The sequence below is a fragment of the Cornus florida genome, unplaced genomic scaffold (assembly GCF_030987335.1).
Source record: "Cornus florida cultivar Cherokee Brave unplaced genomic scaffold, ASM3098733v1 CherokeeBrave_3.0.0_Hap2_Chr08, whole genome shotgun sequence".
NCBI lineage: Eukaryota > Viridiplantae > Streptophyta > Magnoliopsida > Cornales > Cornaceae > Cornus > Cornus florida.
In genome coordinates, this window is record NW_026775578.1 from 8,833,771 (window position 1) to 8,899,446 (window position 65,676).

Here is a 65,676-nt window from a genome sequence, read left to right on the forward strand (position 1 = left end):
GTTCTCAAGTTTGTGTAAACTAATTCATCTTTAAAGTAAAATTTGATGCTGGGATTGTGTAGACTGCAAGGGAAAGTGACAGTGCTGTGTTGATTTTGGCATTGTTCTACTTCCCATGTGTTGAGAATGTAGCAATGGCGGAAGCCATGTGTTTGAGGAAAAAGCTTTGATAATGCTTCAGAGTAAACATTTGAACACCCTAAATAATAGAAGTTTGCCATGGATTGTTGCTACAAGGGGTGGCAATAATGTTCACGGCTCATCAACATGACTCGGGTGGTTGATTTTAATCGTTGTAATAATGTCACCCGATTAACCCATTTAAAAACTAGTGTAGCGTTCGGGTTTGGGGACCCAGAGATCTGTCTACTTATTCGTACCTAGTTGTCATGTTCAAGTTTGCTCAATTTAAATCGTTTAGCGAGTACTAATTGACATAACCTAGAAGTAAGTTTGAGCTGTGCTTCTATAATCTTTTTACATAACCTAGAAGTAGTTTGAGCGAGTACTAATTCATTATATCAGCTCTCTTAGTGGATGGGGTTTATGTGAATTTATTACTGTGTAATGGTTTTGTTATTGAGGAGGAAGAACAAAAATTGGATTTTTTTTTGGTAAAGAAGTAGGAATTTGTTTTCAAAACACACAAATATTTTCTAATTTGCTGAGCTCTTTAACTAATTTTACTAGTTTTAAGGATAGAGCAAAACAAATGGACACGAGTAAAGAAAATTAAGAAAAAATTAGGGAATTTTTGTCATTTAAATTAAGAAAAATTCTATTAAAAAAAAAATTGTATTTATCTAAGTTTGAATATCACCTCCCTTTGTTATTAGTGTGATTAATGATTTTTTTTTTTTTTTTTCTATTTTTTATTTTTTATTTTTTTTATCTTTCTATTATCAGTCTAACATCATGTAAAAGTATCTAAAACTTGCTTCTTTAATTTAATTTTTGGGTAAAATACAATTACACCCCTGAAGTTTGACAAAATGACACTCAGAGGAAATTGACCTGTTTTTTTGGACAAAGACACCCCTGAAAGTTCAAAAATGGACAAAGATACCCATTTACATGAAAAATTGACCAAATTACCCTTTGACCATTTATGAGACTTTTTTAACTTTACAATTTAATAAATTGGACTAATATACCCTCATAAATAATTTATGCATAAAAAAAAAGTAAAAAAAAAAAAACTTTATATTGTTAACTTTTTTTTTTTTTTTTTTAAATGTCCTAACTTCTTAAAAATGTTAGAGTTTAAAATGATTTTTTAATTCAATACATATATTTCAAATAAATTATATTTTGTTATTACTTCTTTTCTTTTTCTTTTTTATTTTTAAATTAAGATGCTTAATTTTTTCATCTAAAAAAATTAAACCAATCTCTTTTTCTTAAAAATAAAAAAAAGAAAATAGGTACTAATATAACTTTATGCATCTTAACTTTATGCTTGCCTTTTTTTTTTTTTCCCTTTGTTTTATTATTCCCCCCCCTCCCGGTTTTATTATTATTATTTTTTCCTTTTATGTTGGGAAATACATAATATTTTATATATAATTTAAGATGTATAAAGTTATACTGGTACCATATATGAAAGAATTAAGTATCTTAATTTAAAAATAAAAAAGAAAAAGAAAAGAAGTAATACCAAAATATAATTTATTTGAAATATATGTATTGGATCAAAAAATCGTCTACATTTTTAAGTAGTTGGGACATTTATAAAGTAAATAACAATTTTTTTTTTGTTACTTTTTTTTTATGCATAAATTGTTCATGAGGGTAGATTGGTCCAATTTATTAAATTGTAAAGTTTAAAAAGTCTCCTAAACGGTCAAAGGGTAATTTGGTTAATTTATTATGTAAAGGAATGTCTTTGTCCATTTTTAAACCTTTAGGGATATCTTTATTAAAAAAAAACAGGTAAGTTTTGAGTTTTCTTTTGACAAATTTCAAGAGTGTGACTGTATTTCACCTTAATTTTTCTATTTGTTGATATATTGGGCGGTGGTTCAGGGAAAAAGGGGTCTGCACATAAACATCCAAAGAAAAAGAGCATCTACTTATTATTACAACACGTTAAACAAGAAAATTTAATTTCCATGTTTCCCATATTAGTCGTAGTTATCATCTCTATCATCCAAATCTGTCATAGGTCATACATATCTCACCAAAAACGTCTATTTATTAGAGTTTTAAACCACACACAGTCCCACCATCTAATATGTGAATCTACTCATTGACGTAATAAATGCTTGAAATGCTTGCTGCATGTCAAAGGCGTTGTTTTAAAAGCGGACCTACCATGTGGTTTCTGTGGCCTTTATGCAAAAGGATCATCAAGTAAAAATAGAACATGAAGGTCATGGTCAGAAAAAAAATAAGTAATTATTTTCTTTCTACATAAGAATTCATCATAGTTCTTACACAAATCCAAATTCTTGTTAGGTTTAGCGTTAAAAGTTTAATAAATTCAAATTCTTGTTGGTCCAACAATAAAAGTTTAATAAATTGGATCATGGTTCATCGACATGTATTGGATATGACATATAATTTATTTTTTTGTTAGATTATGTGATTTGATATGTGTTCTGAGTACTTTTCAAGGGTGAAAACAACCCTTACTGAAAATAATAAAAGAAAAAAAGGTTGTGTAATAAGAAATTATTTACTCAACTCGCCAAATTTCTCACGGGAAAAGAAGGAATGGATGAACTCATTGAAATGGTTTGAATGCCAACAACCAGGATATGAGCTGTCTAGCGACCACTAGCATAAGTGTTTAATGCTATTGGTTCATATGAGGATGGCAAATATTTTTATTGTATGATATTAATCCTGCCTATTTTAAAACTGTTCTCAACAAATTCGTATATTAGATTTGTATTGAGTGAACATACCAATGAACGTGATATATTGAATTTACTTGAAACCTATAGAGCAAAGCACTAAAGATCTAACTCTTTATCATTCTCACAAAGCTGTCACGCCTAAGCGGATCAATTAAATTGGGGTAAGAAGAAGATATGAGAGAAAATAGAGTTAACCTTTAGTCCTTTCCAGTTGACGGAAACAACTGAATGAGGTCATGTTCTGTTGACGGAATCAAGTGAATGATTTCACGTTTGGCATCATGAAAATCAATGTGTACGTATTGAAAATTTTATGTGGGCTCAATTGATGCCAAGTTATCTTGTGAGTGACTGGAATGGGCTGGAGAGGCTCATTTGGAACAATGTCGTCTAAGCCAACTAGTCTGGTTAACTTCGTTTTGATTTCCTGCGTTCCTTCGTCAATACACAGGGCAAGGAGGGGGAAAGGGATAGATGAGAAGACTCAATGGCCTTCGCCCAACTCTTGAATTTATCTACTAAAATTAGATACAACTATCAATAGATGAATGAATTAATTACGCTGTGTTTGGGGTTTTTTTTTTTTTTTTTTTTTTTGAAGGCAAATTGCATAAAAAAAACCCCTATTGACTTGTAGCGTTTTGAGTGAATCTCTTTTTTAATTTTTTATTTTTTATTTTATAACAAAGTACCCCTCTAACGGATGGGGTTGCTTTTACTAAAACACCCCTACCAAGTCGGGGGATTTTATGCAATTCGATCAATGATATATAATATATAATATAAATTATCCCTCGCCCCCGAAAGAATGTCCATTTTTAGTAATTTAACTTTTAAGATGATGAGTTTTAGTATTTTTTTATTATATTGTTAGTGATTGAATTATCAAATTATTTATAGTGGGTGCCATAGGAATGTGATGGTTTAATTTTTATAAATTCAATACAAGAAAGTTAAATTGGTAATATTACAAAAAAATAATAATAATAATAATAAAATATTACTTTAACTTTTGAAATGAGACATTTATTTTGAAATAACAAAAAATGGAAAGATATATATATATATTTTTGGACAGATGTAGCATAGATAGTGTAGTGGAGGGGGGTTACACAATATATTATTTATATATAATTAAATGAATTGCATAAAATAAATAAATTAATTAATTAATGAAAAGAGAGTTTAATGTAAAACGTTACAAGTCAAAAGAGGTTTAATGTAATTCGCCTTATCTATAAACATGATTTTTTATATATATATATTTTTCATTTTTTCAAAACAAAACTTAATTTTTTTTTTCATAATTTTTTTTAGTAATAATAAAAATATAACCTCTACATAAATTTCTTCATACAAAATGTTATCCTTACCTTAAAATATAAGAGGCTTATGAGCTGCAATGATGCTTTAATTTAAAAAGGAACCACTATGATTACCCACATTTGGATATAATTGGAATTTTTAATGAAGCCTAAAATGGAAAATGGCAAGAGGAACCAACGCATGTAGATAGGATTACGTATTAAGTAGTGTTAATTAACTAAACTGATTACCAAAAAAAACAAAACCAGAGAAGCATTTTGGTTTAATGTGAGTGGCACTCACTCCTACCATCCTCCTGCGCTTTAAAGCTTCAATAAAAGGGAATGATGGTTGTTCTCTCTCTGTCTCTCTCTCTCTCTATATATCTTCTCACTCACTCCCTTACCCACCCAATACACACACACACAAACTCACACTCAGTGGACAGATACAAGCGTGTCCCTTTCTTTCCCTGTTTTCTGCACATTGCTCATCCTTTTACTATCCAACAGCAGTTTTTTCCCCAAATTAACGGCGGTTTTAAGCTCCTAAGCTCTCAATATATACATATACATAAACATATATGTGTATGTCTATCTATATACACATATATAATGCCGTGTATTTTCAATCGGCATGTATGTTAACAGTTGATGCAAAGAAATAGCCAATTTCAGCCGAGCAGGGTTGTACTTACGGATCTGCGAATTTTAATGGTGTGTTTTTAAGAAATGTGGTTTGAGCTCTCTATTTTCTCAGTAAATTGGCTCATACTTAAGCCTAGAAAGGGCTTCCATGGCAACGTTGGAGCTCAAACGAGTCGACGGTGACTCCTGACCGGAATGTTTCAAGGTTTGCTCCGTTACCTTCAATTCTCTAAGTCCAATAAATATATCTCTATTTAATATGTATATATACATTTATATATATACACACACATGGCAGCAGCAGATCTGAGTAAAAAATGATGAAATTTTAAATTCTCTGAAGTTAATTTTGTTGACAGCTCTGGCATCAAATTCTGAAGGATACAAATATCTTCTTGCTGAAATCTTTGGTTGTAAGCGTTTGATCTTTTTATCCCTATGTCAATTTTTTAGTTGAGGCTAGTGCTTATCTGAATCTTTATATTAGAATTTACTTTTAGTAAAGTGTATACAAAAATATTCTATCTGAATCAGTTAGGTTGTTTATAGCTTAATTAAAAAATTGACATGGTCTGTGATAAGCTTTGCAATTCTTAATCACTTTCCACTTAATACTACTTTAATTGTGGTTTAACTTTTCCAACTAACCCAGCAAGTCAACTGCAATATTAGGAAGGGAACGGTAGGCATTTACTAAATTCCTGCTCTCTCTCTCTCTCTCTCTCTCTATATATATATATATATAATATATATACACACACACGCACCCATTTGCCTAGGATGCTCATGAAAGAAAAGGTTTGGTGACTAATAATGAATTGACTTCTCCACTCCAATTGTAGTGAATCTAGGGTTTAAATTATCAACAATGTTAATATATCCATCTCTTTTAGCATCTGCGTAAATGTTTTTTGTGTTGACAACTTTACGAACAATACTTTGGCTTCTTTGATCCTAAAAGCTTAAAAACATAAAATTCACCGCTGAGTATCTATTCCATGTTATCTTCACCAAAATCATCAGAATATATAAGTTGTTCTCTTACAAGTTAAAATTGCATTTTAAGTTGTTTAATAAACGAGAATGTGTGTGTACTTTATGCTTTCCCTTTTTCATTTTTTATATGACTTTTTATTTTTATAGTATTATATCCACTTCTTAATCATCTAAATTACTCTAATGGAAAATGTGTTTAGAAGGTGATGGAAAAAGCGTTGTTCCTTGCCTTTGCCTTTTTTTTTCTTTCTAAGATGCCTTTGGCTCTTGCTTTTGAATAGTGGTTTCTTTATTTTGTCCTTTTTGTGACTTCGTTATAAATGCTACAGAAATAGGGATGTATAGGTACATTGCCTTGGTGGTATAATTCTCTAGAAAATACCCTCTGAAAGATACTTTATTATTTAAATTTTAGAAACATGTTTCAAACCATTAATCATTCAGACACTTAAAAGCTTTCAGCCCTTCTCTACTATTCTATGAGGAAACACTAGTGCCCCTGTTATGGATGCCCTCAGACATCATGCTCATAATATTTTTTTTCCTTTGAGATTATATACTTTATACTTAGAATCATAGCTTTTGATGTTCTCGACCTCCCTAATGGTTAAATTATTGTCATATATCAGCTAATGGGAGGATGCTGCTGTTCTCTAAAAGTATGAAGTAGTATAAACCTATTGGCAGGTGTGTATATGTTTGTGTGATTTAATTTAACTCAACAAATTCTTTTCCCCAACTACTTGAGAATGTTTGTGTGATTTGCACACCAGCAGAAGAAAAGAAAAAAAAAAAAAAAAACAGAGTAGGTGGATTTCTTGACTGCTGTTTGTATTTGGCAGCTAAAGAGAGTTATTGGTCTCTGCTTTTGGTTTGAAATTTCTGACATGAATCATGATGTACAACATTTCAGTTTCAACTGGAAACTTAGAAAGAGTAAAACCTGAGAGTATATAGTGTTATTCAGGGTAATATGGATAAAGAGATGGGTAATATGGTTTTTATGTATTTATTTATTTATTTTTCCTATTTCCAGTTTTCAGCTCTCCGCCAGGGTGAATAATTTTTTATTAAACAATCTATTAGCAGCTGCGAATTTTTGGCAAGTTCGAACATGTTGAAGTTATGGGATTATCTTCAAAGAGGGATGGAATGCAGTTGTGTTTTTTTTGTAAACATTTCTGCTGATCACAAAGCCTATGTTATGAATAGAAACATAGGTGAAGTACATTTTACATAACTGTTCGCTTCTATAAAATGTTTTTGCTTCTATGCTCTTTTAATTTCTGCACTAGTGCATGGGAAAAGCTTGTTGCTTTTCTTTTCCTAGTTGTGAATTATGTGGTGGTTAATGGTACAATTCATGTTTGCGAGAGACTATGTTGACTTTATTTCCTCATTCTTTTATGATTGACTTTAGTTTCTTCATATTGCTAATTAGCCACTTAAAGCTAATTCTATTCTCTTCTATTAAAGCAGGAAACCTGTAAGAGTGACACCAACTTCACTTTCGTATGCCTCATGCTGAAAAACTCCTCATGAAACGCTGCTCTAGTTTTCCATTGCTTCCTTCCATTTTAGTCATTGTCAGTATTCTTCCTCTGGCTCTTGCCGACCTGAACTCAGATAAACAAGCCCTTCTTGCCTTTGCTGCTGCAGTCCCCCATGGTCGGAAACTTAACTGGAACCCTGCTACCTCCACTTGCACATCTTGGGTGGGCATCAATTGCACTTCAGATGGCACCCGCGTGCTTAAACTTCGACTTCCCGCTGTTGGACTCACTGGCCCCATCCCAGCCAACAGTCTTGGGAAATTAGATGCGTTAAGGGTTCTCAGCCTTCGATCCAATCTCCTCAATGGAACTCTTCCTTCTGATATCCCCTCCCTTCCTTCCCTACGCTACCTCTTTCTCCAACATAATAACTTCTCTGGTGATATTCCAACCTCCTTTTCCCCCCAACTCAATGTTCTGGATCTCTCATTTAATTCCTTCACAGGAAACATTCCACTAACAATTCAGAATTTGACACAGCTCATTGGATTGAATCTCCAGAACAACTCTCTTTCTGGACCCATTCCCAATATCACTGTTTCAAGGCTCAAACGTTTGAATTTAAGCTACAACCATCTTAATGGCTCTATCCCACCGTTCCTCCAAAAGTTCCCCAACTCTTCATTTGTAGGAAACTCTCTCTTGTGTGGACCACCTCTAACTGCTTGCTCTGTCATACTCCCTCCGCCTTCTTCCCCCATTTACCTTCAACCCCCACCGAAAGTCCCTCAAAAACAGAAATCAAGAAAGAAACTCACAAAAGGAGCAATTATTGCCATTGCAGTTGGAGGGTCCGTGGTGCTGTTTCTTGTGGCTCTAGTCATAATCTTGTGTTGTTTGAAGAGAATGAATAGTGAGGGCAGCATTGTGCTGAAAGGAAAGGTTTCCAGTGGTGGGAGGAGTGAGAAACCAAAGGAGGAGTTTGGGAGTGGGGTGCAAGAGCCTGAAAAGAACAAGCTGGTTTTCTTTGAGGGCTCTTCATATAATTTTGATCTTGAGGATTTGCTGAGGGCATCAGCTGAGGTCCTTGGAAAGGGAAGTTATGGGACTGCATATAAGGCTATCCTGGAGGAGGCAACTACAGTAGTTGTAAAACGGTTGAAGGAAGTAGTGTTGGGGAAGAAGGATTTCGAACAACATATGGAGATCATAGGGCGAGTTGGGCAGCATCCTAATGTTGTGCCGCTCCGTGCTTATTATTACTCCAAGGATGAGAAGCTCATGGTTTATGATTATATTCCAGGTGGCAGCTTGTCTGCGCTCTTACATGGTACGCTCCTCCACTTTATCTTCTATAGTTGTTTGTGCGTGCGTGTGCGTGTGTGTGAGAGAGATCATTTGAGTTGCCTCTTTATTTATCTGTGAATCATCGAATTAAAATTTGATTTTGTTCATAAAAAACCCGAACTTTTTACACACTGTACATGAAAAAATAACAGAATTTTCATTTATTAATTGAAAAGGAATTTATGCTCATTTTCCAACTCTTTGGGTTCAGGTGCATGATTCTATTTTTTAATTCTGCTCTAAGAACAGAATTTATGCCGGAATCCATAAAATCAGAATCATGCAGCTCTATTAGCTATCCTATGTTCTTCCTATAATCAAACTGCCGTAAATGTAAATCCAACTATATACTACTTTCATTGTCCCCTACTCTAAATTTCAATGCAATTACAGGAAACAGGGACAGTGGAAGAACTCCTCTAAATTGGGACTCCAGAATTAAGGTCTCCCTTGGAGTTGCAAGGGGCATTGCCCACATCCATTCTGTCGGTGGTGTCAAGTTTACTCACGGCAACATCAAGTCATCAAATGTCCTTCTCAACCAAGATGCAGATGGATGTGTCTCTGATTTAGGCATGACACCTCTTATGAACTTCCCTGCCACTCCATCTCGGCATCCAGGGTACCGCGCTCCTGAGGTGATTGAAACCCGAAAGCACACTCATAAATCTGATGTATACAGCTTTGGCGTCCTCCTACTCGAGATGTTAACAGGAAAACAACCAATGCAATCACCCGGGCGTGATGATGTGGCTGATCTCCCCAGGTGGGTCCAGTCAGTTGTGAGGGAGGAATGGACAGCTGAAGTTTTTGATGTTGAGCTGATGAGGTTCCAGAACATCGAAGAAGAGATGGTGCAGATGCTGCAAATTGCCATGGCCTGTGTGGCAAGGGTGCCAGACTTGCGGCCCAACATGGATGAAGTTGTTAGGATGATCGAAGAGATCCGGCAATCCGACACCGAAAACCGCCAATCATCGGAAGAAAACAAATCCAAGGATTCAAATGTGCAGACCCCATGATTGCCTTGAATGTTGTTTCTCTGGTGTATCAAGCTTCCAGTAATTATTTATCAGAAATTCATCTAATCCAAATACATGCCTCCTAAGGTTTGCTCCCAAGGATATTCAAACCTTACGAGCATGTGGTGTGAATCTATCTAATTTTGTGATTTTACTCTCTTTAGGAGGGGTTTTCGTTTCAGAATTTGTGTTAATAATTTAATTCAAAACAATTACAAGTTGATTGATCTTCTACCAAGGACTTTTGTTCATCATTATGACATATTGATTTGGCGGACTAAACCCCAATGCCAAACAAAATACAGTAATTAAACTAAGGGCAAAATGTAATTAAAGGAATTGGGATGTGGGATGTACAAACTTTACTTCACAAAAGCTGCAGTAGATAAAGGAAGGGGGTGTGACAGAGTATAAATCAAATTTGAAAGAGAACAAAGCAGTCCTTGATGTGGACTTAAAAGAATACTCCCACTTGATCAATTTTTTTTTAAAAAAGAACTATTTTCTTTTCTTTTTTTCATTCTTTTAAAACTAAATACAAGTATGAAAGAATTCCAAAAAAAAAAAAATCCCTTTTTACTCTGTCCAATAAAAAAATTTGCATGAAGACCCGTGTCATACTCTCATTGGCATAATATTGAATCTGATCGTCTTTATTTTATTTATTTATTTATTTATTGGCCTTTCCGTGGAACTCACTCCATCCAAACATATTTTACCCAATATTAACCAAAGAAGAAACGCCAAGTCAGCCCCCACAAAATATATAAAGGCACGCCATAATGTCGCCATTTATGACTTTGGCCCGAAGAGTCTAGAAGAAGTGACCTCAGTCTAATACTATTCTACTATACTACTAATACTAAATCAAATAGGAGTATTAGGAAATTAAAATTAGTGGACTTCCCATCATTGGATCTGAAATTGTTCTCTCCCCCTCTGTGATCTCCGTTCCATCGCAGAACATTCAATCAGGTCCTCTCTCTCTCTCTCTCTCTCTCTCTCTCTCTCTCTCTCTATATATATATATATATGCTCTCGTAATTTTTTTTTTTTGAATTTCGTATATATGTGGTCTGGAAGAAATCTAGGGTATCTATCACAGCTCCTATGAACTATTAATCCGATATTGAATTTTTTGGTGTGATTATATTGAGCAGTTTATTTTTTAGGGTTGATCAATTGGATTGTGTTTTTTATATGTATAAATTGGTCCTGGGTTTGTTTCTTTTGACTCACGATCTGGTGCTGATGTGTATGGATAGGTTAAGGATTTGATTTGAAGAGCTTGGAAAGCTGTTGTATTTATGGCATCAAAACGCATCTTGAAGGAGCTCAAGGATTTACAGAAGGACCCTCCTACATCATGCAGCGCCGGTATGTTGTTTATCCTCCCCTCCGTGTTTGTTTATTATTATTATTATTATATATGTGTATGTATATATGTATCTGCATAGTCATTGTGGCATATGAACTTAGGTGTTGTTGGATAAAACTGAAAATTAGGAACTGAAATTTCAAGTGGTAATTGACAATTGAGAGCCTTTGTATTACTTGTTTAAATTTTAATTGTTCAGAGTTCTCTCGCTTAAAATTTTACCCGATTTGTCATTAATAGTGGCATTCAAATTGCATTATTAAACACAATTGAGTAAGGACTTGATTTATTCAGAATTAGTTTTCAAACAACACCTTATTTCTTCCCAAATTTTGCCAGCAAAGATATTTTAAGAGCCCTATTGGTGTTATCAAAGGATTAAATAATGCAATTGGTGGATTAAATAATGCAATTGGTTCTTTCTAGTCCAAACTTTATGATGATCTCAACCTAAAATTACATGATTTAGGATCGAACTGATCAGCAAACCAGTAAATTAGGATTTGGTTGTTTACTTTATAAGAGTTGTCTGAGTTTCTCATTCAATAAACACTGTTGTAGTTCTAATGATCAGTTCCTGGATGGTTGTGATTATTTCAGTATTTCTTGGTTTCCATAGCCAATGATTAATGATTTCTTTTTTCTTCCCTTGTATCTGCCATGTGATTTAATTCCGGGTTTTAGATTGATAGCATGTTTGCATTCTATTTGCAGAGTTGCAAATGGGTGGTAATTGTCGGCTTGTGTGTGTTTGTTGTTGTTGTTGTGAGGATGGGGATACAAAAATGAGTTGTCCTTGATGGATTGTTGGGTTATTGAACTCATGATGGCAAAGTTAATAGTCTGGTCTGATTATCTTGAGTGGCTCCTTATTATTGTTGTTTTTCTTTCTTTGGTGGTGTGCTTACTTTACCATTTCCTTTTTCATGCTTCTAATGCTGTAAAATTGGACTGAGCTTATTAATCTATGACTTCTCCTTTCATTATTTCAGGTCCTGTTGGTGAAGACATGTTCCATTGGCAAGCAACAATTATGGGACCTACTGATAGCCCATATTCAGGAGGTGTTTTTCTAGTTTCTATTCATTTCCCTCCTGATTATCCTTTCAAGCCCCCCAAGGTAAATGTTTCTTTCTGGTGGTCTACCACATGTAGGTGTCTCTACTCTGCATTTTGTAACTTGTTGTCGCATTTTAATATAGAAGTAGCTTTCTTTGAAACTGCACCATCATAGCTATAATTACATTATTAGACTGTCATTTTCATTATCTTATCGTAGAAAAGAGATCTTTTAGTTAAAGTAGCAATATATTAGATAGTCAATGTCTTGATGAGACATAGGAATTGACTTTTTCACCATGAAGAATGTTATGTTTAGCAATACTAAACCAGAAAGGTAGGAACTATGATACCAAGAAGGCACTAGAGGTTAATGAGAAATATCTCTCTCTCTCTCTCTCTCTCTATATATATATATATATAGTCTTTGAGATAAATGATACCAAGACAACATTAGAGATGAATGAGAACCCTCCTCCAAAAGAAGTTGAAATAATCTTAAAACATTTTAAAAGAAAGAAAAACGGATGTTGCATTGATGAATCTCATATTCTTCAAAAACCAGTAATTTCTTTGGTTTATTGTTTTGGTTGAATTGAATGAAGTTAGGAATTACATAAAAATGATATGGTTAAAGCATGCATAGGCATCGTATTTTTTGAATGCATAGGTATCATATTTTTATGTTATATGCAATGCACATATAATACTTAGGGTATCATATTGTATGCTGTATGGCTTCAGTTGTAATATTGTTCACTTATGAAGTTCTATTCTGCTGTTGATTGGTTTATAATTAGTAATTTAGTTTCCTAAAGTTGTGTGGCAAATCTAATTGTTCCAACTTATGGTTTGTAAAGTTCCATAGTACACAAATTCAGGCATCATTTATGTTACTTAAGGGTTTTTTTTTTTTTTTTTGACAATGCCTTGAATTTCTATGATCATCTTGTTTCCAATGCTTTATTGATCTGAGAAGACAGTGGAATGGTGTAGGTTGCATTTAGGACTAAGGTATTCCACCCAAATGTTAATAGCAATGGTAGCATTTGTCTCGATATTCTGAAAGAGCAATGGAGCCCAGCATTAACCATATCTAAGGTTCAATCTATCTTCTTTTTCTTCTGTAATTTCCATCAAGGTCAAGATCTTTTTGGTCTTCGTCTTTGTAAATTTTGATTACTTATATATTGTAAATTTTTATATCTTAGTGGAATTGAGGCTGTTATTAGTTGTACGTTAAGATGATTTCCATGTTTTAGGTACTGCTGTCTATATGTTCCCTCTTGACGGATCCCAACCCTGATGATCCACTAGTGCCTGAAATTGCACACTTGTACAAGACTGACAGGGCCAAATATGAGTCCACTGCTCGCAGCTGGACACAGAAGTATGCAATGGGATGATAGGGAGAACACCATGAATTTCTGAAAGAAATTGCAACTATATGGTATTCCAATAACCTTGGGTGAAGATGAAACTGATGGTAAGGAAGCTTGTTCATTCTTCTCTCCCAAACATGAGCTTGGCAAGGAAGAAGTGGATATTAAGACATAATGTAATGACTCTGTTTTATTTTATTATTATCATTATTATTTTTTTTTTTCAGTAAAGGTGTTCTTTTATTTATTTCAAGTTAAAGTTAAAAGAATGTTGCTTATCCTTGGAAAGGCTGTTGTGTGGTGTACCATTAATGTTTTCAATTGGGTTTTAAGATTCTTGGAAATAAATTTGTTTTCAAAGTGAAAGAGTTGACTGATTCACCAATGCAATGGAAGGAAAACCTCATGCGAATATATCTAAAGCTTTTGCCATTATATAGCATTGCTCTGTTGGAAATGACTAATGGCAAGAAAGAACGATGGTTTATCTGACTTCCCAAACTATGGGTGCTGAACTGCTGATGGAAGTTGGTGATTATTTTTCAGAGGTATGCTGGGTGACAATTTGTGCTTTCTGTGGTGAGTTTAAAGGTGTTGGAGTGCTGTCTGGTTATCTTGGCATGCTTCACAATTTCCAGGTTTTGGGTCTTTCTTTCGCCTTTTTTCTGTTCTTCATTTCTCAATTACCGATTATCATCGTTATCCTCCCATTTATTCATTTTTTTGTTTTCACACCACTTTGATCTAGTTAAAGTATAAAGGCTTATGTTGCAGTGGTGTAAAGTGGTGTAAAGTGTACGCAACTCGGCTGTTTTTATGAGATTGACATAATCATAACATTAGTCTATGATATCGTTATGACGTTAGTTCCACTCGCATCAAACAGTCGGACTATTAGACTAATCAATTTCCATCCGAGAAATTAATTTCTTTCCTTGATTGAGGTGATTTGTTTCAAAGATTCAATCTTTGCTCATTAAAACACTCTGATCCTATTAGGGTTCTGTCATGATTCTGTAGAAGCAGGCACCATGAAAGGTAGCCACTAAATCGGCACCATGAAAGGTAGCCACTAAATCTAATGTTGCTCCCATCTCTGGCTACATTTTTTTATTTTTATTTTTATTTTTTACATTATTATTTATTTTTGCTGCATAGGCTGATCTAGAGTAATAGAATTGATGCGCACTCTCTTTAGGTGCTTACATCCGTAATAGAATCCTCTTTATTTCATTCTCTATTGTGGCCAATAATTGTGGATATCTAGAATCCTGTAAGCTGTAACCACTAAGTCGAGGTAAACCAATGCCAAATCTGTGCCACCAACAAACGAGCAATATGTAAAAATTGAAAGGACTAAAATGCCCTTACACTAAATTTCACACTCCACCCTTCTCTCCGCTACAAACCCTGATAATTATCTTAGTCGGTTCATGAACAAATGAGACTAATAGCAGTTGATTTGGAAGTCTAATTATGCTTTGTTTTTAGCCATATATATTAAAGGAAATAGAAGATCAAAAATGAGTTTCAGATCTTCCAATTCAAAGAAGAATATAAGAGCTGGTGAGGCAGTTAGTGAATTGGGAGCTTTAGTGTTGACGCTTCAGAGCCGAGTAGAGGACTGATTCAATGCCCCCGGGCCTCTGTTTGCTTTTAGTTGGATTTGCCAATATAGATTGGCTTCGTCTTCGGAAGGGCTTAAACTGAAAAATTCTTACCCGGCAGTAATGAAGAAGAAAAGGAAATTAGAAAATTAAAAAAAGATAGTATATATATATATATATATATATATATATAATTTTAAAAAATAATTTTAAATTGGTGGGTGTACACGATGATGATGATATATATAGTTTTAAAAAATAATTTTAAATTGGTGGATGTACATGATGATGATGATATATATATATAAAGAATAATTATAAGTTTATATAATAAAAGTCAAAGGGTATTGAAGTCATTTTAACACTTTTTAAAGTTATTTCCTCTGTCCATTGGCATTATTCGTTGTTCACCTTTGTTTTATAACTTTTTAAGGAGACATGCAATTAATGCATTGTCTCAATTTCAAATTACTAAGTTGTCTTTCAAATTTTAAACAGTTGTAAGATTTTTGAAAGGTTAGAAGGGTAATTATGAAAAGATAATATTTATTTTATTTGACTTTTCAAAATGGACATTTAATTTGGGACACTCTAAAAGGAGAAAATGGATTACTAATAAGGGATAGAGAGAGTAACATATAGTTAGAAGAGTTGTAATGTCATTTTACATACAAAAAAAGTATCTGACACTTTTGAAAAGTAATTTTTGGGGTGTAAGTGAAAAACGAAAGAAATATTTGTAATGTAAGTGATAATTATTTTCGAAAGATGTTTCAATGTAAAATTTAGTCAAACTTAAGAAAGTACCAGTGAAATTAACCTTTTTTTTTTTTAATAAAAAATTATGCTTTTTGATCATGCAAACTGATTGCATTATTTGATTTCCTGTTTGATTTTTTGATGAGAGAAGCAAAATCTGCCTAATCAATGTTATACCGTGCGTCTTTATATATATACAGTATATATATATATATATACTGTATATATTATTGTACTAAACTGTTTACAGGCCTGAATCAATTTGAGTAATGAGTTATCATCAAGGAGCGCTCAGGCTAAGTAAGGGAAAATACAATTGGAGAGGATGGGTTTGAAATTTTGAATCAAGGACACGTGGTGTATTTTAACTGGTAGGTAAAGATTTTTGTATAACCTAATAATTTAAAGATTTTTTTAAAAAATAAAAAATGATTGAAATATAGACTTCCAAGTTCCAACTTGTGGAATGTGAAAGGAACTATTACTCATTTATTATGCTTTAGTTATTTTAAATGTGTGTATACATACAATTATGGCTTGGTTGACAAGCCAAACCTCCCGTGGGGGTAATATATTCCTTTGGTTTTAAGCCTATAAAACCCACTCCCCTTACTTTTCAAACGGCCTTGTGTGTGCATGTTTTTCTTTTATTATTATTATTGCCATTAAAATACCCAGCGAATTTATAATTCATTTCGTCTTTTTTGAATATGTAGGTGAATCTTGTATGTTCATTAATATTTGGTATTTGGAGGGCAGTCTTCTTTTCTCCAATATTTTACTTTAGTCAATAAATAAATAAATGTAAGAACGGACCTGACGTAAAAGGAGCGTTTGACACGTCAAGACAACAGCTGTAGGCCAACCCTGTTTTCTACTGTGGACAAAGACCAAATCCGCGACTGATTTTTACAAGAGACACAGAGGACTGTACTCTTCTCACTTCTCCATCTCTTCCCCTTCTTTTCCTAGTAAATTTTCAATCAAAACCAACCACCAACTCATAGACTTCTTCATTATTGGTCTCCTCCTGCACACATATACTATATATCCATCCATATATATATATTCCAGTAGCTGCAATGGGCTTGGCGCCAAAACATTGACAAGAAAGCTTTTTTTTTCGTTTTTTTGTTCTTCAGCAGATATATTTTCCTTGATAGGTTGGCACAGCTTACCATTGACGAAGCTGTGTCAGACTCTTCCTTGTTCTGCATATATGCTCTGTCTCTTCTGTCCATTACTTTGTCTCTATTTCTACTCTGCTTCCCAGAACAGATATCAACTCTCCCAAATTTCACTTTTATACACCCTACTAACCGGTCAAATTCAATACTCTCAACTCCGACTCGTCCGTACGTCCGGCTATGAAAATATCCGAACATGTTGTCACAACAAGTATCCACCAACAGAGTTTTGTAACCTCCGGCGAGTTTCCGACAAGGTTCCGGCGAAAAGTTGTGAGGATCATGCTCACCGACGCTGACGCCACTGACTCTGAAGGCGAGGACGAGGTTGTACGGAGAGTGAAGAGACATGTCAACCAGATCAACTTTAAACCACCAAAAAGGCCGCGAAAGTGTCAGCCAACTAAGAAGCCAAGCTTGAGCTCGCCGGAAACCGAGCACGATCACCGGAAAAAGATCATAGGCGTGCGTCAGAGGCCTAAGAAGCCAAGATTGAGCTCGCCGGAAACTGAGCCCGCTTTCCGGAAAAAGTTGATAGGCGTGCGTCAGATGCCTAAGAAGCCAAGCTTGAGCTCGCCGGAAACTGATCACGCATTCCGGAAAAAGTTCATAGGCGTGCGTCAGAGGCCGTGGGGTCGCTGGGTCGCGGAGATCCGTGACGGTCGGAAAAGGCTGTGGCTGGGGACTTACAACGCGCCGGAGGAAGCCGCCAAAGCGTACGACATAGCTACCGTTAGATTGAAGGGTCCCGACGCCGTTACGAACTTCCCTAAAGTGGCTATGACGGAAGCGGTCGTTGACGGTCAAAAGGAGGTTGAAGGCGCACGCAAAGCTGCTGCTGCTGCTGCTGCTGCTGCTGCGTCATCGCCCACGTCAGTCCTCCGTCACGACGACTTGACGGCGTTGGACGGTGTCAGTTACGGAGGCGTGGATTTCATGGGTTTTGAATCTTTTGATATGGACGTGCTGTTTAATCTGCCGGATATCGTGACGTCGAACAAGTACTACCGCGAGGAAGATTTCGGCGAGTTTAACATCGACGATTTCGTCGTGGAAGTGAGATAAGTTATCGAGTGTAACGCCACCCTTTTACGGCCTCCCCATTCCAAAACTCTTCTTGTCATTCCAAGGCAATGCCCAAGACGGTCATTTTAGCAAATCCATTAGTATATAATAATCAAGTCTAGGATTATGTGATTATAACTATGAGTTGGTATTGTGCACCGTGTAATGTTGGATGATCATGAGTTTAATAGCTAAAAATGTCTATTACACAAATTTTGAATCGTTAAATGTAATTGTGTTGAACACAATTGTAATTGCTCTATTATGATATGAACATAAAATTATTTGGCATGATAGTTACTACAATTTGTGCACATATGAACATTTTTAAATCTTGCACAAAAATATTGATGAACAAGAGCAATCATTTGGGCCTTCTGCCCATTGAGATCTATACCTTTCAGGTGAATTTCAAGTCTTAAAAAGATATTTCTTTGTCAATAATAAAATATAAAATAAATAAATATTCTCAAATTTTGTGGGTGGACACGGCTCAAGGAGTGGCAAGGGGGAGCCAAGATTTTGAGGTTGAGGGAGCCAAAATTATAAACAATATTACCTAGCTAGAATTTTGGAAAAAAATATATATTACGTGGGCAAAAATATTTTACTATTTATTATATTCATACAAAAATATATCTATTTAAACTTTTTTTTAATTTATTTAAATAAAAAAAAAACTAGTTATTTAAAGACATTTTTTATCAAACTTTCTGAACAAACAAAAATAAAATTTATGCCAAAATTATGAAAAAATTCAATTAATACCGAAAACAAAAATAACTTAAAAAAAATGTAACAATTGAAAATTTAACAAAACAATAACAATGATAAAAAAAATAATAATAATAAAAGATAAAAAAAAAAAAAAAAACACACACACACACAAACAAATTAATAAAATAAAAATTTAGATTCTTAAATCATCGATTTTTGTTGATATTCAAAACTTCAAATGAAATTTTTGTTCTTGATTTTGTAAAAATTAATTTCTTATAAAATTCTTATAAAAGCATTTCAATAAAAATGAAAAAAAAAAAAAAAAAAAAAAAAAAGAAGGTGATGGAAAGAATCATGTATGAGATGAAATTTTAGAATAATAAGGTTATAGAAAGAATAGTGCTTGTAGTCACATTATGGAAAAAACGGTATTTGAGTTGAAATTTTAAGAAAATCACATTAAATTTTTATGTAAATTAATTTTTATCGGGATTCTATAGTCGTTAATTAAATCACTATATAAACTATCTTTTGTTAAATTCTAATTAAAAATAATAATTTTTTTTTCTTAGGAGGCCAAGTATCAATTTTATATCCCCTGGGGTGAGTGGACTTGAATTTCATGACACTAATAATGTAATTTTTTTTACACATAAGTACTACTGTTTGGTCGTACTAAGATATGTGAGTGGACGTGGACTCCAGAATATGACATATGATGGGGTTCATATTTTTCTACACATAATACTCGTGTTTGGTCGTATTTTTGGAAATGAAGGTTGGATGGATAATTTTGATTGAACAATGGTGGCGGCGTGCTAAGTGGGAGGGGAGAGAGTGTGTGGGTAAGAAATGAAATTGGTGTTTGTATGTCACAATCTAGTGTTGAAAAATTTAGACATTTATGCATTTTCTTTTGTTTTGAATTAGTCTTCCGTGTTATCTTTAAATTTCATTGAAATAACGTTTGAATCGTCGTCTCGTCTTTACATGGAAGTTGCTTTCCCCAACATTGACGTGTTTAACAAGCTGGCACTGCTGCCACCTGATCGGTCACGCCATTGCAATTAAAAGCAGTGCTGCTGCACATCTCTCTAATCTCATGCATGGACCAAAATTTTCATATATATACAGTTATACGTACAGTATTTTTATATATGATAATATGAAGGGACGAAGTTAATATTATAGGTTATTGGCCAATTTAGGAGGGGCACGTGCCCTCACTAGACCTTTATTAACTTCGTCCCTTCATATTATCATATATAAAAATACTATACGTATAACTGTATATATATGAAAATTTTGGTCCATGCATGAGATTAGAGAGATTATATTATAGGTTATTGGCCAATTTAGGAGGGGCACGTGCCCTCACTAGACCTTTATTAACTTCGTCCCTTCATATTATCATATATAAAAATACTGTACGTATAACTGTATATATATGAAAATTTTGGTCCATGCATGAGATTAGAGAGATGTGCAGATATATGAAAAAATTTGTAATTTCTAAAATTATATTTTTATTTTTTCTTTTACTCTTCACATTCTTAAATTTCCTTAGTAGAAAAATTCAAATTTTTCTTCCTTAATTAAATTTTTTTAACTATTTCCTTTTAAAGTTTTCTCATTTTTCTTTCCTTTTATATTTTAATATTTTTCTTCTTTTTTGTCTTTTGAATTTTATAGTTGTTATATATACACACACACTCCGTATTGTTTTTATTTTTTATTTTTTTGGCAGTATGCCCCTCACTTGGAAATCCTGGCTCCATCACTGATAATATGGAGCGTTAAAAGAAAATTAATAATAATAAGAGTAAATTGCATATAGCATTTACGAGATTTTCATTTAGTGCATCTAGATAGAATTATGCGCCAATTAATACTAAAGTCTAAATTGATTAGTTGACCTTTGGAGATGAAGGTAAATTTACCTATATGACCTCAATGCACAGAACCATTGTTTAAAAGAAAATTCTGAAAGAGAGTGGGTGAGTATAACTTACTATGTTACCCCTCTTATATTCTCCTCATTTTTTATGGTTTATTTATCATTTTAGGTTTCAATAAATCAGATTTACCCTAAATCATTTTTATTTGTTTATTTGTCACATTTCGATTGATCATTTTAAGGTTTACATCTAAAAAAACCAATATTATCTCTATACTTTTGTCCTTTTGGAATGATGTAATTTCAATTCAATTAATGGACAATTTGGTCTTCTCACAATAGCAAGATTATTTTTATCCAAAAATACAGTTACCATACATTGATTTGATGCATCACTCAAGAAGTGGTCATGTGTTAGGTCAATGAAACCACAAGAGTTATTGACGAATATATAGCGCATATTTCTATCTAGGTGCATGAGATGAAAACATCGTTAGTGTTATTTGTAATTTGCCCTAATAATAATAATAATAATATGGAGTGCTTTTATACTATTTTTTTTTTTTTTTTTGGTTATAAAGTTAGTGGAAACCCTATCATGTTATTTAAGAGTATCAAGAGTCTTGTCGTCTAGCGGAATCCCTTTTACCTTTTAAAATAAGAAGCAAAGTGAATATGTGAGTTTCTTATCAGGAATACACAAAAAAAAAATGTTATTCAAGAGTGTAAAATAGAGTACACTGCATAATAAAATTCTCAACCTGATCATATTATTATTATACATTTGAATGATTCAACAATTTTTTTTTCTTGATATAATCTAATTTAGTGGGTTTTTTTTTTCATGTTATTAAACCTGAATTATAAGGAATGGAATTAAAGTTTTTTCGATTAACATCATCTTGACAGAAAGGATAATCCGGAAAATTTGTTAGAGACAGGAGACTGATTTTCATATGAGAGACACTCATTCTCTTCCATATACAGTGAGAGAGAAGCTCCTTATATAAGTTTCTTTCTTTAGATAAAGAAATAGAAAATTAAGGGAAAAAAATTACCTTACAAAAAATAAAAATAAAAACTGGCAACCAAATCCCTATGGTATGGTATAGACAAAGGGGAGCAAATCCTCTATGTGTTGTGAAGTTTCTTGATGTTTGTTTTACTTGATTAACATTTGGTCACGTGGGTCTTTCTTTTGCACGATTTGAGATCTCGTTTGGTTGGATGCGGCAATTACAAAGGTGAAAAATATTAACTTTTTTGTTACTACATTCACCTTAAAAAAAAAAAAATTACGATAACTAATGTTACATATCAACCTAACTATTGTTATTTAAAGTTAAATTTTATTAACTTAAATTATAACAACCAAAAAAATACTTTTATTTATTAATTTAAAAGAGTTTCATCACAAGATTAAAGTTTAGATAAACTTGATGTTCAAAATAATGAAAATAGTCATAACCTTTTCTTTTTTTCTTTATATATATATATAGGATTCTATTAGTGTGAAGTGGCTATACGTTGACCGATTGGGACTTTCAGTCGACATTTGGTCTATAGACGTCAACCGGTATTTTAATTTTTGGGTTAGATTTATGTATGACATTAGTTATTTAGTACTATGTGAATACATTTTTTTAATGGTGAAGGTGGCTGGAGTGTGGTTTTTTTTTTTTTTTTTTCTTCATGTATACATGATTCAGTTGACGTTAAGTGGCTATACGTCGATCGCTTGAAAGCTTTAGGTCGACAACGTCTGGTCCATAGGCGTCGATCGATATTTCTAATTTTTTGAATTAAATTTATATGTAACATTAATTATTTGGTACTATATAATTATCTTATTTTAATAATAAAAATAATAATAAGAGATTTAATTATTTTGTATAATTATCGCATCTCAATAACATTTAAATAAATAAAAATATAGTCAATATACTCGAAATAATGCGCACTCATAAAACAACAGGACAAAATAACTTGAAAGAGTCGGGACCTAGACAGAGAGGAACATTTAATACGAAAGTGGGCAGCTGACTCCGAAATTCCACATAGGCACCTAGTTGGGTCAGGCGCACCGTACGCACGCACTCAGTGTGTGTTTTATATATAGTGGGGTAATAGACAAATCAATAAGAAATTATAACCACACAGCACAAAATTCACAGGCGGCTGCAATCGGGTGCAAATCCAAAATAATTGGCTTGAATCAAATGAAAGAAGGGATCAAAACAAATTTGGAATGGATATGGTGGGTCCTCTAAACAGACACAAAAGAACTAAATCGCCCAAATATGGCATCGTTTTTTTTATATATAAATATATATATATATATATATCACTGTTCACAGCCGCCTCCCACTATAACCAAAAAATTATTTATAACCTGTCGCGAGTACGAAGGGCCACCAGATTCATTATCAAGCATCGATATCTGCATTTGTCTGTTTAAGATATATGTATATAGTAGTATATGTGAGATGTGATATTGTCATATTGAGTTTCGGAAAAAGTTTTTACAACTCCAGTTACTATTGAATCTAAATATCAAATATCGTGGAGTATTATGTACAAGTATTTTGAAGTGCTAGTATCATTTTTCTGTACAAACAATTTCAATTGCACCTACATATGATATGTGTAGACTGTAGAGATATAAAGTTAAATGGCTCTAATAGACCCATAAATGTGTAGTATGGAAAAATCAGAGATATTTGAGGATGTCTAAACTTGTTATAAACTTAAATAAATAATTTAATGACAGAGACTTTCGATGTAAGAAAATGTTATATTATTTGACAGCTGCGTTTGCATTTAATGCTGTTATATTATTTAACCCTCCAACTAATCTCCTGACGTGTAGCTTTGTGCAATAAAACTCCTTTTATTTATTTATTTTTATTTTATTTTTTGCCCAAAAAAAAAGACCTTTAACTAATTGAGGGGATGGGTATCCATACCAAAGTCAACGAGACTTAAAGTAAGTTGAAAATTTGTGACTATTTTGTAATGTTTGGTGTTCGATGAGTAAGTTGGTGGTGGGATCCTAGTCACAAATTTGTGTGTAATACCATTTTTTCGCTGCGATACAAGTCATGCAAGTGAAGTATATATAAAATCAGATTCATTCTGTCCTGAAGATGCATTATGATTATGCATTTAAATTTTGCATTGCTGCTTTAAAAGTTGCAGATTAAATTGGGTATATACTAATTTTTGAACTAGCTCTAGGAGTGCATTTTTAAAATTAAGTGCATATCAGCATCCAAATTCACTGTATTCAAATCCCGTTGTGTTAGCCCTATAATTTGTTGAGGATTTGCATAAGTTTGTCCAAAATTAAAAGTTGGGCCATACAATTTTGGTTCAACGATGCGGGGTTGAATGTTTGGGTCTATTCTACTCCAACCCATTAATTTCTTTAGGCCATGTCCCTCTATCCCCATAAAAAGGAATTGGATTGCAATTTAAAAGAATTCTATTTTGATGTTTGGAATAAAATGGAATTTATCAAAAAAGAATTTGAATAAAATAGATTTTGCAACCGTTTGGGATAAAGAGACATGCCAGTTGTGCTAGAGCTACAAATATAAGGATAATTTTGTAATTACATTTCAAATCCTATCATTTTTTCTGAGATTTTCAAAAGGATTAAGTGCAAAAAACCTCCTTTAATATATAGAGTTTGTGTAGAAATAGTCCTTACTTTTTGAAAATATGCATTTCAGTCCATAAAATTCAAAAAAATGTGCCAATAAGCCCTTCTTACCACTTTTTGGTCAAAATTGATATAAAATAAATTCAAAAACCCAATTTTGCCCTTAGGTTAAGTACAAAAAAACCCCTACTATTGATATACTGCAAAACAGTCCCTGTATGGTATAAAACCCCCCTATACTATCAATTTGGTGCAATTATTCTCATATTCACATGAAAAGACATTAATACCCTCTCTAATATAAATGGAATAATATTAAAAAAATTAAGCAATGTAAAATTACCATTTTAGATAATTTATTCTTTTTCTTTTCTTTTTTCTTTTTTCTTTTTTCTTTTTTTTTTTTTTTTCCTTTGTATGTTTTTTTTCCCTTTTCCCTAGATAAATTTCAAATAAAAAGAAATATTTATATATATATATGACAAACTTAATAATCATGCCTCTCTTTCTCTTTGTTATTTTTAGAATTTAAGGCCATATTTGGACTTCACATTTTTGTATTTTTTTTGTTTCCTCTTATGGCCTTTTGTTTTTGGACTGGTCTATTGCTTTGGCCCGAATGGTTCTGGTCCTCTTGTAGGACATGGACTATTATATTTGTAAATTTTTCTCATTTATTTTATTTATCAAAAAAAAAAAAAAAACCTTCAACGATGGTCAGAGCAATAAAGAGAGAGAGAGAGAGAGAGAAAAAAAAAATCAATGGTGGTCGGAACGAGAGAGAGAGAGAGTTCCACAACTATTTTCTATTATTTTGATACATTTCATGATATATGAGAAAAAATGCGTAGGACAAGGGAAAAAAAAAAAGAAAATAGTTTTTTAATTTATTTTATTTTGGAATAATTTCACTTACCTCCTTTGAGGTTAGGTGTAATTACAGACGGTACCTCTCACATTTCAAAAATTACAAAAACCTCCCTTCAATGTGACCGGAGTAAAATTCCGGTGACATTCGTGTCAAATGACTAAGATACCCTTATTATATAAAATAAAAAATTATCAGCATCCTTGCTCACCGCCGATCGGTCTCGCTATTGAGATTGTGCATCGCCGCTGCCATTTCAGTTCACTTCGTCACCGGATTAGAGCACCACTTCATCGCCTAGCTCACTAGTTCACCATCGGTATCTTGCGTCGCTAGGCTCGCTTTCTTTTTCTACAGCCCCGGTGATCATCGACAGCAAATTCGTCATCCATCGTCATCTACAAGAGCCTGTGCATGTCGTTTCGAGCTGCTTGCACACCATTCAGACCTCAAGCCGGTAAGCACTGATAAGAGTATCACCACCGTTCAATTCAGACCTAGTCCTTGCTGTCACCGTCATCGAAATAACCACTGTGCTTATCGCAGCCGGAATCGCGACTCTTTTAGTAGTTGTTCGTCGCCACACTCTGCCGCCACCGCAGCACAACCGTTCTTTCTCGCCGTCGACTAAGCACATCCTTGCTCGTCTGCCGTCGCCGGAATAGCGACTCTCATTGTTCGTCGCCACACTGCCGCCACCGCGTCACCGCCGTTCTTTTTGCTCACGGTCGATTGAGCACATCCTTGCTTGTCCCAGTGGATTATTCATAGCTTGCTGTCGCCCGACGTTCCGTCTGTCCTTGCTCGCCGTCCCGACCAGTCCCTCGTGCACCTCTGTTTGGGACATCATAACACACACACACACACACATATATCCTAAAGACCTTTTTGATGTCCTGCTCCGTCCATCCCTTGATTCAGATACCAGTCAAAATATAAGAAATTGGGGTTTTAGAAGTATTTGTTTGTTTGTTTATTTATTTATTTATTGTTTTTTTGGATATATAGGTTAATTTAATACAAAAGTAAGGGCAAATATGGTATTACAAGGTTAAAAATAGCTGATGTCATCAAAAATCATCATTGACTGGCGTTGACTCTTACCGAAAGGGGTTAAGTGTTATGACGGAGCAAACCTTGAGGGAGATCGGTGTAATATTTGAAACGTAAGGGGTACTGTCTGTAATTACGTCTAATCTCAGGGGAGGTAGGTGAAATTATTCCTTTTATTTTTAAAAATTATGGACTGTTTCTGCACAAACTCTTAAGAATTTTTTGTACTTAATCGTGAAATTTATATTAGAGAGGGTATTAATGTCTTTTTATGTGAATATAGGGTAATTGCACCAAATTGAATGCAAATATATATTGCCCTTCTTCGGGAGCTGCCTTTGATGAATTTCCACACCTTGAAAATTACGTTGCCGCGAATACCTTTGGAAATCTAGTGGAGATGGTGGTGGTCCTACTGGATGCTGAGGGATGATGTCACACTCATTGGAAGAGTTGGTTCCACTGGATCTCTGCCGATAATTGCACCTGTTGTAACTCGATCGTAAACAACAAGATTTCTAAAATGTGAAAATTCATTCGATCGAGCTCAGGATTGTAAATTATATTCTTAAAAATAATAATAATAATATGATATTTGACAAAATAAGTTAATATTGTTTTAAATGTAGCAGTCAATATTATACTGTATAGTTTTTACTTTTCAAATAAAACAAAAGACAAAACAATGAAAAGAAGTTGTTCACTTTTGTTCAATTCCTTATCATTGTTGTGTTTTTGTTTTATTTGGGAAGTAAAGCTGTATAATATTAACTTATTTTGTCATTGAATCATAATATTATTATTATTATTTAAAATATATAATTTGCAAACTTGAGTGGAAATTTTGTGGTAAATAGTTACCTAACAAAAATGTAATTTGCAAATTTTTTTTAGATTCTCTAATCTATTGAGAAGAAAAATAACTAGTATTTAATATAAGCAAGGATGATATACTTAATTCTTGTGTTATTTAAAACTCCGATCAACATTTAAAAGTGGAGAAACTAATATTACAACAGCAGGTGAAACAACCTAAATATTACAACTCTCCAAAATTCTCTAGTGTTGTAAAAAGTTGTATATGTTATAAATATCTACAACTCTATAGTACTTAAGAAATTTCTACTCTATCAACAGTTTATAATTCTCGGAAGAAAAAGTGGAGAAACTAATTTTATTCACGCCATGTTGACTTCTTCCCAACAGTGGTCACCAGCTTGTCACCATATCGTACTTACAATAGTTTGTCGCTATTTTTTAGCACCATAAATCTATATATTATGTTTAATTAAATTATTTAATATTTTTTAAAAATAGCACTTCCTCCCTTCCAAATCCAAAATAATTAGATACTTTGACAATTGTACTTCATCCTTCCCAAAATAGTTGTGTACTATTTTGAATACGGAGGAAGTACTAGTAATTACTATATTTTTTTACTTCAGGAGACGTACAATACAAAATTGAGTGGTTAAAAGTAAATTGATAAATAGAACCCATTGTTAATGTTCAACCATTAAATTTTGTACAAAACATCTCCAAGAGAATCCTTGTCCCCATAGTTGATGTGATTAACCATGATTTAGGATGCATGGACCCAATTGAAAATAAACTATTCGCACTAATTTAATTTAATTTGTAATTTTTTTCATTAGCAATAAGTGCATCAAATTTATACATATAATAATTTAAATGTAAAAAAATTATTCAAAATAAATTTTTCATTCACCGATTAACAAAATATAACTATTTTTGTATGTGTGTATATATATTATGATGTTGACTAATTCATATTTTTATATATATACATATATAATTTGATCCCATATATTTTGCCAGAGAAAAATCAGCATTAATAAATACTAAATCCAAATATGAAAATAAAAATAATACTAAATCTAACATAACCTGACTCGTGTAAGGGTTGATTAGCAAAATAAATACTCAAAAGTATTTATTTATTTATTCTTAATATAAGTATTCTTAATAAGTGAATAAAATATATATATATATATTATACAAGATATCTATGTCGTTTTGGTTGGTTCGCATGGGATGATGCCTTGTTAGCGGCTTTTTCAGTTGATGACCTGACTAGGCTGACTTGACTGTTGCAGTAGCTTTTCAGTTGTGCAAATTCAAAGCATAACATATAGTCGTCATATTCGCAACACGGCACGATAGTACGTCCAAACAACCTCCATCAAAATACCCGCCCATTCCCACATAACACACACACATATATGTATATATATATATATCAACTCACATCAGCCTTCAATTCCATCTTTATATCACTTTCCCAAGCTGTAGCCTGTCATTTTTTTTCCCCTTTTCATCTCTCTTCATCACCCAAAGAGAGAATCCATTTCACCAGACACCAACAGACAATAGCCAGCTTCAAGGACAAAACAATGACCCATTTAATTGAACAAGAAATTATACAAAATAAAGAAGGAATATTAGAAGCTCAATGCATGCAAAACATCAACACAAGCTAGTTTTTTCAATCGCAAAGGATAGTCGGGCAATGTAGGCAATTTTTATATCGTCATGAGCCTAAAAGAATATTATTACTGCATTAAACACTTTGGAATGGTCACATGCATGCATAATAGGAACACAGTGCTTTAAGCTAAAAAACCACATAATTATAATAATCCAGCACTTCCATTCATCATTTTCAATTGATTGGATGAACCAATTCATTCATCCAAACAAATACCAAAACCACAAAGGATTATTTTTGGTGCACGCCTTGAGAAATTCAACATTTTTTTGGTCTCATCAAACTAAACAAGACTAGCACATTTCATGAGACAATAGTTTCAGAGATTCCTGGACTATGGACAATACATTCAGACAATGCAGGTAAAATCAAAATTCATCATTGAACTAAGAACATTACTGCATAAAATCTTATAGAAGAGCTAGCATAACTTCCGCGCCCCCCCCCCCCCCCCAACTTCACTCTTAAAACCAAGCATAGTTACACATCCTTTTTTGGAACATCATTCTTGAAACAAAGAAAAAAAAAAGTACTTCAAAATTTTCACTAGGCCTCAAAACAGTTTTAGATTCCTCTGTGATGTAAATCACACAATGTAGGTAAATCTTAAATCATCATGCGCCTGAAAAAAATATTATAACATAAAATCTTCATAATAGGTCGGTCACACACAGCCACAGACTCCACGCAATAGGTCCAGAATCTACACAATAGGGAGCATATTTTTTTCTTTTAGCATTGTTCCTGAAAATCGAGAAAACAATAGTATATTCCATTTTCATGAGGACTCCAAATAGTTCAGTGGATTCTTCCTGAGATAAACACCTCAGAAAAGTAGGGAGCAAAAGAAATATTTACTTGGTCTACTTCAAAAGAAAAGAAAAGGTAACTTGCATCTCAAATAACAAGAAGTTTTAAAGTTCTTAAATGATTGTTTCATGGTTAATGTAAAATATAGAGCAAGAATAAAGCGAGGGCAGATTGTCATAGTAGGTTACACCCGGCATCAAAAGTTAAAACAAATGAAACACTACATTCTCCCGTTTGAGAAAGAACACAGCCAATTCTACTTTGAAAGCATTGTGTCTGGACTTTTGCACCCATTGCAGATGACATACTCATCTGGAAACAAACACAATCATCAACGTGAGATATAAGGATTCTAAAGAACACATGACAGAAACATGCTTCACTATTTGTGATCAGACAATCAATCAGATATAATTGAACAAAAAATTATACAAACACAAAAAGAATATTAGAAGCTCCATGCACGCACAATATGAACACAAGCTAATTTTTTCAATCACAATGGATAGTCAGGCAATGTAGGCAAATTTTATATCGTCATGGGCCTAAAAGAATATTACATTAAACACTTCAGAATGGTAACATGCAGGCACAGTATGAACACAATGCTGTAAACACAAAAACACAGAATTATAATAATCCAGAACTTCCATTGATCATTTTCAACTGATTAGATGAAACAATCATCCAAACAAATAAACAAAACCACAAAGGATTATTGTTAATGCACACATACAGAAAAGCACCATTTTTCTGGTCTCATTCTCAAAACCAAATGAGACTAACACATAAAATGAGACAGAATAGTTTCAGGGATTCCTGGACTGCAGACAATAAAATCACCAGTGACCTAAGAACATTACTGCATAAAATTTTATAGAAGAGGTCTGACACAAAGATTAGAAAGCATAATTTTTTTCCCAACGTCACTCTTGAAACCAAGCATAAATTAAAACCTTTTTCCAACATTCTTGAAACCAAGAAATATTAGTATTTTAAATTTTTCACTGCACCTACAGTTTTAGTTCCTCTGTCATGGAAATCAGACAACGTAGGCAAATCTTAAATCATCACGGGCCTCAAAAAATATTAAGACAAAATACGGTAAAACACGTCCAAAGACTCCACACAATAGGAAGCATAATGTTTTTCCTTTACCAAGCATAAAATACAACCTTTTTCCAGGGTCATTCTTGAAACCAATAAAAAGTATTATTTTAAATTTTTCACGGGGCCTCAGAACAGTATTAGATTCCTCTGTCATGGAAATCAGACAATGTAGACAAATTTTAAATCATCATGGGCCTCGCAAAATATAACATAAAATCTTCATAAGAAGTCAGTCACACACGTCTACAGACTCCACACAATGGTAAGAATAATGTTCAGAGACTCTGCACAATAGGAAGCATAATTTTTCCTTTTAGCATTGTTCCTGAAATAAAGAAAAGAATAGTATATTCCATTTTCACGAGGCCTCGGAATTAGTTCATGGATTCCTTTGATAAACGCCTAAGAAAAGTTGGGAGCAAGAGAAATATTTACTTGGTCTACTTCAAAAGAAAAGAAAAGGGAACTTACATCTCAAATATAATTTTTTTTTGAAGTTCTTCAATGATCCTTTCAATGTTAATGTAAAATGTAGAGCAAGAATAGAGTGTCATAGTAGGTTGCACCATGAAAGTTAAAACCAAAGATATTCTGTCACACACTAACACACCCAGAAAAAGATAGTAGCATACGAACTACTTACCTTCTCACATTTGAGAAAGAATAGCCAATTCTCCTTCAAAAGAATTTTGTCTGGACATTTGCACCCATTGCAGATGGCATACTCATCTGGAAACATACACAATCATCAACAAAGATTTGAGGATTCTAGAGAACACATGACAGAAACACACTTTACTATTTGTGATCAGACAATCAATCAGATATAATTGAACAAGAAATTACACAAACACAAAAAGAATATTAGAAGCTCTATGAAGCACAATATGAACACAAGCTAATTTTTTCAATCACGATGGATAGTCAGGCAATGTATGCAAATTTTATATCGTCATGGGCCTAAAAGAATATTACATTAAACACTATGGTCACATGCATGCACAGTATGAACACAATGCTGTAAGCACAAAAACACAGAATTATAATAATCCAGAACTTCCATTGATCATTTTCAACTGATTAAATGAACCAATTTATCCAAACAAATAAAAAAAACCACAAAGGATTATTGTTAATGCACAGAGACAGAAAATCACCATTTTTTTGGTCTCATTCTCAAAACCAAACGAGACTTAACACATATAATGAGACAGAATAGTTTAGAAAATTCCTGGACCACAGACAATACAATCAGACAATGTAGGCAAATCCCAAATCATCATTGACCTAAGAACATTACTGCATAAAATTTTATAGAAGAGGTCTGACACACAGATTAGGAAGCATAAATTTTTTCCATAGTCACTCTTGAAACCAAGCATAAAAATACAACCTTTTTTCCAACATCATTCTTGAAACCAAGAAAAATTAGTATTTTAAAATTTTCATGGGGCCTCAGAACAGTTTTAGTTCTTCTGTCATGGAAATCAGACAATGTAGGCAAATCTTAAATCATCACCGGCCTCAAAAAATATTCCAACAAAATATTCATAAGAGGATGGTAAAACACGTCCACAGACTCCACACAATTGGAAGAATAATGTCCAGAGACACCACACAATAGGAAGCATGATGTTTTTTTCCTGTACCAAGCATAAAATACAACCTTTTTTCCAAGGTCATTCTTGAAACCAAGAAAAAGTATTAATTTAAAATTTTCACGGGGCCACAGAACAGCTTTAGATTCCTATGTCAAGGAAATCAGACAATGTAGACAAATTTTAAAAATCATCATGGGCCTCAAAAAATATTACAACATAATATCTTCATAAGAGCTTGGTCACACACGTCCACAGACTCCAAACAATGGTAAGAATAATGTTCAGAGACTACACGATAGGAAGCAAAAAAAATTCTTTTAGCATTGTTCCTGAAATCAAGAAAAGAATAGTATTTTATAGAAGAGGTCTGGCACACAGATTAGGAAGCATAAATTTTTTTCCAGCGTCACTCTTGAAACCAAGCATAAACTACAAACTTTTATCCAACATCATTCTTGAAACCAAGAAAAATTAGTATTTTAAAATTTTCACGGGGCCTCAGAACAGTTTTAGTTCCTCTGTCATGGAAATCAGACAATGTAGGCAAATCTTAAATCATCACAGGCCTCAAAAAATAATACGACAAAATATTCATAAGAGGATGGTAACAAACGTCCAGAGACTGACTCCACACAATAGGAAGAATAATGTCCAGAGACTACACAATAGGAAGCATGATGTTTTTCCTTTACCAAGCATAAAATACAACCTTTTTTCCAAGGTCGATTATGAAACCAAGAAAAAGTATTATTTTAAAATTTTCAAGGGGCCTCGGAACAGTTTTAGATTCCTGTGTCATGGAAATCAGATTCCTTTACCAAGCATAAAATACAACCTTTTTTCCAAGGTCGATTATGAAACCAAGAAAAAGTATTATTTTAAAATTTTCAAGGGGCCTCGGAACAGTTTTAGATTCCTGTGTCATGAATATCAGACAATGTAGACAAATTTTAAATCATCATAGGCCTCGAAAAATATTACAACATAAAATCTTCATAAGAGGTCGGTCACACACGTCCACAGACTCCAGACAATGGTAAGAATAGTGTTCAGAGACTCTACGCAATAGGAAGCATACTTTTTTCTTTTAGCATTGCTCCAGAAATCAAGAAAAGAATAGTATATTCCATTTTCATGAGGCCTAAGAATTAGTTTATGGATTCCTTTGATAAACGCCTCAGAAAAGTTGGGAGCAAAAGAAATATTTACTTGGTCTACTTCAAAAGAAAAGAAAAGAAAAGAAAAGGGAACTTGCATCTCAAATATCAAATAGTTTCGAATTTCTTCAATGATCCTTTCAATGTTAATGTAAAATGTAGAGCAAGAATAAAGTGTCATAATAGGTTGCACCATGCTTCAAAAGTTAAAACCAAAGATATTCTGTCACACACAAACACACACCAGAAAAAGATAGCATACGAACTACTTACCTTCTCACATTTGAGAAATAACAGCCAATTCTCCTTCAAAAGAATTGTCTCTGGACATTTGCACCCATTGCAGATGACATACTCATCTGGAAACATACACAATCATCAACGTGAGATATAAGGATTCTAAAGAACACATGACAGAAACATGCTTCACTATTTGTGATCAGACAATCAATCAGATATAATTGAACAAAAAATTATACAAACACAAAAAGAATATTAGAAGCTCCATGCAAGCACAATATGAACACAAGCTAATTTTTTCAATCACAATGGATAGTCAGGCAATGTAGGCAAATTTTATATCGTCATGGCCTAAAAGAATATTGCATTAAAGACTTCAGAATGGTCACATGCACGCACAATATGAACACAATGCTGTGAGCACAAAAACACAGAATTATAATAATCCAGAACTTCCACTGATCATTTTCAACGATTAGATGAACCAATTCATCCAAACAAATAAAATAAACCACAAAGAATTATTGTTAATGCACGCATACAGAAAATCACCATTTTTTTGGTCTCATTCTCAAAGCCAAACGAGACTAACACATACAATGAGACAGAATAGTTTCAGAGATTCCTTGACCACAGACGATACAATCAGACAATGTAGGCAAATCCAAAATCATCATTGACCTAAGAACATTACTGCATAAAATTTTATAGAAGAAATCTGACACACAGATTAGGAAGCATAATTTTTTTTCCAACGTCACTCTTGAAACCAAGCATAAAATACAACCTTTTTTCCAACATCATTATTGAAACCAAGAAAAATTAGTATTTTAAAATTTTCATGGGGCCTCAGAACAGTTTTAGTTCATCTGTCATAGATATCAGACAATGTAGGCAATTCTTATATCATCACGGGCCTCAAAAAATATTACAACAAAATATTCATAAGAGGACGGTAACACACGTCCACAGACTCCATACAATAGGAAGAATAATGTGCAGAGACAACACACAATAGGAAGCATGATGTTTTTCCTTTACCAAGCATAAAATACAACCTTTTTTCCAAGGTCATTCTTAAAACCAAGAAAAAGTATTATTTTATTTTATTTTTTAGTTTTTCCTAATTGGTACTCACACACACACGGTTCTTCTGAGACTTGAACCTTTGACCTCCTTTTGGGAAAGTAAGAGGCTGATATCGTTAGGCTACTAGCCCGTTGGTTATTTTAAATTTTTCACGGGGCCTCAGAACAGTTTTAGATTCCTCTGTCATGGAAATCAGACAATGTAGACAAATTTTAAATCATCATGGGCCTCAAAAGAGGTCGGTCACACACGTCCACAGACTCCACACAATGGTAAGAATAATGTTCAGACACAACAGTACTACACACAATAGGAAGCATAATATTTTCTTTTAGCATTGTTCCTGAAATCAAGTAAAGAATAGTATTTTATAGAAGAGGTCTGACACAGATTAGGAAGCATAATTTTTTTCCAAAGTCGCTCTTGAAACACAAGCATAAAATACAAACTTTTTTCCAACATCATTCTTGAAACCAGGAAAAATTAGTAATTTAAAATTTTCACGCGGCCTCAAAACAGTTTTAGTTCCTCTGTCATGGAAATCAGACAATGTAGGCAAATTTTAAATCATCATGGGCCTCAACAAATATTACAACAAAATATTCATAAAGAGAACGGTAAGACATGTCCACAGACTCCACACAATAGGAATAATAATGTCCAGAGACTGTACACAATAGGAAGCATGATGTTTTTCCTTTACCAAGCATAAAATACAACCTTTTTTTCCAAGGTCATTCTTGAAACCAAGAAAACGTATTATTTTAAAATTTTCACGTGGCTTCAGAAAAGGTTTAGATTACTATCATGGAAATAAGACAATGAAGACAAATTTTAAATCATCGTGGGCATCAAAAAATATTACAATATAAAATCTTCATAAGAGGTCGGTCACACACATCCATAGACTCCACACAATGGTAAGAATAATGTTCAGAGACTCTACACAATAGGAAGCATAATTTTTTGTTTTAGCATTGTTCCTGAAATCAAGAGAAGAGTATTATATTCCATTTTCAGGAGGCCTCGGAATTAGTTCACGGATTCCTTTGATAAATGCCTCAGAAAAGTTGGGAGCAAAAGAAATATTTACTTGGTCTACTTCAAAAGAAAAGAAAAGGGAACTTATATCTCAAATATCAAAAAGTTTTGAAGTTCTTCAATGATCCTTTTTCAATGTTAATGTAAAATGTAGAGCAAGAGTAAAGTGTGATGGTAGGTTGCACCATGCGTTGAAAGTTAAAACCAAAGATATTCGGTCACACACAAACACACACCCAGAAAAAGATAGCGTACGAACTACTTAGCTTCTCACATTTGAGAAAGAACAGCCAATTCTCCTTCAAAAGAATTGTGTCTCGACATTTGCACCCATCGCAGATGACATACTCATTTGGAAACATACACAATCATCAACATAGATTTAAGGATTCTAGAGAACACGTGACAGAAACACACTTTACCATTTGTGATCAGACAGTTAATCAGATATAATTGAACAAGAAATTAAACAAACACAAAAATAATATTAGAAGCTCTATATATGCACAATATGAACACAAGCTAATTTTTTCAATCACAATGGATAGTCGGGCAATGTAGGCAAATTTTATATCGTCATGGGCCTAGAAGAATATTACATTAAACACTTCAGAATGGTCACATGCATGCACAGTATGAACACAATGCTGTAAACACAAAAACACAGAATTATAATAATCCGGAACTTCCATTGATCATTTTCAACTGATTAGACAAACCAATTCATCCAAACAAATAAAATAAACCACAAAGGATTATTTTTAATGCACGCATACAGAAAATCACCATTTTTTTGGCCTCATTCTCAAAACGAAAGGAGACTCACACATGAAATGAGACAGAATAGTTTCAGAGAATCCTGGACCACAGACAATGTAGGCAAATCCAAAATCATCATTAACCTAAGAACATTACTGCATAAAATTTTATAGAAGAGGTCTGACAAACAGATTAGGATGCATAAATTTTTTTCCAACGTCACTCTTGAAACCAGGCATAAAATACAACCCTTTTCCAACATCATTCTTGAAACCAAGAAAAATTAGTATTTTAAAATTTTCACGGGCCTCAGAACAGTTTAGTTCCTCTGTCATGGAAATCAGACAATGTAGGCAAATCTTAAATCATCACCGGCCTCAAAAAATATTATGACAAAATATTCATTAGAGAACGGTAACACACGTCCACAGACTCCACACAATAGGAATAATAATGTCCAGAGACTCTACACAATAGGAAGCATAATGTTTTTCCTTTACCAAGCATAAAATACAACCTTTTTTTCCAAGGCCATTCTTGAAACCAAGAAAAAGTATTATTTTAAAATTTTCACGGGGCCTCAGAACAGTTTTAGATTCCTCTGTCATGGAAATCAGACAATGTAGACAAATCTTAAATCATCATGGGCCTCGAAAAATATTACAACATAAAATCTTCATAAGAGGTCGGTCACACACGTTCACAGACTCCACACAATGGTAAGAATAATGTTCAGAGACTCTACACAATAGGAAGCATTATTTTTTCTTTTAGCATTGTTCCTGAAATCAAGAAAAGAATAGTATATTCCATCTTCACAAGGCCTCATAATTAGTTCACGGATTCCTTTGATAAACGCCTCAGAAAAGTTGGGAGCAAAAGAAATATTTACTTGGTCTACTTCAAAATAAAAGAAAAGGGAACTTACATCTCAAATAGCAAAACGTTTTGAAGTTCTTCAATGATCCTTTCAATGTCAATGTAAAATGTAGTGCAAGAATAAAGTGTCATAGTAGGTTGCACCATGCGTCGAAAGTTAAAACCAAAGATATTCTGTCACACACAAACACACACCCAGAAAAAGATAGCCTAGGAACTTCTACCTTCTCACATTTAAGAAAGAACAGCCAATTCTCCTTCAAAAGAATTGTGTCTGGACATTTCACCCATTGCAGATGACATACTTACCTGGAAACATACACAATCATCGACATAGATTTAAGGATTCTAGAGAACACATGACAGAAACACACTTTACTATTTGTGATCAGACAATCAATCACATTTAATTGAACAAGAAATTCTACAAACAAAGAAGGAATATTAGAAGCTCTATGCAGTGCAGTGGGATGCAACTCCTAGCACATCAATTTTTAGCGAAGTTCTGAACAGCCCAGAAGCCAAGTAGGTCAAGAAAGGGTTCAAATTCCCAATTTTTCAGGCCCACATTTAACAACTGGCTTGCTTATTTTTATAGCACAATTATGCAAACACATAAGAAGAACTTACTGACATATCCCCGGGATCCCCTCAAAAAAATTTGGTTCCACACCTTCCCTTCACAACTATCTTTGTTGTCCATCAAGTGATCCACTCATCCCAATTTCAGCCAGCAAGAAAGTCATGACATGCTCTGTCTGCCTATGCATCATGTAAAATGGGCAGGAGATATAAAGATGGTCATATACAAAGGAAAATAATGTTCGAAAGACTTGTCATCAAAGAAAATTGGAACAAATTGCCTTACATAAATAAAGAACCAATCATATGATCAATTCCAGAAACACAAATAGCAAATATATATATAGAATTTAAGAACATGTACTTGTATTGAATTTTATCAAATTAAGGGGCTTCAGAAAAAGTAACTCCTTATGATTTAGAACAGAAAACACTATAAAGATAAATGTTATTGTATGTCCACATAGATGCTTACACGTTCCTATTATAAGATGGTTAAAACCCAACAGGCAGCAAATGGGGGTGCACAATGGGCAGTGTCAAACCACAACCCAAACCAAACTAATTTGAACCATATAGTTTGGTTCCATGTAGGGATCAATGGTTATTTTCCAAAACCAAATTAGTGGAATCGTTAAAATCAATTTGGTTCCTAGTTTGGGGACCTAAAATACTAAACAAAATATGATATACATATATATATATATGTCAGAGGCAACATTTGTTATTATATCCAGCAAATAAATTTTATATAATTTATATATACATACCCAAATTACCAACCCTAACCCTCATTCATCATTTTCTCCCACCTAATTCACCATTCTCCACTTATCCTCCTCCCTCACTCTGCGCCCATCACACCAATAAGAAGCAAACCCACACGGCAAATAAGTTAAGTGTTCCTTACTTTTGTAAAACTGCAATATTCCCCATTCCCCCTAGTGTTACAAGGGGTATTTGTCCCACATCGGATCTCGATGAAAAGTGAAAAAGGTATAAACAGGTAGGTATACAACACTATCCAACAACTTAGGCTTTTGGGTAAACGGGTAAGGCAAGCACCCACCCTTTATAGTTTGTATCAAAAGCCAGACCCCATCCTGCCACGACAAGCGCCCGGCCCTGCCCGGAAGGCGTCCGGGTGAGCCACCTGGATAGGCGACCGCAATGAGAGCGTTGCGAATTCAGGTGTGGGAGAATGTTACAAGGGATATTTGTCACATATCGGATCTGGATGGAAAGTGAAAGGGGTATAAATGGGTGGGTATACAGCATTATTCAACAACTTAAGCTTTTGATAAATGGGCAAACGCCCACCCATTACAATTAACTTGTACATCAGCTACTTAAACATCATTTATGTCTATCTCCTGTATCATACTGCAGGTATGGATTTTTTTACACTTGCCTTGTACATCCAAATTCACTTGAAGAAATTACACCATATATGGCTCTATATTAAGACAGTCATGTTACAGGATAAGCCCAGTTCATCAAGAGCGTTATAACAACTTACACGTTTCTTCTTCTTCTTTCAGACCAGAAAAGGTAGTCTCAAGCCCATCATTCATCATTTTCTCCCACCTAATTCTCCATTCTCCACTTATCCTCCTCCCTCACTCTGCGGCCCAATCAACTTCACTCCAGTAAGAAGTAAACCCACACGGCAAATAAGGTAGTGTTCCTTACTTTTGTAAAACAGCCATATTCTCCATTCCCCCTAGCCTGTACATCAGCTACTTAAACATCATTTCTGTCTTTCTCTTGTATCATACTGCAGGTATAGATTTTTTTACACTTTACTTGTACATCCAAATTCGCTTGAAGAAATTACACCATATATAGCTCTATATTAAGACGGTCATGTTACAGGATAAGTCCAGTTCATCAGGACCGTTACAACAACTTACACGTTTCTTCTTCTTCTTTTCAGGCCAGAAAAGGTAGTCTCAAGCCCATCAGAAACTGTGTGGGTGCAATGACAGATGCATCAGCATAATTATGGGACCTTCAACAAAGTTAAATAAACAAAAATAAATATATAGAAAAAAAATTGAGGGGAAGTAACTTTGCCAGTAAATTTCTCATTACGTTCATATACCTGACAAACTTTCGATTTTCTCAGCCAACTTATCCAGAGAATCATTTGCAAGATCAAGAATAACCACTTTCTTCTTTTACTTATTTTTCAGTTTTTTGTAGGATCAAATGGGGAAATCTGCAATGTCATTGTAAATTTTAGAAAAATGATGTAATATTAAGGTCAAGCCATCACCTAGAAAATATGCCATTTGGCTACATGGGTAGTCAAGCAACTTAATAAGCAAGAATAGATTATAGTCGTTAAGTGGCACTTAACAAACCTGATGGTCCTTAACAAAAAAAGATGTCTATTCTAAGACTGGATTCTCATATAGTTATAGTCTTATAGACAATATAAGTTGTACAAAAACTGGTGAAGCTTCATCTTTTATCAACTTCAACAACTAACAGTGTGAATTAAAAAGGCCAAGAATCCCATATCATACTTATTTTGTCTGCCTTTTGGTAGTAACTTGTTGAAAGGCAGTTGCTTAAGTAATAAATAGCAATAAAGAAAGCCTTCCACTTAATAGGGTTATAAGCCAAACCATCCACTATAAAGATTCATCAAATGTGCTTTCCACATGTGCAAGTATCAAACGTACCATCAAAGAAACACACAATTCATCATTTATCAACATTAAAGTGAAATTACTTGCCTAAAAAAAATCAAGTGAATTCATCACATTGAAAAAATTACAATTTACCACCCATATTCAACCACACCCACAAGCAGCATAAAAAATTGTAAAAAATATGTTTCGTATATCAAATCAGTCACAATGGCTAAATCATCAGGTAATTTATTATATCCAAACACAAAACCAAATCCAAAGAAGGTAAAAAAAAAAAAAAAAAAAAAAAAAACTTACATCAGCCCGCATCCTCCTTCACTTCGTCTGAATTTTCTTCTTCAGTCATTATTGAATACTGAAAAAAGAGTACAAGCAAACATCAAATCCAACTCTATGAAGTCAAAATGGATGTAATCAAATAAAAATCCCATGTCTTTCCGGTCCCAGCCAACATTACAAAACACAGCACACGAACAACCATAAGATGACAAATAAAGAGTAACTGGGTCTCCGCCATTAAGAATGCATCAAATCCATCTATGGCAAGATAATTAATCAACGCAATCAGATAACAATCAATAGTCTGGACAATCAAAAAAAAAAAAAAAATCAACAAAAGAAACAGCAAAAATAAAACTAGACTATCATGTACCACAAAAAGATCAAATCATGCCAACAATCACATAGCCATTTGCATCAGTTTAATTCGCACGCATTAAAAAAAAAAAAACACACAAACACACACACACGTACGCATTTCATAAGAACCCTAAATCAGAAAAACTCACTCTATGGAGTAGCCTCTTCTTTCCCCTTCTCATCTCATTATATAGACCGGCCAGTCTATAAACTTGGGGCAACGCCCTAACTCTCAACTCGCAATTTTCATAAGAACCCTAAATCAGAAGAACTCACTCTATAGAGTAGCCTCTTCTTTCCCCTACCCCGCCTCTCATCTCATTTTATAGACCGACCTGTATATAAACTTGGGGCACCGCACTACTCTCAACTCCCAATTCCCAAGTGCCCTGCGAAATATTTTTGCTATATTAAAAGGGTGAGCTGAAAAAATATTGTTAAACTTGAAAGAGAAAAAAAAAAAAAATAAAAATAAAAAATAATATTAAAAACTGAAAAAGATAAATAAATAAAATTTCGGTGAATTTTTTTAAATAAAGAAAAAAAATGAATTATTGATAATCATATAAAAATATTTAATATTTATAATGTTTGTTCTCAACCAATCGTGTCTTTTAATATTAATGAAATAATATATTTTGTAGGTAGACTGTATAATTATGATAGTATTATGTGACATTAATTTTAATTTTTTGTAATACAAATTATATTTTTCAAATTAAAATTTTAAGAAGAGAAGTTTTCTAAACTAATTTATAAAAATAAAAAAAATTATTAAATTGATATTTATTTAATTTTTACTAAAAGTTTGTACTTTTTTTGTTTCAAACGCTAAAAATTTGTACTTTGAGACTCATCTTTATATACAAACTATAATTAGATTCAATCAGATACAACTCAATTAAGGTAGTAACTTAGTCCTTGGAGATACAGCCGTGTTGGTAGGGATTTGAAAGATAAGTAATTGAGGTCTCGCTTTTGAATGTACTTCTGACTTAACTAGTGTGTGTATCATGAAACTGATACAAATGTTATGAACGAAATAATAATAATTTAAGGTAACAATGGGTTACATTTACAAGTGCCACTAGTGGAACGTCAGCTAATCCTATACAATATTATAATTTGCCACATCTATAATGTTGATTTTTCGGAGGCCTTGGTTGGTAAACTTGAATTATGATTTTCTGTTGTGGTTTTCATTTTTTTAAAAAAAAAAAAGCCGGCAACAAAATTTGTTTGATAATTCTATTTTGATTTTTCACATTTCAAAAGTTTTGAAAAATAATGTCATTTTCTTCACAATTCCCACATCTTCAAAATGAAACACGGATTTTTTTTTTTGGTTTTCAAATACTATTATTTTTCAAAATGAGAATTAGAAAAATATTATTTTATTATTTTTCAATTATACTCGAATAGTAAATAAAAGTAAAAAATTTATTTTATTATACTTGAATATTAAATTTAAAAATGTTATTTTATTATTTTTTAATTATACTCAAATAGTAAATAAAATATTATTTAATTATTTTTCAATTATACTTGAATAATAAATGAAATATTATTTTATTATTTTTCAATTATACTTGAATAATAAATAACAGAGTCAATTTAAAAAAAAATAATTGGCATAAAAAATTCAACAATGTATATTACCAAACATATTTTAGTTTGAACTATTTAACACAGTTTTACTAAACAGACCCTGAATACGTGCATTAACGACAATCTTTTGTGATTTTTGTATTTGTTTGGATAAATGTATTCGTCTAATCAGTTGAAAATCATAATGTAAGACCTGATTATTGCGCATGCATGTGACCATTTTGAAATGTTTAATGTGGTAATAATATTCTTTGAGGCCCAAGACCATATAAAATTTGCCTGACTATCCATTATGTTGCATTTGGTAGGCAGTCGTGCAATAATAGAAAGGAATGAAATGTTCATTTCAATCATTGTTTTGTTTAGTATACAAATTAAAGTGAAATAATCATTCCATTAAAATAAAAATCTATTCCACAACTAAACTTATGAAATGGCCATTCCACCACAACCACCTCTACCTTTCACCACCACTGACTTTCACCACCACCCACGATTTTCCACTACTGCCACCGTCTTTTACCACCAACACCGCCTTCTTTTGCCTAAACCATCGCCGCTGTCACCACCTTTCACCATCGCTACTGCCACCACCGCTACCGCCACCACCTTCCACCAGCACCACCGCCATCACCTTTCACCACCCCCACCTCCATTGCCTTCCACCACCGCCACTCCCGCTGCTTTCCACTACTACCACAGTCACCTCCATTGGCTTCTACTACCGCCACCTACACCATTATCTCCTTCCACCACCACCGACACTTTTGCCACCGTCTTACACCACTGTTGCCTTTTTTTTTTTTTTTTAGTTGGTACTCACACACACATGTCTCTACTAAAATTTGAACCCCTGACGTCAATTTAGGAAGTAAGAGGCTGATACCGCTAGGTCAACACCGTTGCCTTCTAATACCACCACCTACACCACTATCATTTTCCACCTCCACCACCGTCACTACCACCATTTATTTTCAAAAAATTATAGAAGAATGTCATTTGTTAATTTAATTTATTTTTTATTAACAAAGATAGTTTGGAGAACTCAATTTGAAATTTATTCCATTCTAAATAAAAAATTGGTTCAACCAAAAACTATAATGGTTATTATCATTCCATTCCTACACATTTCATATTTACAATCAAACAATAGAATGAGAATGGTCATTCCATTTCATTTCCATTCTCATTAATTTTATTTTCACTTGCATTCCATTCCATTCCTTTGTACCAAATGTGCAATTAGAGTTGGAAAAAGTAGCTTGCTTGTGTGTGTTGAATGCATCTTTTCTTTTTCTTTTTATTTTTTTGTGTATTACTATACTTCAAGGACTATGATGATATAAGATTTGTACACTTTTAATAGTGATCCTGTTATTGATTATTTTTGTATTTTACCTATTTATTGTTGGCTGTGTTGGCAGTTGTAGTTTGCTGTAACAAACTTGAGAAATACAGAACTTCTTGTTTTTAATTTTAGTTTTTAAGTAATACGATTTATGCATATTGACTTATTTGTTAAATAAACTTAATTAAATAGCATTCTTTTGTTTCAATTATTTGGTCAGATCTATACATATCCTTTGAACCTGTCATACACCTAAAAGTAGGCTAACAATTACTTGTGAGAAACATCGATCATTATTCTTTGAATGGGAAACTAATTGTTGGAGGAGTTTTTCTCCTGATACTTAAATCTAATATTTACATTCAAATAGCATAAATCATCAGATTTTCTAATAGAGTCGTCTTCTATAAATAAATAAAGTATATTGAATAACAAAGTCAACATGGTCAACGTCTTTGTTGTATAATGGGTAAATTGATAATTTTAGCCACTCTGCTTCCTAAAAAGATCATTAGACAATGGTGTTCCCATCAAATCCGGGTTGTAGGAGGCTGGAGGGAGTAAAAAAGACAATTGCCGAATATTAATAAAAAAAAAAAATTGACATGGGAGTACAGATTATATTATGCAATTAACTTGAATATACAATGTACGTATAACACAAATAATTGCATGTTGTAGTAATAATTGCATTTGGATTGCCAAAATGCGAAACTTGAAAATGACGAGTAGAAAGTCATTGATCTCAGAGATGGATCACAGCGTGAAACGAATGCTGAAACTGATAGAGGAAGACGGGGATTCATTTGCTAAAAAGGCTGAGATGTATTATCAGAAGAGGCCAGAATTGATCTCCATTGTCGAAGAATTCTACCGCATGTACCGGTCACTGGCGGAGCGTTATGATCACGCGGCAACAGGCGAATTCCGGGGGACCCTCCATTCCCAGGGCTCAGGCATCTCCGACATCAGCTTTGAAATGGCCTCCTCCACATCTCCTTCTCCCGATCGAAGAACAAGCCGTAAATCCGGTCCTCGTGCAGCTGGTTTTGACTTCTTCCTTGGCTCTGCTGGAAATAGCTTGGATTCGTCCAACAAGTTTGAAGGTTATGAATCATGTACCTTAGATTACGATGAATCAGCAGAATCGGATGACGATTCCTCCGTTAATAATTATTCGGCCGCCGCACCTGGTAATGGCGAATACCGAGGGTTGCGTATGAGGATTATTGAATTAGAGGTTGAGCTTCGTGATGTGAAGGAAAAGTTGCGCCTTCAACACCACCACGGCAATGCATATATTGGTTGTTCTTTCAAGGAAACCAAAAAATGGAATGCAGATGAAGAGCTGCTGAGGGACGCAAAAGAAAAGATTATGGTTTTAGAAGAAGAGAACGCTAGGTTAAAGGCAGGCATTGCTGAGGCAGATGATGGGTTGCAGCAAAGGCTCGATGAATTTAAATCCAAGTATGAGATGGTGATAATGGAGAGAGATGAGATGAATGCTAAAATGATCGGACTCGTCGATGAGGTGAGCTTTAGAGATGAGAGGATTGATGAAATGAGCAGGGATTTGCATGAGTTACGTATGGAACATGTTGTGTTGAATGGTGAGAGAGAAGGGGCGCATAAACTGGTGGAGGAAATGAGAATGAGAGTTAGAGGACTTGAGAGGGAGGTTGAGAGGCACAGAGCTGTGATTATGGAAGGGGCTGAAGAAAAAAGGGAGGCTATAAGGCAGCTTTGTTTCTCTCTTGAGCATTACAGAAATGGATATCATCGCCTTCGGGAGGCTTTCATGGGGCACAAGCGAATCCCAATTATGCCTACTGAATTTATTAAGTGAGGTTAATTACTGTAGGTAATTTTCTGAGGCTTGTCATTTGCGTTTTTTTTTTTTTTTTTTTTTGAAAGTATACTGAGAAATCAAAGTTGTAAATACATTGCTTGCTGGCACTATGTGTTTATTTTGTTTGTGTCAGTGCAGGATAATGAAATTTAAGTTGCTCGGCCAAATTTTGGGCTTTCATTATAGTTTTTATACATTCGTTCTAGTTTTTGCAAAGGCCGGTTGTCGAGGCTAGTTAGACAACTGATCATAAAAATTTATGTCAAACCCTATGATGATAAGCTAATTTAAGAGGGTTGTCTTTTGAGAGTTTCAAATGCTAATTTTTTGGTATATCTTAGGGAGATAAATAAAAAAAGGTTTGAATTAAATGGAAATTACGCGCCAGGTAGGGGTCGAACCTACGACCTTCTGCTTAGGAAACAGACGCTCTATCCACTGAGCTACAGGCGCTTCTTGATGACAGTTAGTATGCAAAATATCTAGATAGAATACACTACAACAACCCTAATTAAAAGTTGTCTTCATTTTTGTTCTTTTTGTCCGAATAGTTAACATACAAAACTTAAAAATTTCTTCAATTTATCTTATTCTATATTTGGGAGTATCAAATATCGGGCTTGAATTTATAACCGAAGAAAATTTAGTTTAAATTTTTAACTAAATTTCTTCCAATTTTAAATTTAAAGCGCCGATTTAATATTTCTAAATAGTGACGGACACAGAAAATTTTGTGAAGGGGGTGGCCTTTTAATTTGTGGAACCAAACTTATATAGTGGGTTTATTTTTGTAATTTCAGTACGGACATTTTTATAAATTCTCAAAATTTTGAAGTATAATATGAAAAAAAAAAATTTCCGTGTGGGCAAATTGTAATTTTAGTGAGAGAATCTTGGTAAATTCTCAAAAAAATTTAGTATAAAATGCAAAAATAAAAAAAAATAAATAAATAAATAAATCAACTGGGGAGAATTTTAATTTTAGTGAGAGCATCTTCATAATTTTTTAAAATTTTGTATTATAAAATGCAAAAAAAAAAAAAAAAAAAAAAATTAGTAAGGTGAATTGTAATTTTAGTAGAAGCATCTTCATAAATCTTAAAACACTTAAAATATAAAATACAAAAAAGAAAGAAAATCCCATGGGGACACTGTCCTATAATTTGTATTGCGGGTTCATGCCTGATCCCAAACGCAACAATAAAGTTTTAAAAAGTGTTAGCTCACTAGAATTAACATGTCTATGATGTCTTAAAAGTGAGTGAATCATCTTTCTATAATACCTTGCAAGATTCATTTGTTCTAAGGACGGTCTTATTAGTCCATAATTATTTCTTATATAATTATATATTTGATCAGATCATTTTTCTAATTTTTTTTTTTTTGGATACATTTTTCTAATTTTTCATTATCAGTATAAATAGTGTGTGCACACATCGAGCTGTCATATTTAACTACCATTGAATAAGATGAGATTAAATTTCACTTTTATCATTGTTTTATCCTATTCTAATGTTGTCAATTGATATGTTTACTTTAAAATACCATCAGAGGATCAAATCCATAGCTCTATCAATACAAGACTAATGGTGAAAAAAAAAAAAAAAAAAGGTAATATTTGTTTATCAAACCCGCAGGAAGCTCTATTAGTGCAAGATATACGAAGGACAAATTATTTATCAATCTTAATTAAGTAATTTTTATAACGAATTAAAAAAATTATATGAAAAGGAATAACTTTGAACAACAGTAATATATAATAGGTTATGTTAAAAATTGAGTGAACGCATTTTTTAACCTTTTTTTTTTCACAAAATTTATAAAGTAATTTTATATATATATAAAAATTTGGTAGTCATCTTGACCAGCGTGTGTACTGTAGCTCTTATCCTCTTAGATAAAGAATCAATCATCCATGACGTAATAAATGTTATAGGCGTAAGGTGACGTGGGTGGTAGGTAGGTGCAATTAACAGGTGAGGTCCTGGGTTTCCCCACCTAGGTTTCCATAAAAAAACCCTAAACATAATAATACTATTAGACCGCCACATAAATAAAGTTTTTTTTTTTTTTTTTGACATTTTAAAGTTTTATACTACTTAAACATGATCTTGCAAAATATAATATTAAATATTTATAAGATTTTATATCTATACTTTTTTTAATATATTAAGATTTTTATATTTATTACTATTTTTTTCAAAGCTGTATTTTATAAAGCTTAATACTGGAAGATTTTGCCTTCCACCATGTTTTTCAATATTTCATGTGGTTGTTGAATCATTCAAAGCATTGGCTTTGAGTGCTTCTGAAGGTTCGGGATTATTTTGAACTTTTTGTTTTAGATATTAAATTTTATATTTTACGTACATAATTAATTAAAATTTGTATGTTAAATAAATCACTTTAAATAATTAATAAAAGAATTATTTTCCTAAATTATAAGGCATATTATGGTTTGGAGTCCGGATCCTCCCTCTGCACCTTTCAACATTATGTATTTTTCACATTATATTTGACTAAAAAACAGGAAATAACAGTTTCGTTTATTTTAACGTAAAATATTTTTTTAAAAATATTTTTTATTTTATAATGTTTGGCTGTCGTAAAATATTTACGAAAAAAAAAATATATTAAAATTTAACAAAAATAACTTATTCATCAATTTTTAAAAAGTTATTTTACGTGCTCAATTCGATGGATTCGACCTCAACCTCGATATAAATCTTTATCAAACACAGACAAAATAAAAATAAAAGAATATTTTACTTGAAAAAAATAAAAAATTTACGTCGAAACAAATAGAACCAACATGGTGAATATAAATGTAACGGTATTAAAAATCACTGCAAGATTAATGAATTGTAATGATAAATTTGTTATCTTTACAATATAAATTACGACAAATAATATATGTAAAGTTAAAAGGACCTGGTACCCAAATACAGTCAGCCATTTCCATTTGCACCACAAGAAAAATGGACGTGGTTATTTTGCCGGGAGTAGGTAAGCCATTGATCCACGTCCCATCCGTCGTAGTAGGTAAACTTTAGAAGTGGTCTCAGTCTCTTCCTTTTAACTATATATATATATATATATAACTTGTATCCCTAATGAATAACATTTATTTATCATATTAAAACAAGTGAAAGAAACGTCCTCAATTACCGTTTATCGATCTGTGTTATGCAATCACTCATGTTCCACCAACGTTAACACGACATGTGTATGCGATAAACATATGACAAAATTTGAGATTTGTGCTAGTCTCCTGTTCTCTACATTTATTCAATAAAATAATTAAAAACTTAATTTGATTACTCAATTCATTATTTAATTATCAACAAATTAAACACTTATTCAATTAAATGTATTTAATAAAGCAATTTAAATATTACTAAAAATAATAAGAGCTATTTAAAATGGAGTAAAATTTTAAGTGATAGAGTGATCGCTTACCACTGAACCTTAAAAATTATTAAAAATTATTTATTTTTTAATTAACACTTAAAACTTCAGCACTTAAAATTGATCTCAACTTATTTTTCAGTTTTATTTTCTTGCCTGTAATATAGATGAATACTTTGGTTTTTTTTTTTTTAAGAACATATCATTTAATTAAACTCTAATTATAGTATAATCATAAAAAATAATTAATCATATTTTATATTATTATATAACTACAATGAAGGCACATGATGTATTTATATTGATGCTCTATATTTTGAAGCATAAGTTGAATTATGCAACTAAGGCTTGTTTTGTTTCGATGTAAAAATATTTTTATTTTGGAGAAAATATTTGATTATGCAAGTAAGGTTCCATTTGTTTCGAAGTTAAAAAAAATTTTAATTTCGGGAAAAATATATATTTTTAAATTTTTTTTTCAGTATTTGGCAAAAGTCTAAGTTGATATTGAGGTCGAATTAATTGGATGGGACGTGTAAATATATTTTTTTCATTAGCAAGAAGCACATGCGCACCCACTTTGCTCCTTGAACCCTCACCATCTATTTCGCTTCATCAGGTATGGCGTGTAAAATAATTTGCTGAAAATTAATAGATAAGTTATTTTTGTAAGTTTTAATATTTTTTTTCTTCCATAAATATTTTACGACAATGTTAACTCACTGTTTTTTTATTTTTCGTCCAAAAACGTAATTTGACATGTCATCAATAAAAAAGGAACTTGATGCGCTAGTAATTTACTAGTAAATAACAAAGACAAGAAAGAGGGATCCATGTTAATCCCTACACTACTTGCTTGAGTCTACATAAAATGTGCATTTATTTTTTTCTGGTTCTTTTAATATATTGAAATTATATAATACACTTAAACTAATGAAAAATGATTGATTACAAATTTAATATACTATATAGTTTAAACTAATGAAAATGATGATTACAAATATGATATATAGTTTATTATTTTTAATAAAATAATAGTATGAAAGGTGAATGCCGAATGATATATATCTACCGGGTAGACAGCATGTGAGAGCTACTCACCGAAACAGGACAGCGAGAAGTTTTTTCTTTTAAAGCCGTTACAACTAACGGACATTTAGGTGTCCAACCCAGCCTACCTGACAGTTGACTATATTATCTATTTATTGATTTTTAATATTTTTCTTACTCTGTCTATCTGGGCTAATACCAAATATAGCACGTGGGTAAAGATGCATTACCACATTCTAAGATGCCTTTGGCAAATATTAAACGCCGGTCGAAGATAAAAAATGAAAAATAAAGACAAATAAAAAAAAGTTACTTGTTCCGAGCTCCATCCACCTCAAAATAAAATTCTCTTCTATCCCGATGGGTTAGTGAAGAGCATTACAAAAATTAGACGGGTCCTTAAATCACTAAAGTTAATATTCATTGTGTTTGGAAATAATTAATTCCCTTCAATCTACTCATTAATTTAGCTGTTGTTAAAAGTTAAATTTTTCATTCATCTACAATGGAAATATCATCACATTAACATAAATATATACGGAGATAAAAATCATACACATATGATCTACGCATGACACAATATTTTACATGGTTCTCACAATTATAGAGTTACATTCACGGATAAAGATATTTTCACTATTATGATTCAAGGAAGAAAATATACAATCTTATGTCAAAACTCTATTTTTTTTTTTCCTAGTTGGGACTCACACACATTGCCTCCACTGAAGTTCGAACTCCTGACCTCCCTTTAGAGAGTAGGAGCGTTGTACCGCTAGGCCACATGCTTGTTGATAATGTCAAAACTCTATTCACTCACTCATCATCTCTTTTGAGGCTACATGTATACATTCGGGAATTACATATACTCTTTTATCTCCTCACAACACCCACCCTTAAATCCCTTACGTCTTTTTTCTCTTCTCTATCTCTATCTCTATCTCTCAACCACTCATACCCATATCTTCAAAACTCAATTCCTTGTTGGACAAGTATTCTCCAACTTGCCTACAAAGAGTTACCATGACCGTCTTCAACTCTAAAATAGTATGTACAACTTCTTCTCCAAATTTTTGACTTTCAAAACTGACTAGGAAACTGTTTCTCACCTTTTAATGACTTACTGCCCAAGTGTAATCAGTTCCGCCCCCATTGGAACCGTTTATACTTTGGCAGTAGCCAAAAGTAATAAAAAACTAAATTCCCAGGTACAACTGGTTTCGCCCATTTAAACTGGTTCCAATTTAGCAGTTGCCAAAATGCACACTAAAATCAGTAACTTTGAACACCCAAATTCTTCACGTAATCAACACGTGATCAGACTATATTTGCACGTGTTCCACTATATATAGATCCACCCCAAATAAAGATCTCTTCATAACTCCACATCAACTTAAGATTTATCCACCTCAAATAAAGCACTATTATGAAATTGCGAAGCACTCTAACAATTTCCACCCTTCTCAAACTCATCATGTTCCTTCTTCTCTATTTATTCCATTGGTGTTCAATTGCTCATTGTGATACCCCTCGGATCCGAGACATGGGTTGATCAGGCCCAGGCCCAAATCCGAGGGATATCAAACAATTAATATATAACCGAACACAGAATACAAGACGAAATAAGAAATAAAAAAAAAATAATAAGCTGAAAGAATGCTAATTGAAAAATCCTTAAAATAATATAATTTTTGAAATCTGTTAAACCCAAAACTCCATAAGTTTACAACTCGGGAATCCATCCATTGGACCCCTTATCAAAATTCTCAAACCAAAACTGAAGTAATAGAAATAAAATCCAAAACTAACATAGAGAAGATTCCTACATAATCGGAGGAATGACTAGCTGTATCTGCTCTGCACGTCCAACCTCTAACCTTGGAACTAACGAACACCTGAAAAATAAAGGAGTGGGTCAGGCCCACATGCAAGTCCAGAACTACTACAATCCAAACAGTAATCCGATACGCAGATACATCCTAAGAAGACTCAACAATATCTAGAATAGTCCATATATGTATATAGTACACACTATAGGACGCTTGTGATACCCCTCGATTCTAGAGCCACGGGTGATCAAGTCCGAGTACAGATCCGAGGGGATATCAAACAATTAATATTTTTAAAGCGAACACAGATGACAAAATGAATTTAATAAATAAAGTTTAAGTTGGAAGAAACTAAAAATAAAATCCTTTATAATTAAATACTTAGAATCTGATAATCCAAAACTCCATCAGTTTAACAACTCGGGAATCCATCTCTAGTGGACCCCTAATAAAAATCCCAAACTGAATGAAAGTAAAAACTGAAAATAAAATCCAAATCTAATATTTGGAAAGAAGTCCTACGTCGTCGGTAAAATGGAAGATCGTCCCTGCTCAGCACGAACAACTCTAGACTGGAAATGTCCGATACCTGAAAAATGATGAGTGGGTCAGGCCCACATGCAAGTTCTATACTACTACTACCCAAGCAGAGACCCGATACGCATGTACATCCTAACCAATCTAACAATAGCTAATAGTCCGTAGATAAATATATATATATATATATATATATATATATATATATATATATATAATCACACTACAGGACTCTCACTGGACTACATGTCTGTCTCAACCTGACTAGTAGGCACCATGCGAAAACGCACCCAAAGGTGGGCATGACTACCTAGCCCTAGCAGGGTACATATCCAACCATCATAGCCAGCTATGCATCCCAATGCATATACGCTCCCTAACCAACGACTCTGAGACTCAGGCTCATATCGTGGCATCATAAAAATATATTTAAATTCCATTCCAAACCAAAGTGCCACTCAATTATTTATTGATCTGACACAAAATATAGGTAGGACTTAACTTTTGTAGTTAATCCGTCCCTTAATTCAGAGTAGGTAGGACTTAGCATTTTTGAGCTAATCCTCCAAGTATGACACCGTCCCATACCGGTGCATACAAACCATCCATCCAGTATTGATAATATATATATGATAGCATAACATATCAATATCAACATATCCAATCATAAGTATCACAAGAATGTTTAATTAGCATGCTTGTTCAATACATCCAGTACCTGATTCTCTAACAAATTTTTAAGTGCAGAGAAGAAATATAACCATCCTGTAACTCACAATAAGCATAATAATAATAACAATAGTATATACATGCTTACTTGTAATTGCTCCACAATATCCCACAAGTTGACATAAACAAATTCTTGGTAACATCAACTATTTTCATATTAAGTATTAACTGAATTTATATTAGTTAATAGGCTTAATCCCATACCACTGATATATGACTTACATACCAAAATCCTAATTCAATTGCTAATTTTAAATTAATCAACTTGAATCATCTACAAAATTTCAACCATGTAAACTTCCTTAAAAGTGTCTTACTGTCACTTATAAATATATATAATCATTCTGTAATCTAATAAACTTAACTTAAATTACAGAAAGATGATTTAACAATATTACCATTCCCAGATAAATTAATTATCCCCACAAAACATGCTAGAGCAGAGTATATATATAGAAACATACTGATTTAAGTCTACTCTAACAACCTCTCATAATTGACAACACATCTAATGTATGCAACTGTCAATCTATCCACAGCAAGCAAAATTAAATATTTGTAACCTTGCATGCTTATATAGAATTTCTGAACCATAATATCCGTATTCCATTCTCAAGAATTGCCATATAAAGACTTAGCAATTTAATCATCTTTTACATCCGAAAACTGTAATCTAGTTTAGTTAAACTTTACCCATTAATCAAGAATGAACCTCAACTTGTTTAATTTGTTTTAGTTTGTTCCCTGAAGTTTTTATAAGCTTTTAGAACATCACTAAACACTCCATTACAGCCTCCAACAGAATCTGAAATTACCAAAATCCAAGTCTCGTAGCCCAAACGGTTGCCCAAAACTCAGAAAAATGGAAAAACTGGAAACCTGTTGAAGGAACCGGCTCCACACAAAGTGGAGCCGCCTCCACTTCCAAGTAGAGCCGGCTCCACTACCAAGTAGAGCCTGCTCCACTTTTTAATTGAGCCTGCTCTACTTGAAATAGAGCAGGCTCCTTCCCCTGTGCGTCTTCTTCTCCAGTTCCGGCGGTGTCCGGCATCTGTATTCCTCCAATTAAGTTTATTACTGATTAAAACTAAGTCGTAGGGTGTTCCAAAGTTAATTAAATTCATAACTTGTTAACCAAATCATATGGAACAAGAATTACACAAAACAGCTTCTAAGTGGATTAAAATCCGTACAAGAACGCATACTGTTTCAGGTATCTAGCCCTGCGACCCAGATTAATTTTAATATTTCCCACTATGTTTTAGAACTATTAAAATTCTTAATCCTTCAATTGAAATCATTAAAATCGTGAATTAAGTAAAGCAAAATAATAAAATCACAACACTGTAAAACAAACAATTTAACAGATCATACACATATGGTTATTAAACAATGCAAGCATGCGAACCAGATTTGTTTTAATCCTTATTTCATCCTGAGATTGTGTTAGGGATGCAAAGAACACAGGTCAAAGAGGTAGAGCTAGTTATAAAACTTGCCTGTGAGACTCGGTTCAGAAATTCAGCGTCTTTCTTCTAAGTTTTCCCGGCGCCCCTTTGGTTTTCCTTCTCTCTGTTTCTTGTTTCCAGTATGCCGTGAATAGGATTTTTAAAGCCCTAGGCAGATGCTCATTACATATATTTATAGGTTTTCACAAAACCCTAATCCATGTCTAATTCGGCCCATAAGCAAACCTAGGATATACAATGTCGGCTGCCTATGAAAACTATAAACCCTATGAAAATATATTCACGTTGCCAACTAACTAAAACCAACTAAATGTAATTTAACTAATCTAATTAAATTTAATTTTAACTTAACACAATTAAATCCATATGTAAGACAATTAAATAAAAACCAATAAAGTAAAACAATCAAAGAAAAACAAGTCATTTAAATAATTCACAATTAAATCAACAAATTCACAACTAAATCAATAAAACACAATTTAAATAATTAAATAAATTCCAGAATTATCCTTATTAAATTAGGGATATTACAACGCTCGCTAGTCCAGTAGGTCTGTCTCAACTTGAATAGTAGGCAACATGCGAATACGCACCCGAAGGTGGGCATGAGTACCTAGACCTACCAGGGAACAACACTTATGTCCAGTTATCCATCCTAGGCGATATACGCGCCCTAACCATGGTCCTGAGACTCAAGCTCATACCATGGCACATAAAATAAATATATAAAGTCCGTACTCCTAATACAAAATATCATCCATCTGTATAGTGGTCTAATATATGTATAACAAATCCATCCTGAAACTACAATAGGTCATTCAATTTATTTGATTGACATGACACAAGTAGGTGATGGACTTAACCTTTATAGTTAATCCATATCTTAATCCAAATTTAGTAGGACTTAGTGTTTTGAACTAATCCATTCCCAATATAGGTAGGTCTTAGTGTTTTGAACCAAGCCATCCCTAATATGACACCGTCCCATACCGGTTCATATATATATCCATATAAGTAGGACTTAACCTTTTTATGGTTAATCCAACTCATTCCAAATTAGGTACGATTTAGTGCTTGAACTAATCCATACCTAGCATGTCACCGTCCTATACCGGTACATACAATCCTCCAATTAACGAAGTTGACAAAAACAGGAATATGTATTTATCAACCATACTCCAGAATTAGCATAAATATAGTTTAACATGTATATAACCAACTTATGCATTCAATATAAGATCTAGAATCCCAATTACAGTCCGTTAAATTTGTTAAGTAGAATTACACAATCTACCTCTCCAAACAGTACCATAACTGATGCAATGTAAAACATATTTTAACACCAGTTGATCCAAACTAAGCATACATATAACTATACAACAGTATGCTTATAACACAGCTGCAAAACATGATTTATAAATCCAAGTCATGCAGAGAAATAAAATTCCAAAAATAGTAGACAATAGAAATTAATTTTCAAATCATTCACCCACGGGTTCACTGTTTAATCTTAGATTAATCATGTTCTTAGTTCCTACTTGTAATCATGCTTCCCAACATTTTTACATGTCTTAAACATTAAATTACAACATCCAGTAGCCTTTAAACAATTTTAGAAAATCTAATTTCAGCCAAAAAGTCCCTAAAAATTCGATTCTGTGCGTTTTAAAATGGAGCAGGCTCTAACTCAATTTTTCTCTTGGAGCCGGCTCTAAACCTCTTGGAGCCGGCTCTAAATCACTTAGAGCCGGCTCAAAGACACTTGGAGCCACCTCCAAATAAGTTTGGAGCAGGCTCTAAGGTATTTGAGAGCCTGCTCTCTTTTCCCCTAGCAGCCGTTGTCCGTTCCAGCTTTGTCTTCTCCAATTCCGGTGATTACCAGAGCCTCTGTAACATGTTTTAATTCTCATTCTAGGTTCAATCTCAGTCCTAGGTACATATTAAACCACTAAAATTCAATGATAGCATGCATAAGACATAGGTTGAAGTAACGATTACAAAACCTTAGTCTGAAACTTTAAGCAACCCACAACAGATTTATTTGGTGATCTTCATTACTGTTTTAAGAACTTATTCTAGGGTTCATTTAAATATCTCAAACTAATACTAAAATAGATATCCAATCACAACAGGAATTTAACACAAGTGCTAAAATAATCGGCAACAAGATTTCTGTTAAAACTTTTAAACAACATCAAACAGATTAACTCAATAGAAACAAAATATTGATTCAACATGCATACAAGATGAATTATAACATTCGTTGAATCTGTTTTAATGTTTGATTAATTCCTGGAGTCTAACTAGGCATGCACAGAACACGAATTAACAGGAGAGAGAAGAACAGAGACTTGCTTGCAATTTCAGATTTGAAACTATAATCCACCGTCTCTATAAATTCCGGCAACGCCAACTTGTTGTTAATCAACCTCTGCCACTCCTAGTTAGGACCAGAACTCCTCCTTGAATCCCTCCCTTAATCTCCTAAAGTTTCTCTCGGTAAACCACACATGCTCCCTCTCTGTTTCTCTGCCCTCACAACTCTCTGTATAACTATGTTACGTGACTCTGTTATTGAAGGTGGTGAGTAGGGTTTATCAAAAACCCTAGGCAGACGTATACCCATATATTTATAGAGTTATACCAAACCCTAAATTAATTCAAGCCCTAACTAAATCCTAACCGGCCCATAGAACATAATTAAAACCTGTGTCGGCTAAATAAACTAAACCCTAAATTATAAAACAGTTAATTTTACATAAGCACGTAATTAAGAAAACTTAAGAAACATAATTAAATAACCAATTAAGCTAAAACAGTTTTATTTAAACAATTAATTCACGAAATGCAAATAATTTATTAACCAAATATTTAAAACAATTTAATTCAAGAAATGCAATTAATCCAGCAAACAATTTATTTAAACAAACAAAATACAATTTAAATAATAAATTTAGTAAAAACACACATACATAATTAAAATAAATGCCAGGACTATCCTTTTTAAAGTTAGGGGTATTACATTCTTCCCCTCTAACAAAAGGAATTCCGTCATCGGAATTCGCTCTTATCTTCTTCCCATAATTCAGGAAATTGCGAGCGAATGACATCCTCCCGTTCCCAAGTGGACTCAGCCTCATTGTGATGACTCCACTGAACACATACCAAAGGAATAACCTTGGTACGAAAAATCTGATCCCGTCGGTCTACAATACGACACGGCGGCCCCAAATAAGTTGCATCCGGTTGCAACTCAATCTTCCCAACATCGATATGCTGATACCGATCCTCATCGCGCAGAAATTTCCGAAACATGGAAACATGAAACACGTTGTGGACGGGATCCAGAGTATCCGGAAGTGCCAACCGATAAGTAACAGCTCCAACACGATCCGTAATCATGAATGGACCGACAAACCGCGGTGCCAACTTCCCTTTCTTCCCAAAGCGCATAACACCTTTCATAGGTAACACTTTGAGGAGAACCTGATCTCCAACTCTCAACTCCAAAGCACGAGTACGCCAATCAGCATAACTCTTCTACCTACTCTGAGCAGTACGCATGCGATCCTTAATAAGAGCAATCTTTTTAGAGGTATCCTTGATGAACTCAGGACCCAAGAATCGATTCTCTCCAACCTCCATCCAACAAACAAGTGATCGACACGGTCGACTGTACAATGCCTCAAATGGTGCCATACCAATAGTCTTCTGAAAACTATTGTTATACGCAAACTCCACAAATGGCAAGTAATCCTCCCGATGGCCCTTGAAATCAAGAACACATGACCGAAGCATATCTTCCATAATCTGATTTACCCTCTCAGTCTATCCGTCAGTCTGAGGATGATAAGCAGTACTAAGATATAACTCCGTACCCAAAGCCTGCTGAAAGCTCTTCCAAAATCCAGATACAAAGCTCGAATCCCTGTCTGATATAATAGATAATTGAATGCCATGTAGCTTCACAATCTCTGAAATGTAAAGCCTCGCCAACTGCTCCGAAGTGTAGTCAGTGCAAATAGGCAAGAAATGAGCTGACTTAGTCAACCTATCCACAATAACCCATATGGAATTATGCCCCCCGAAAGAATTTGGCAAACCTTCCACAAAATCCATAGAAATGCTCCCCCATTTCCACTCCAGTATCGGTAGTGGCTGTAGAGCTCCTGGCGGCCTTTGATGATCAATCTTTACCATCTGACAAGTACTACACCGTGAGACAAAAAAAGCAATGTTCCTTTTCATACCTGCCCACCAAAACTGCCGCTTCATATCTTGATACATCTTGTCGCCTCCTGGATGAACAGAAAACTCGGAGTGGTGAGTCTCAGTCATCACATCTTTCCTCAAATCATCAGCAGAAGGTACCACTAACCGACCCTTGTACCGCAAACCTCCATCAACCCCAACATAGTAGAATGGAACCTCTCCGGAAGTTACCTCTGCAACTTTGTCGATACACTGCTGATCGGTGAGTTGTGCTTGTAAAACCTTGCGAATAATGGAAGGTGTAACCACCATGCAAGCCATAAAACGTCCGACAACTCATCTACATTCTTCAAAGCATTCCACTCAGTGGTGAATAAGGCAGAAAGACTACCAACAGGTCGGCGACTGAGTGCATCTGCTACCACATTCGCTTTCCCTGGGTGATACTGTATCGAGAAGTGATAGTCTTTCATGAATTTCAACCACCTGCGCTGTCTCATATTCAGCTCCCGCTGAGTGAACAAATACTGCAGACTCTTGTGATCGCTGAATAATCTGAAGGACTCACCCAACAGATAATGCCTCCATATACGTAAAACAAAGACCATAGCTGCCAACTCCAAATCATGTGTTGGATAATTAAGCTCATGAGGCTTAAGCTTCCAAGATTCATAAGAAATTAGTCGCTCCTCTTGCATCAAAACATATCCAATACCCTGTAACGAAGCATCTGTGTAAACAAGATATTCGATCCCGCTTTGAGGAGTAGCCAGAACCAGTGCAGAAGTCAACTTCCTTTTCAGCTCATCAAAAGCTCGCTGACAGTGCCCATCCCACACGAACTATACACCCTTCTTAGTCAGATGAGTGAGTGGCCCCGCAATCTTAGAGAACCCCTGAATGAACCTCCGATAGTATCCTGCCAATCCGAAAAAACTCCGAATCTCGGTAGGTGAAGTAGGTTGTCCCCACTCAACCACTACTGAAACCTTGGCTGGATCTACTGCTATCCCCTTTTCTGACACTACGTAACCCAGAAACTTCACTTCCCGCTGCCAAAATTCACACTTCTCGAATTTGGCATACAGCTGGTGCTCACGAAGCGTCTGCAACACCATCCGAAGATCTCTCGCATGATCGTCCTCCGATCGAGAATAGATCAAGATGTCATCAATAAAGACAATTACAAACTGATCCAAATAAGCCCGGAAGACTCTGTTCATTAAGTCCATGAACACTGCTGGTGCGTTAGTCGTCCCAAATGGCATGACACGGAACTCATAAGATCCATATCTTGTAAGAAATGCGGTCTTAGGCACATCCTGCTCCCTAACTGATGATATCCAGAACGCAGATCAATCTTGCAGAAGTATGTGGCTCCCTTTAACTGATCAAACAAGTCATCAATCCTGGGCAAAGGATACTTGTTACGAATTGTAACCTTGTTCAACTCCCTATAATCTATACACAAGCGGAGCGAACCATCCTTCTTCTTCACAAATAACACTGGTGCTCCCCAAGGTGATGTACTCCTACGAATAAAACCCTGGCTGAGTAATTGTTGAATCTGATCCCTCAGCTCTCTCATCTCCACTGGTGCCATCCTATAGGGTGCCCTAGCAATAGGCGCAATGCCTAGAGCTAAGTCTATCACAAAATCGATCTCGCGACTAGGTGGCAATCCTGGAATCTCCTGAAATACATCTGGAAAATCTTATACAATCGGTATGTCATCCAACGATACAGTAGTCCCCTCCTCCGTTTCCTCCTCCACATGGAACAAATAGGTGTTATCGCCTCCTTTAGAACGTGGCATAGCTACTACATACATATCCTGACCAGGTATGGTAAATATAATAGATCTACCAAAACAATCAACTTAGCCATGGTAGTGAGACAACGAATCCATCCTAAGTATCACATCATAAGTATGCATGTCCAGGACCAATAGGTTGGCTAGAAACCTGAGTCTGCCAATATCTAGTGTCACAGGCCCATCACTCTCATGTGTAATGGCTGTATCGCCCAATGGTGTAGAAATACCCTGAGGTCTAGTACATACCCTCGTCCGCATCCCCAATAAAGCAACAAAAGTCCTAGCTACAAATGAATGTGTAGCACTCGTATCAAATAAAACATGTCCATGAAAACCATGTATAGGAAACTTACCCTCAACAGCCTGAGGTGCCTGCATATCCTGTGGCTTAGGGTTACACCCTGCCATAATGTAACTGCTGTGGTGCCTGTCCCTGAGGCTGCGGCGGAGCTGGTAATGCCAGATAAGTCTGTCCCTAAATCCGAGGAACCTGTGGAACTGGTAGAGGCACTGGCGCCCTCTGTCCCTGCTGCACATGATGTCCATGTCACTGTCTCTGTCCCTGTCTGACTGTAGGACACTGCCTGGAAGTGTGACCATACTCCCCACAAGTATAGCAACTACCCTGGAAAGTACCGAATGGCCTCCTCTGTCGATTAACCTGTGGCTGACCCAGTCCTGCCTGTGGTTCCCCATTCTGTTGACGATAAATAGGTGCCACATCCTTGGAAGCATCTAAACCACCCTTGTGTTTCTTCCAAGGCTATTGTCCCTGGAATCTGCCCTTGTTGTTCTGTTAGTGTCCATTCCCATTCCCTTTCTCAGCTGACTGGTTAGCAGAGTCTCAGTCACCCCGCTTTTCACCCTTGGCCTGTCTAATGTCCACTGTCAACTGGTACTGCTGTAGCGCGGCGTCTACCACCTGAGCATAGGTAGTATAGGCTGGACTACCTGTAATAACTCTCTTGATAGACCACATCAGTCCCTTAACGAAACTGTTGCGCTTCTTCTCCTCTGTATCCACCTCCTCCGGTGCAAAGAGAAACAACCGTGTAAACTGCTACTCATACTCTGCCACTGTCATGTTTCCCTATTGCAGATTGAGAAACTCAGTCTTCATGGCTGCCCTGACTGCATAAGGAAAATACTTTTCTTCAAAGCGTGCACTGAACTCATCATAAGTCAAAGTCATCCTCTCCTCTATGGTGGTAACTGACTCCCACCACTGTAGTGCATCCCCAACTAGCTTGAAGGTAACAAGTATCTGCTTCTGAACCTCCGTGCACTGAACCAAACGAAGATGTCGCTCGATGTCCTGTTTCCACTGGTGAGCTGCTCTAACATCGGTGGAGCCTGTAAACTCAAGTGGGCTCCCCTTTGTGAAAGAACTCCTTGCCTTCTCCCAAATATCAGTCTGAATAACCAGTGCTGGTAATGGTGCCGGTAATGGTGCCGGCTGTATCTGAGGCTGATTTTGAAGAGCAGCCGTTACCCCTGCTTCTATAGCCCGAGTAATAAGGTCATTGAGGTGAGGGGGAAACTCTGAATCTTCTCCCTGATCCCAAGTCTGCTGAACTTCCTCCTGCTCCTCATAGAACTGACCTTCATCCTCCTGACGCTGCCTACGGGCCGCTTCCCTTCGCCGCGGATTGTTTCGTCTGGTTCTTGCGTTAGCCATTCTGTTAACACAAAAAGACAGACATCAGCACGACCAAACCGAACTGTAAAAAATACAATGAATCTTAATACTTAAGCTCTAATCAAGATAAAACGCTACGCGGAAGTCTTATACGATATAATCCTAGAGACACTTGAACCTGGAGTGCTCTGATACCAACTGTCCCCAATACCCCTAATTTTAAAAAGGATAGTCCTGGCATTTATTTTAATTATGTATGTGTGTTTTTACTAAATTTATTGTTTAAATTGTATTTTGTTTGTTTAAATAAATTGTTTGCTGGATTAATTGCATTTCTTGAATTAAATTGTTTTAAATATTTGGTTAATAAATTATTTGCTTGATTATTTGCATTTCGTGAATTAATTGTTTAAATAAAACTGTTTTAGCTTAATTGGTTATTTAATTATGTTTCTTAAGTTTTCTTAATTACGTGCTTATGTAAAATTAACTGTTTTATAATTTAGGGTTTAGTTTATTTAGCCGACACAGGTTTTAATTATGTTCTATGGGCCAGTTAGGATTTAGTTAGGGCTTGAATTAATTTAGGGTTTGGTATAACTCTATAAATATATGGGTATACGTCTGCCTAGGGTTTTTGATAAACCCTACTCACCACCTTCAATAACAGAGTCACGTAACAGAGTCATACAGAGAGTTGTGAGGGCAGAGAAACAGAGAGGGAGCTTGTGTGGTTTATCGAGAGAAACTTTAGGAGATTAAGGGAGGGATTTAAGGAGGAGTTCTGGTCCTAACTAGGAGTGGCAGAGGTTGATAAACAACAAGTTAATGTTGCCGGAATTTATAGAGACGGTGGATTATAGTTTCAAATCTGAAACTGCAGGCAAATCTCTGTTCTTCTCTCCCGTTAATTCGTAATCTATGCATGCCTAGTTAGACTCCGGGAATTAATCAAACATTAAAATAGATTCAACGAATGTTATAATTCATCTTGTATGCATGTTGAATTAGTATTTTGTTTCTATTGAGTTAATCTATTTGATGTTGTTTAAAAGTTTTAACAGAAATCTTGTTGCCGATTATTTTAGCACTTGTTTTAAATTCCTGTTGTGATTGGGTATCTATATTTTAGTATTAGTTTGAGATTTCTAAATGAATCCTAGAATAAGTTCTTAAAACAGTAATGAAGATCACCAAATAAATCTGTTGTGGGTTGCTTAAAGTTTCAGACTAAGGTTTTGTAATCATTGCTTCTAAACCTATGTTTTATGCATGCTATCATTGAATATCAGTGGTTTAATATGTACCTAGGACTGAGATTGAACCTAGAATGAGAATTAAAACATGTTACAGAGGCTCTGGTAATCACCGGAATTGGAGAAGACAAAGCTGGAACGGACAACGGCGGCTAGGGGAAAAGAGAGCAGGCTCTCAAATACCTTAGAGCCGGCTCCAAACTTATTTGGAGGCGGCTCCAAGTGTCTTTAAGCCGGCTCTAAGTGGTTTAGAGCCGGCTCCAAGAGAAAAATTGAGCAGGCTCCAAATTTTAGAGCCTGTTCCATTTTAAAACGCACAGAATCGAATTTTTAGGGACTTTTTGGCTGAAATTGGATTTTCTAAAATTGTTTAAAGGCTAATGGATGTTGTAATTTAATGTTTAAGACTTGCAAAAATGTTGGGAAGCATGATTACAAGTAGGAACTAAGAACGGGATTAATCTAAAATTAAACAGTAAACCCGTGGGTGGATGATTTGAAAATTAATTTATATTGTTTACTATTTTTGGAATTTTATTTCTCTGCATGACTTGGATTTATAAATCATGTTTTACAGCTGTGTTATAAGCATACTGTTGTATAGTTATATGTATGCTTAGTTGGGATCAACTGGTGTTAAAATCTGTTTTACATTGCATCAGTTATGGTACTGTTTGGAGAGGTAGATTGTGTAATTCTACTTAACAAATTTAACGGACTGTAATTGGGATTTTAGATCTTATATTGAATGCATAAGTTGGTTAGATACATGTTAAACTATATTTATGCTAATTCTGGAGTATGGTTGATAAATACTTATTCCTGTTTTTGTCAACTTCGTTAATTGGAGGATTGTATGTACCGGTATGGGACGGTGACATACTAGGTATGGATTAGTTCAAGCACTAAATCCTACCTAATTTGGAATGAGTTGTGTGATACCCCCGGATTTCCGGAAGCGGGTTGGCTAGGCCCATGCCCGATTACCCGAGGATATCAAACAAATTAGCAATTAACGAACACAGAGTACAATTTTAAAGTAAATAAGAATAAATAAAATTTGCTGAATAGAAAACTAAAATGATAATCCATTGAATGAAATCCCGAAATAAAATTTCATTAATAAACAACCTTTATGATACAACTGATCCTCCATATACAACTCGGGAATCCATCTAGTGGACCCCTATTCAAATCCCAACTATATTCAAAAGAACTGGAAATAAAACTCAATTCTACCACATGAAATACATTCCTATGCCAACGGTGGAGTGAATGACTGTATCTGCTCAGCACGATCCAGCTCTATGACTGGAGCTAACGAACACCTGTAAAAAAATAATAGAAGGGTGGGTCAGGCCCACGAGCAAGTTCTAATCTAACTGCAATCCATACAGTGACCCGATACGCAGATACACCTAAATACCTCACAATATCTATCTAGTCCATACATAAATATATCCACACTAGAGGACCTTCACTGGGCTATAATGGGGTCTCAACCTGAGTAGAAGGCAACATGCAAAAACGCACCCAAAGG

General features: G+C 34.2%; 5 protein-coding genes, 1 long non-coding RNA gene and 11 other non-coding genes across 28 annotated transcripts; 5 read left to right on the plus strand and 12 right to left on the minus strand.

Moving 5' to 3' along the window:
• Positions 1-4,482: 4,482 nt before the first annotated feature.
• LOC132269249 (probable inactive receptor kinase At5g58300) lies at positions 4,483-9,909 on the plus strand. Of its 7 annotated transcripts, none has more exons than XM_059770382.1 (5): positions 4,483-5,018; positions 5,157-5,226; positions 6,439-6,496; positions 7,289-8,632; positions 9,043-9,909. In XM_059770382.1, exons 4-5 carry the CDS (start codon positions 7,324-7,326, stop codon positions 9,669-9,671), a joined length of 1,938 nt encoding a protein of 645 aa, XP_059626365.1. In that variant the 5' UTR covers positions 4,483-5,018; positions 5,157-5,226; positions 6,439-6,496; positions 7,289-7,323; the 3' UTR covers positions 9,672-9,909. The 7 variants fall into 7 exon arrangements, with proteins under 7 accessions (XP_059626365.1, XP_059626362.1, XP_059626366.1 ...); XM_059770379.1 differs by having other exon boundaries at positions 5,173-5,226; XM_059770383.1 differs by lacking the exon at positions 6,439-6,496.
• A 541-nt stretch (positions 9,910-10,450) lies between these two features.
• LOC132269251 (ubiquitin-conjugating enzyme E2 28-like) lies at positions 10,451-13,770 on the plus strand. 2 transcript variants are annotated; one of them, XM_059770386.1, is made up of 5 exons: positions 10,451-10,646; positions 10,937-11,048; positions 12,042-12,169; positions 13,105-13,209; positions 13,371-13,770. In XM_059770386.1, the coding sequence occupies exons 2-5, from the start codon at positions 10,979-10,981 to the stop codon at positions 13,512-13,514; spliced, it is 447 nt and encodes a 148-aa protein (XP_059626369.1). In that variant the 5' UTR covers positions 10,451-10,646; positions 10,937-10,978; the 3' UTR covers positions 13,515-13,770. The 2 variants fall into 2 exon arrangements, with proteins under 2 accessions (XP_059626369.1, XP_059626370.1); XM_059770387.1 differs by lacking the exon at positions 10,451-10,646 and adding an exon at positions 10,740-10,763.
• A 785-nt stretch (positions 13,771-14,555) lies between these two features.
• On the plus strand, positions 14,556-18,399 carry LOC132269250 (pathogenesis-related genes transcriptional activator PTI6-like). The gene is made up of 2 exons (XM_059770385.1): positions 14,556-16,227; positions 16,573-18,399. Exon 2 carries the CDS (start codon positions 17,224-17,226, stop codon positions 18,106-18,108), a length of 885 nt encoding a protein of 294 aa, XP_059626368.1. The 5' UTR covers positions 14,556-16,227; positions 16,573-17,223; the 3' UTR covers positions 18,109-18,399.
• Positions 18,400-29,693: 11,294 nt separating this feature from the next.
• On the minus strand, positions 29,694-41,783 carry LOC132269252 (uncharacterized). 5 transcript variants are annotated; one of them, XR_009469441.1, is made up of 10 exons: positions 41,536-41,783; positions 41,045-41,102; positions 40,192-40,308; positions 40,001-40,098; positions 39,607-39,864; positions 38,136-38,263; positions 37,730-37,814; positions 33,771-33,856; positions 31,383-31,468; positions 29,694-29,941 (listed from the first exon to the last, which is right to left on the minus strand). It is a non-coding gene; the product is annotated as an uncharacterized LOC132269252 (long non-coding RNA). The 5 variants fall into 5 exon arrangements; XR_009469437.1 differs by having other exon boundaries at positions 38,136-38,267; positions 41,536-41,782; XR_009469439.1 differs by lacking the exon at positions 37,730-37,814 and having other exon boundaries at positions 38,136-38,267; positions 41,536-41,781.
• Positions 30,859-30,938, minus strand: LOC132272262 (small nucleolar RNA SNORD34). Its single transcript, XR_009470006.1, has one exon. It is a non-coding gene; the product is annotated as a small nucleolar RNA SNORD34 (small nucleolar RNA).
• LOC132272259 (small nucleolar RNA SNORD34) lies at positions 32,188-32,266 on the minus strand. The gene has a single exon (XR_009470003.1). It is a non-coding gene; the product is annotated as a small nucleolar RNA SNORD34 (small nucleolar RNA).
• On the minus strand, positions 32,461-32,542 carry LOC132272266 (small nucleolar RNA SNORD34). Its single transcript, XR_009470010.1, has one exon. It is a non-coding gene; the product is annotated as a small nucleolar RNA SNORD34 (small nucleolar RNA).
• On the minus strand, positions 32,832-32,910 carry LOC132272261 (small nucleolar RNA SNORD34). The gene has a single exon (XR_009470005.1). It is a non-coding gene; the product is annotated as a small nucleolar RNA SNORD34 (small nucleolar RNA).
• LOC132272268 (small nucleolar RNA SNORD34) lies at positions 33,231-33,310 on the minus strand. Its single transcript, XR_009470012.1, has one exon. It is a non-coding gene; the product is annotated as a small nucleolar RNA SNORD34 (small nucleolar RNA).
• On the minus strand, positions 34,580-34,658 carry LOC132272260 (small nucleolar RNA SNORD34). Its single transcript, XR_009470004.1, has one exon. It is a non-coding gene; the product is annotated as a small nucleolar RNA SNORD34 (small nucleolar RNA).
• LOC132272265 (small nucleolar RNA SNORD34) lies at positions 34,979-35,058 on the minus strand. The gene has a single exon (XR_009470009.1). It is a non-coding gene; the product is annotated as a small nucleolar RNA SNORD34 (small nucleolar RNA).
• Positions 35,330-35,408, minus strand: LOC132272263 (small nucleolar RNA SNORD34). The gene has a single exon (XR_009470007.1). It is a non-coding gene; the product is annotated as a small nucleolar RNA SNORD34 (small nucleolar RNA).
• On the minus strand, positions 36,929-37,006 carry LOC132272267 (small nucleolar RNA SNORD34). Its single transcript, XR_009470011.1, has one exon. It is a non-coding gene; the product is annotated as a small nucleolar RNA SNORD34 (small nucleolar RNA).
• Positions 37,200-37,279, minus strand: LOC132272264 (small nucleolar RNA SNORD34). Its single transcript, XR_009470008.1, has one exon. It is a non-coding gene; the product is annotated as a small nucleolar RNA SNORD34 (small nucleolar RNA).
• A 1,644-nt stretch (positions 41,784-43,427) lies between the features above and the next one.
• Positions 43,428-44,424, plus strand: LOC132269681 (formin-like protein 14). The gene is made up of 2 exons (XM_059770939.1): positions 43,428-43,769; positions 44,419-44,424. Exons 1-2 carry the CDS (start codon positions 43,428-43,430, stop codon positions 44,422-44,424), a joined length of 348 nt encoding a protein of 115 aa, XP_059626922.1.
• A 639-nt stretch (positions 44,425-45,063) lies between these two features.
• Positions 45,064-46,433, plus strand: LOC132269682 (protein NETWORKED 4A-like). The gene has a single exon (XM_059770940.1). It carries the CDS (start codon positions 45,064-45,066, stop codon positions 46,186-46,188), a length of 1,125 nt encoding a protein of 374 aa, XP_059626923.1. The 3' UTR covers positions 46,189-46,433.
• A 138-nt stretch (positions 46,434-46,571) lies between these two features.
• TRNAR-CCU (transfer RNA arginine (anticodon CCU)) lies at positions 46,572-46,644 on the minus strand. The gene has a single exon. It is a non-coding gene; the product is annotated as a tRNA-Arg (tRNA).
• Between the last annotated feature and the right edge of the window lie 19,032 nt (positions 46,645-65,676).

Bases quoted from the DNA above. Each gene is read 5' to 3' on its own strand.
- LOC132269249 (XM_059770382.1), top strand. From the start codon at position 7,324: ATGCCTCATGCTGAAAAACTCCTCATGAAACGCTGCTCTAGTTTTCCA. The intron at 8,633-9,042 runs GTACGCTCCTCC...ATGCAATTACAG, and splicing joins CTTGTCTGCGCTCTTACATG to GAAACAGGGACAGTGGAAGA.
- LOC132269251 (XM_059770386.1), top strand. From the start codon at position 10,979: ATGGCATCAAAACGCATCTTGAAGGAGCTCAAGGATTTACAGAAGGAC. The intron at 11,049-12,041 runs GTATGTTGTTTA...TCATTATTTCAG, and splicing joins TCCTACATCATGCAGCGCCG to GTCCTGTTGGTGAAGACATG. The intron at 12,170-13,104 runs GTAAATGTTTCT...GGAATGGTGTAG, and splicing joins ATCCTTTCAAGCCCCCCAAG to GTTGCATTTAGGACTAAGGT.
- LOC132269250 (XM_059770385.1), top strand. From the start codon at position 17,224: ATGAAAATATCCGAACATGTTGTCACAACAAGTATCCACCAACAGAGT.
- LOC132269681 (XM_059770939.1), top strand. From the start codon at position 43,428: ATGGCCATTCCACCACAACCACCTCTACCTTTCACCACCACTGACTTT.
- LOC132269682 (XM_059770940.1), top strand. From the start codon at position 45,064: ATGACGAGTAGAAAGTCATTGATCTCAGAGATGGATCACAGCGTGAAA.